We start from the raw sequence: 60,561 nt of genomic DNA, 5'->3' as shown, positions 1-60,561 counted from the left end.
CGGCGATTAAATCAACTTACGAATTGTATTGAATTCGCGTATAACTTTTATTAAAATCTGATAAGTAAATCTTGTTTATCGTGATTTTAGTGCATTATCTATACTTAGAAATTTTAATTACCTCAATCAGTAGCTAAGTTAATATACGAGGCCGCAAGCCCGCCATCTCGCACTTTTGGACATTTTCAGAGTAATCATTTGTAGTACATTTCGTTTTGTGTATTTCATTCAGCATAATTTAATAAAAAAAATCAAAATTGTTTCTTTATTTCATTGTTGCAAATCTACTGTCATAGGTTGCGTTGCAAACAATTTACTGGGTATTTACGTTTGTATCCGCAGTTCTGTGTACATTCATCGTATTCTCCGAATTATTATATAAATACACGAGTCTGTCTGGCGGAAAGACCGCTATGCTAGATAAAACATTTGTTTTTTATTTTATTGAGCATAAATTAACTGACTGTTTCTTATTGTCCATTATGAAACATACTTTCAAAGGTTCTGTCAAAAATTGTTGAGTCTTGTCGTTTGTGTTCAGTTTTCTTTATATTTATCTTATATTCTAAACCATTATTTTTACGATGAATACACGAGTCTGCCGGGATGCTAGGTCTCCAACTTCGAATTCAGGCCTCTAGGCCACCGGTGTTTTTGCTGAAATTTAATGTAACATTAGACACAGTGTACATGATGTATCAAGTTAAGCTTAAGCAATATTTCCGTTTCTCTATAGTATGAAATATTTATTTAACTTTATTTTAAAACCTCAGAATGATTCACTGAATAAAAATAGCTTGAAATAGTAATCGGTTTAAGTTTAAGAAAATACAAACACAATGATGCATCGTACAGCGGATAATATTATAGCTAGTTATTGCGCTGTAAATGATGATGTTTTGAAAATCTGCATGACCATTAGTAAGACTTAACATTATTTCAACACCTCTAAGATAAAAAATGATGTAAACGGTGAATTTGATCAAAAGTGGCATGACTCCTATGCGCAAAAACACATCCATATAACTGGTAACATGCACAAGGAAGTTTATAAATAGGCTAATGCTCCGTTTGCTCACTGTCGAACCTTTATTTTTGTGCATATTTCAGTAAAGTATATCTGTAAAAGACGATCCATCGAAATTCTGAATCGGCAATTGTCTTTTATTTTCTATTCCTTATTCATACAAAAAATCCTTGCTATCTGTCTATAGCAGTTTCTATAGCAGTTGTATTACCCAAAAGAATTTTGACACAAATGCACGGGGTATAGATATTTGCAAAACGGGGTATTGGGCGTTTTCAGAAATATCCTGTACGGTGTATAGACGAAGAAAATTGAGATGCAAAAAAGGTTTCATTCAATATAATCACTTAAAGTTAATGCTGCTAACAAGACACTTAACCATACACATTTTTAATGTTATTTTTCGGATTTGTCTCACGTTTAAACCATTAATTTTAGCTCATGTGGTCGGTTATAGTTTAACAGGACCTATGTTTCTGATAAGTGTATGTCAGCTGAAAACAATATCTAAACTAAACTTGTTAAATGAATTAACAATGCTGATAAATACAGAAATCATGTTGACAATGTTTGCCCAATCAGTCTTAGAGTTGAAAATTTCGTAGGCTTTGCAATTGATCATGGCCAGTATATCCCCTTTTATCTTTTTAGAATGTCAACATTGTTGTACAAATATGGAGCTAAAACATGAAGCTTAAAAAAGATAATGGAACATTATTTATTGAAACCTCATTTCATTTCTTAGGTAGAATATGCGTATTCTTATTTTTTTTCATTCATAGTAATGTTTTTTATCTCTGCATAAAATTGTGACACACTATACACTGATTTGTCAAAAGATGCATGCTGCAAACATTTAGGGGTCTTTCTTATAAAAGTACTTATAACTTTTTTAAAACTTACATTCGTATCTATTCAACTGCATTCATTATGAAAAAGAGATCATAAATAAAAATGTTTGCGATATCAAATAAATTTTGTTTTTTAATTATGCATTTACAATTGTCCATGATGTGCATTGTGTAGACATGTTAACATGTAAATATGTGCACTTGTTGTTCATCCATGCATAACAGAATTATGTGTCTTCAGATTGTTCATTACACTTCAAATGAATGTTAATCAGCTTGTGAAGATATCCACTTTCAGTTTTGCTTTCGCAGAAAAGTTATAGCCTTTGAATTAGTATTTTTGATTATTTCGAAAATCTGGTTTACATTCCTAACAACCTTCCTTTGAAGACAATATTCCAATTTATCAATGTCTACATAGAATAAGCAGTTGTTATAATGCATTTGCTGCAAAGAATCCTATTTATTCCAATTAAATCTTGCACAATGATTTAGGCATACTGATATATTACAGACTATCACTCTCATCTTACTCATAATTTTAGAAATTGCAAAACACCTTTATTCCATGAAAATATTTAAACATAACTTTTGGGTAACGAATAAGGCTCTTACTTTGTACCATAACCCTTCTTCTTCAATACCACAGGCAATAGGAATAGAAATATAATCAAAATGTTTTACTATCACGTAAAGAAGTAGTCTGAAACTCTTGACAAGGACGACAGCTTATCAAATACTTGAGTTTTCAAGTAAACTTGACATATTCTTTAAGTTATATTGACTCTGTATTACTTCAAGGGAAATTAATACATAAGAAAACACTCTTCTATCCCACTTTTAAGTATCTGAATATTTTTCACCAAAAAAAATAGAAAAAAAACAAAGGATTAAAAGATAATAAAAGTTTATTTCATCAACTGTAAAAATGGAAAACATAATCACAAATTAGCAACAAATAACAGCAGTGTAACATTTTCATTGTAATTATGATTGGAAGTGCATCTCTTTTAGAATTTGTCTGAACTTAGATTTTTTTTCAAGAAGATAACTTCAATAATTCTTGTCCAAATCTAACCTAATTATTAGGTAAACCATAACCAATAAAAAAAAAGAACCATTTAATTTCTGAGACGAATCCAATGTATTTAATTTGTAAGAACGTTTTAGAAAGAATCAAAAGAATCAACTGAAAATATAGGTATATAGTATCTGACAGTATCATTCTTGCAATTTCTAGTAAGAACAAATTCTAATCCATTCTCCATACATATTAAAACTATTCCCCTTACAGTATACAGGCGAGGGGAACTACATCCTGTACAGTCTATGCATGCGATTGATGATGAATACCTCTGCAAGTTGAACACGAAAAGCTCCAGCATTTGGCATGGATTGATTTAAGATTACAATGAAAAAATTGTATGATTGATAATTGAAGATATTACGTTTTTGAATAACCTTGACCTTGTTTATTTTGGCTCAATGAACCAGCTTTATCCGCTGTACGATGTATCACCGTGCAAATACCACCCATATCTTTATTGGCAAATGAGGATTTGTTATAGTGTACATTTACAGGTTTGTCCTGTACACGTCTTAGGTTCTTCTGTGATTTCACTAGATTGTTCTGTACAACTAATAGTGTGTGTTGTGCATTCACTAGTTATGTGCCATTTCCAACATTCTTTACAAATCATAATTTGTTATTTGTTTTTGCATTTTCCAATATAGCAGGCACAATTAATAATTTGTTATGTAGATAAAAGTGTACCAGACGAACTAGTAAATGTATATAACAAACTACTTTATCTACATAACAAATTATTATTTGCACCGAATATATTGAAAAATGAACATGACGAACTATTAATTGAACAGAACAAACTATTAAATGCACAATACAAACTAAGATATGTACTGGACAAACTAGTAAATCCACATAACTGCTTTATCTATATAACAAATATTGATTTGTACAGAACATATTGGTAAATGCACATGAGGAATTATTAATTTTACAGAACAATCTGGAGAATGCACTGCACAAACTAAGAAATGTACCGGACAAAACAGTAAATGTACATAACAAACTGCTTTATCTTTATAACAAAATATGATTTGTATAGAATATATTGGAAAATGCACATGACGAGCTATAAATTGTACAAACTAGTGAATGCACAGCACAAAGTGAAATATGTACAGGACAAATTAGCAAATGTACATAAATAACTGCTTTATCTAAATAACAAATTGTGATTTGTATAGAATAAATTGGAAATGACACATGACGAACTGATAATTATCACGCAAAGGCAGTTTAGGCGTTTCATAGATTTGCAATGCAAAATAGACCCGAAAGCTTAGCTCAATTGGGAGAGAGGAAATTTACGAATTATCGGCTTGTGAGTTCGATGATATATTCTCCGTGACAATTTGATAAAAGACATTGAGTCCGGAATTATTTGTCATCTACTTCTGATTAAGGTCGGTAAGCTGACAGTAACTTGCAAAGAACACGTTTGCACTGGTCAGCCCGCTGTTATAAAACTGAAATATTGTTGAAGAAAACGGCGTTGAACCCAAACAAAACAAAAAAATATTAATGCAAAAGAACAATTCATTTTTCTTTTTCTTGATATTAAAGAACATTCATTGAAGAAATTTATTGATAAACATGAACGCTTTCCACCGAACCAAAAAGGTACCACACGGAATTGCGAATTAGCTTGTATTATTTAGCTTACACCGCTCTGAATAGGCAAAGTTATGAATAAATGTCTAAAATAGAGTTTTCAATCGATATTTGAATATTTTTAACTCCAAAAAATGAACAATATTCATGTAGGAAGACAAGAGAGTCAGACCATTTTCACCTAAATTTTCCGTGAAAAATGCATACCCGCTAAAGGTTCTCTACGTGACAATTAGTGGCGTGAATTACCGTATAAAAATACACCTGCGGTGTCCAAAAATAGCATTCAAGTATATACTTGAGTCCAAAGCATCTTATTTCAAGACTTATAACAAACCGGAAGAAGAAAAGTACAGTAAATATCCACAATTAACCATTGTAAGACATATAAGATGTTACACCAGTCAAAAATACAGACTGATGCATTATCTTAGAATTGGCATTTATACTTTGGGGAATCTATGCTCTGATACTTTGCTCTATTTAGTCTCATTACAGGGTACGGTTTCCTTACTGAAAACTTTGCTGAAGTTGTCCGAAACTGATCTACTCTGGTGAACAATGTCAGCCAAAGATAAAATAACCCATAAACCATACAGGAACTGGGTGAGAGGAGCCCTCGGATTATACTTTCTGCAAGAAGGTCTCCACCCATTTACTAATGATATTGTTCGAGCAGAACATGCACAAATCTTAAAGAACCTTACGAAGTGCAAAAGTTGTGATATAGAAAAAATTGTTCCAGCGCATGCCGGCGGAAAGTGTATTCAGAAGAATAACATGAAATGCAACTGTAAAAAGAAGAAAGCAACAAAGCAATGCGCCACATGTGGCACGATCTATGACGAAATAGTAAATCGGCACCGTTTCAAAGATCCGAACTGGACGACTGATTGTTCTACATGGTACAAAGACCATTGGCAGTTTGCAAAATGTTTCCTGACAACCACAGCCAAAGAATCAAACAAAACTGCTGGCGCCACGGATGCGTCTGGGTTACTGAGTATAATTATAAATGGTATGTTCTTCGAGTCAAAACTTCAGTGCAGAATTGATCCAATAAATCACACTGATATTTTCAGTCAGGTAGGTACACATAAAATAATTACCTATTATTTAACATTTGTTGCATAATTCAACACATCAAGTTTTGTTAATTTTATATTTTCGACTTTCAATATAAGTACAGTTTCTTTTTCAAACTACTGACCGCAGTATTTTGTGGACGAAATGTAAAATGATCAATAAGTTCATGAATTACTTAAAGACAATATTTTGAACTGTTGTAAAACAGGCTATAAGTAACGCAATAGCCTTGACTTATTTGTACACAAATACATAAGGAAACTGTGATAGTATGAATGGTCCTTACTAAAAGCAGTGAGATAATTATTGATATAAAAATGAATAGCTATTAAAAAGTAACAGTTATATTTTGTGACAAAAAAACAAAACATTTACTAACCTTATACAGGCACGAATCAAAAGAAATGAAATTCTACACAACGCTACACAAGAATTGACGGATGACGAAGTGACCATATACCTAGAATCTATGAAAGCAGTGCTAGAAATACTAAGTACTGATTCAGCAGCTCAAGCAGCAGTAAAAAAGTTAGAAGAGGTTTGTTAAAAATATCTTAAAGTAGCCATACTGAGTGAACCTTCTGATAGATTATTGATGTTGCTTTTGCTGTTGTTTTCAAAAGGGAAACAGAGCATATTCGTTTTGAATAGTTATACATTATCATACCAAATGTCACACCATCAGAAACAATACAAAGATGTTCCGTGAGGACCATCGTACTGCAACAACATGACAACACGATGCGACAGCAGAAAAACACGATGCGGTAGCACGATAGCACGAAACGATGACATGACAAAACGATAAGATAACGCGATACTAATATCGTGTTGTCGCATCATGCTGTCGTGGTTTCGCCTCATGTTATGTTGTCTTCAAATTCTAATTTGAGTGTTCCGGTAATAGTTATAAAAACATTTGGACTGTATTTTTATTGCTAACGAGTGAAAAAAATACTAATTATATGCTAGAACTCCCGATTTTGTCAAGCCCGCTTGCGGAAGCGAAGACATAGTTGTCCAAGTGGCTGTTCGGTATATGTGCGTGCGTTTGTGCGTCCTTGCGTGCGTCCGTCCGGATTTGTTTGTGCGGACCATAACTTTGACATGCATGGAGCAATCTTGTTTATATGTGGCATGAATGTTAACCTCAGTAAGACAAAGTGTCATGCGCAAACCCCAGGTTCTTATCTTAAAGGTCAAGGTCACACTTAGATGTCAAAGGTCAAATTCAATAATGACTTTGTCCTGAGCATTCCTTCTTCGTGCATGGAGGGATTTTGATGTAACTTGGCACAATTGTTCCCCACCATGAGTCGTAGTGTACTGCGTAAGAACCAAGTCCTTAGATCTAAGGGCAAGGTCACACTTAGAGGTCAATGGTCAGATACAAGAATGTCTTTGTCCGGAGCATTTCTTTTTTATGCATAGAGGGATTTTGATGTAACCTGGCACAACTGTTCACCATCATGAGACGGAGTGTCATGCGCAAGAACCTAGAATTACTTCCCTTTCTTGTTATTATAGATAGCTTATATTGTAACTTTTTTTATTTACTGGTCGTAGGAAAAAATCAAGACTACTTTTCTGTAGTTTCTGTAGTACATCATGCATGTTACATCCAATTGTGAGGTGTGCTTTGTCCTATCTCTAATGGTAAGGATTTTTGTGTGGACTTAAAATATATATATTTTTAAAGATTTACTTCCCTTTGTTGTTACTGCAAATAACTTATATTGTAACCTTGCATTCTTTTTATATTTGGCATAAATGTTTGCCTCAATGAGATAGAGTGTCGTGTGCAACACCCAGTCCTTTTGACAGCTGACGGCTTAACATGTTGCCCGTGGGCATCTAGTTTATCATGTTTACGTGTTGCAAATTCTTCAGACGATTTAACTATGTTAACACTCAGACATTAAAAGCACTGGCCTCCAGACGGTACGACACGAAAAAAAAATCAAATATAGGTATCAAGAAATAAATACTATATTTTGTAAGAAAGCTTTGAAACTTAATTACTGACAAACTTTGTATTACGGGTGAATAACATGAGAATAAGTTGCATTTCAGATTCTCAAAGACGAATTAAACATTACACTAAGTGAAGAAGCCAAGGTAAATCAAGTCATTCAAACTGAAATAGAGGCCATCAAGGTTTATAGAACACTGGAAACGCAGAAAGAGGACTTGACTTCAGAAATGAATGCTGTTAAACTAAATGTAGAGCCGAAAAAACAAAAGCTTGAAGACGGACATGATGACCAGAAAAAGGTATGTATTTACATTGTATGATTACCTAATATAAAATATGAATGTTGAATCGCATGAATACTATGAAAACTGACACTCATTTGTTCATACTATGAAAACTGACACTCATTTGTTCATTTAGCACTATGTTCAAATCTTGTTTTAAGTATGTTTAACCTTCATTTTTGTGAGAAAAAAATAACACTTACATGTAAAAGCTATTAAATATGTACGAAAGAAAAGGACGTTCGTGAATTGGTTTAAATCATAAAATGATTTATAAATTTCAGAAAATAGAATCACATGAAGAAAGACTACAAATATTAGAAAAGAGAGTGCATAAATTGGAATATATCGCCAAACTAAAAGATACTGAAGAAAATCTGCAGATGAGGAGTAATTACCTGAAACACAAACGAGGTAACTTTACAATATTTAACACCATATTTGTTGTATCCATTGTATCATTTAAATAGCAAATGTGGATTATGTGTATTATCTTTTCTCTATGAAAACTGATATATTTCATCTTTATATATTATCATATCTTGCAATTCGATATCTTTCGACTTTTTGCAATAAAAGAGGGAAACATTTAATACGTTGCCTGGGATATATCGGTGTTTCTTTTCTTTTCAAATAACAAATGATATTTTTTATGTATTTTGAGATAACTTTTCCTTCAACAAAAATTAAAGTTGCTAAGTGATATTGGTAAAACGTCTGAATTTTTACCTTTTTACACATTAAATGAAATATGATGAAACTGGGTCGTTACCCATGCCCCAAACATATAAGAGATAGCAAATGTATTACAAATAAGTTCCTGTCTAAAATGTAGGAAAAATCCATTCGTAACTTTTTGGACCGCGACTGATTTGTTTTATGACGTCATTGAATCAGCAATTGCTTTCATATTTATTATCATTTGTCTATTTCAGCTTTCAAATTGTAAACCGATTTAACATATTTTTTTCATAAATACGTATTTTGAAACAACTTATCTGTTTCATTTTCAGTTTCCCCGCCTACAAGTGAAATTTACTTGTTTTATATATCTAAGCAAATCAAACTGGCTATCATCCGTCACCGGGCTCACGTCTTTTTAAGCCTCTTTTCAGGAATGTGTTGACGATAGTTTCAGTAATTCTTGTTTGACAATCTAAGAGTCGTAACAATCAAATCGGTTTTCATACCACATTCATAGCAGTAAGTCTAGAGTTTGAGGCGACTGTTAGTAAGAATAATGGTATGGATTAATGATGACATATTAAGTGTGTTCCCTTCAATGAATTCTCAAAAAAATAAATGTGATTTCTAACGGTAAATGAAAAGCTTAAGCTATATATGGTCTAAAAAGATCTTCAATTTGTATTCTCCGAAACTGATCAGCGTTTACAGAATTATAACCTGAAACAGTAGTAAGGAAGAAATGAATTAGACGAGGGTGAATCATAAGAACCAAGATGAAATAAAATGATTTAAAATATTCCAGTTTCAACGCGACCATATTCACATTACATTTGCTCTTCTGCATCTACGCAGTGTAAACAATTGTGCTTTTGTTGTATACCTTTAAGTTCAATACATGAACCATATGCAAATATATACAAATTTCATTTTTGATTGTTTCATGCTATTTAACACGTGTATTTTAAAAAAAGTATAATTTTGAAACCCAAGTGATCCTAAACGCCTACTACATGTCACTAACGCTATACCACTTAAACAAAAATATCAAAACAGGCGATATGTAAGAAAAAGGTATATTTAGAAATGAAAATTTCTTACCTAGTTTGATAATTGATTTGATCTCTAAAACTTACTCCCGGGAAGCCAGACGTCTGACGTCTACCACCTGTGAGCGTTACACCGGTAAGCATTTCAGACCATGGATATCAAACAATGGTACCTTCAATGCTGACAAGGAATAATATGTGCTTGACGCAAAATGCATAAATAAAGCCCTTGGATAACGAGTGAAATGTTATCGTTTAATGGAGGTTTCCCTTTAATAAATGATATAACCAAAACGACTAATTTTGAGATCATAAAAATAAAACCCGCTTACATCTAGTCTCGTATGTCAAGAACATTATACAGACGTGTTGACCCACTACATTTAAACGCCGTTCCGGATGGAAAGTCCTCAAGAAAAGTGCTAAATGGATCAATTAGCTACCTCAACGGATGTTACGACGAACTTATAAACATGTTTTTGTTGACGCTATTTTGAAATTGAACGGAAATGCCTTCCGAGGCACAATCAAGATTAAAGATGACAAAGAATAGAGTTGTACCCCTGGTGTCACTTACCCCTCCACAACTAGACTTGGCGGTTTTAATTGGCGCATGTTAATCTCCCCACTGACAGTCATACCTCACCATACCTAGCACTATATTTTGGTCTGACAGTCAAATCGTCCTTTACAGGCTATTTATAATAAAGAGGATGTTGCATTTTGTTACCAATCGGGTGAGTGAAATTCTCGACCGCAATATTGAAAAGATAGTGCATTGAAATACTTACATTCAAACCAAACCAGTTTTACACATACTGCCTGAACGGAATGATTCCATTTATTTGTTTATTTTGTTATATTGAACGTTGAACCGACACAAGTTCAGGTCAGATGGCGACTTTATACCGTGAATTATTTCATCACGGGTGTGCACCTTGGTAGACCACCAAGCTTCCGTAAGCCAGATGGATGGATTTCACGCATGAAGAATTCAACCAACGACGGTGAGGGGCAAGTGATTCTAAATGAACGACTTTAACCACTCGGCCACGGAGACCCCAACAACTCCCTTGTGGGAGACAGCTCCTTCATAGATATGTGATAATAACTAGTGGTGTATCTGGAAAAGTAAAAATATTGCTGCAGACAGGAATGACAAAGAATAGAACATTTTTTTTTTTTTTTTTTTTTTTTGGATTTAACGTCGCACCGACACATGATAGGTCATATGGCGACTTTCCAGATTTAATGGTGGAGAAAAACCCCAGGTGCCCCTCCGTGCATTATTTCATCACGAGCGGGCACCTGGGTAGAACCACCGACCTTCCGTAAGCCAGCTGGATGGCTTCCTCACATGAATAATTCTACGCCCCGAGTGAGGCTCGAACCCACATCGATGAGGGACAAGTGATTTGGAGTCAGCGACCTTAACCACTCGGCCACGGAGGCCCAAAGAATAGAACCTGGTCATGTAGATAACACAAAGCAAGCGACACATTCAGGAAGGCAGCAGTGCTATACATAATGCGGCATTTATAAATTTACCGTAAACAAAGCTTACCGGATATACAGAGAGCGGGCTACTATGTAATTCATTACAACATGTGAACTGCAGACCGACAGAAGAAAATCACATCAGCTATCTACATATAGGGAAGATGTTAAGCGCCTACTTACTCCCGCGATATTTCAAGTATGAAGTCAGATTCAACACGACTGCAAACATCGCCTGGGCCAACATCGCCTGGTCCGGGACGATACTGTAATACACCTATTTGTTCTAGCGTCAGTAAATTCACGTAAGTATGAAATCCTGTTTCCGCCATCGACTTTTCGGCTAAACAGATACGCGGAAATTTGAAATTAAGCATCTATTTTGAACTTTTCGTGCTATAAATTTACCGCGTAAAGTCGAAATCTTGAAGAATTGACTAGACAATTGTCGTGCAAACGTCAACTTTTCGATGTAGAATCAAGCGCGAAAAGTAGAAATTAAGAGTGCTAATTTCAACTTCTCGTGCTAAGATATTTCCTCGAAAAGTTGAAAAGTCGAAGTTTGTAACGCGACAATTATCGTGCAAATGTCAGCTTATCGACTGAATTTGTAGGGCGAAAAGTATAAATTTAAGTCATAACTTCTACTTTTCTAGCCAGTTCTTTGGCCGATAAGTTCGCGATATTATCGCATACATTTCGACTTTTCGTTTTAGAGTAAGGTTTAGTGTTACTTAGTTTAGGGTTAGGGTTAGTAAGTTAGTCCTAAAACTAGAACTTAGTCCTCATCTGGGATCAAAAAGTAGGTCACGAGGTCAAATCAAAGAAAAACTTTGTGTATGCGATAGAGTTTGTATTTTTTAATAAATCTTCATGAATTTTGGCCAGAATGATTGCCTTGATGAAGTCTAGGTCAGGTTGGAATATGGGTCATTTGCAGTCAAAAAAAGGTCACTAGAACAAATCAAGGAAAAAGCTTGTGTATGTGATAGAGGCTGTATTTTTCACTCAATCTTCATGAATTTTAGTCAGAATAATTACCTTGATGAAACCTAAGTCAAGTTTGAAAATGGGTTATCTAGGGTCAAAAAGTAGGTCACTAGATCATATCAAAGAAAAACCTTGTGTATGCGATAGAGGTTGTATTTTTCAATAAATCTTGATGAATTTTGGCCAGAATGATTGAGTGATGAAATCTTGGTAAACTTCGAATATGTATCATCTAGGGTCAAAAAGTAGGTCACCGGATCATATCAAAGAAAAACCTTGTGCATGCGATAGAGGTTGTATTTATCAATTAATCTTTATGAATTTTAGCCAGAATGATTGTCTTGATAAAGTGTAGGTCCTGTTTGAATAAGGGCCCTCTGTAGGTCACTAAACCTTGTGTATGCGATAGAAGCTGTATTTCTCATTTGGTCTTCCTGAAATTAAGTCAGAATGATAACCATAATAAAGTCTAGCCGAGTTTGAATCTAGGGTCTAAAACTAGGTCAGTATGTCAAATCAAAGCAAAACCTTGTGTATGCGATAGAGACTATATTTTTTAATTGATCTTCCTGAAATTAAGTCAGATTGATTGCCTTGATGAAATCTAGGTCAAGTTTGAATATGGGTCATCTTTGATCAAAAAGTACGTCACTAGGTCAAATCAAAGAAAAAACTTGTGTATGCGATAGAGGCTGTATTATACAATTGATCTTCACGAAATTAAGTTTTTGTAGAATTGAAATATAGGTCATCTAGGGTTAAAAAGTAGGTTGCTAGGTTAAATCAAATAAAAACATCGTGTATGCGATAAAGGCTGTATTTTTCTACTGATCTTCATGAAATTTGGTCAGAATGATAGCCTTGATGAAGTTGGAATATGGGTCATCTTTGGTCAAGAAGTAGGTCACTAGGTCAAATAAAAGAAAAACCTTTTGTATGCGATAGAGGCTGTATTTTGTATGATCTTCATGAAATTTGGTCAGAATGATTGTCTTGATAAAGTGTAGGTCAAATTCGAATATGGTTTATCTGGGGTCAAAAAGTAGGTCACTAGGTCAAATCAAAGGAAAACATTGTGTATGCGATAGAAGCTGTATTATTTAATTGATCTTCCTGAAATTAAGTCTGGATGATTTACTTGACAAAGATTTGGTAGAATAGGGGTCATCTAAGGTCAAAAAATAGGTCACTAGGTTGAATCAAAGAAACACCCTGAGTATGCGATAGAGGCTGTATTTTTCTACTGATATTCATGAAATTTAGTCAGAATGATAGCCTTGATGAAATCTATGTCAAGTTCAAATATTGGTCATCTGGAGTCAAAATGTAGGTCAATAAGTCAAATCAAAGAAAATACTTGTTTTTACTCAAGATTTTGCTCCGGTTTTAATGATCAGCGACCTTGGGCCATCTTGGTCCTCTTGTTTCTTGATTACAATAATTTACCCTACTTTCAGCAATATGTTCATAAAATCTTTCATGATGTTGTTACAATCAGTACCTGAACAAGATCAATATATAAAATCAATCAGGTTTCTTAATGCATTAAAGTATTATAGCACACATTCCACAAACAAAATCTTGCTTTACTAAATAAAAATCTCTGAACTTTTGCTCCGGATTAGTGGCTATTCGGTTTAGAGGCGTTCTACTGTTGTTCGAAACAATACTAAGGAGTTATTGATCCAAGCTTTCATACGATTTTTTCCGGAAGTTCATACCAAACTTGCTGGTTTCTGAAGGCGCAACCACTTTTCAAGCTTTGTCACCTCAATAATGTAGCCTTTTTCCGATCTTCTGGTCTGCTAGCGCCCTGGTATGAATGTGGACGGTAACGTCTTATTGGACTCTCAGAGATTACCGTTGAAAAAGTCATTGGAATAAAATATGTCAGTATAGAAACGCACCAAATACTTATCAATGAAATTCAATCTATACTGAATGACCATCCGCTTACCTACGCCTCTTCTAATTTTGAAGACACCTGAACCGTCAGATCACGTCACAACCATAAATTGTAATCGCAAAACAAATGACAACAGCGTATACTCTGCTTACATTTATCACTCACATATCACCAAAAATTAACGATGCTTAGTTTATTGAACATTTCTTATCAAGATTAAATTTAATGACGGCGGACTCAGTCCTTAATGACACTTCGCGAACAATACCGGAAGTGAGGATCAAGCTATCCAACGAAAAGTTTGGGAGATGATTCACAAGAAGGCAGAAATCTACAGAAGATTACACTGAAAGTTGCTGCGACCGAAGAGTTGATGCCGGACCTCTGGGGCTAACACGGCTGCGAAACTCCGGATCAGTAACATAATTTATAGCACTAAGCCTAAAGACAAATTCTTATATCACCCCCAGCCCCCCCCCCCCCCCCGCCGCCCCATACATGAAGGGTAGATGACTCCTATTGGTCTTGGGGTCTCCCCATCAACGGTCAAGGTCACAGCGGCAAAAATCCGTCACACATCATTTTCAATCAATAACTGGAGAACCATTTGACTTAGATCCTTCAAACTGCATATGGTTATAGGGGTTACGGAGTCAATGACTCCTATTGTTTTTGGGGTCATTCCATCAAAGAGCAATGTCACAATGGCTTGAAGATTGGAACAGTTTCCGATCAATAACTTGAACCACTTGACATAGAATGTTGAAACGTCATAGGTTGATTGAACATGCAGAGCAAATGACCCGTATTGCTGTAGGAGTCACTTCATCAAAGTTCAAGGACACGGAGGCCTGAAAATAAAAACAAAATCCGATCAATAACTTGAGAACCATAAAATTTAGATTGTTGAAACTTCATAGGATGATTGGACATGCAGAGTAGATGATCCTTATTGATTTTCGGTCACTCTATTAAAGGTCAAGGTAACAGGGACCTGATCATTGAAAACAATTTTTGATCAATAACTTGAGAATCACTAGACCCGGAACTTCATATGATGATTGGATATGCAGAATAGATACTACCCGTTAAGAAGATCTTTCCCGTTTGACAATTTTCCCGCGTTTCACTTTGAACAACTTCAAACAAAAAACCGATAGTTTGATATCGCCGCAGTATATACGTCACAGTCGCCAGCTGTCGTTTACTCTCGCAATGACAAGCGTGTAGGCAAATAAAAAATTGTTTGTTTTATCTATTGGTTTCTAATTTAAGATAACTGTTCAAATGCAGTATGAAAGTTCAACATTTCATTTTACACGAAAATGTAACGTCAACATATGCACATCATGGAAGGCACGTTCAACTTTCCCGCCAAAACACGTATAAGCTACCTCCTGTTTTACGAAACATTCAGAAAGTGTGTCGTTCTTAATAATAAAAAGCAGAATGGCGTTATTGTAGATAATGTATAAGACACTGTTTCAACAAAATACAATTTTGAAAGAATTTCAAGCAGTTCCATAAAACTAAGGATAAGGATGTCGTGTGGTGCATGTCTCGGCAAAACAGGTTTCAAAAACACTTTTATTAAATATGGGTATAACGCGAAAATTACCACTTTGTGATATATGTTGGACATACGATTTTTTTAATATTGACGATTGTTATGAATAATAAGACAGAAACTGTTCAGAAAAAGCATATGAAATATTAATTATCCACGTCTAAAAAAGTCTTACTTGTGTTTTTATTAAAGTATAAATCGAATTTTTGACAAAAGTCGCACACTGATCTTGTCAAAAGTATTTCGAATGCGGAAAAAAGGATATCTCTGAAATCATTTACCCACCATTAGCTTTAAATAAGCTCACCATTATGACATGTTTAGCAACAGCTGTTTGAGATGCAAACTGGTTTTGGCGATGGGAAGATTCGACTGAAAAATAGGTACAATCCCCAGCGCACAACAGTTACATCCAATTTTTTCGTAACGTCTTTGCAGAGAAAACATGTGACGTGTAAAAATTGCAGTTAAGGATTTTTTTAACGTTGGATCACATATTTGAGAACACAGTCCTCATAAAACATGTTTCGCTATGTATGTGACACTTCCATGAATCAGACACTGATACCTTTCTGTCAATGTCGTAACAAATGACATATTACCGATAACAAATATATGTTTAAGTGTATAAATATTGCATTCCTGAGAGGGTGATATGAAAAATGTTCACCGCGAGATATATGATTATCGACCGAGGCGCCAGCCGAGGTCTATATTCATATTTCTAGGGGTGAACATTTTTCATATTACCCTCTCAGGAATGCAATATTTATTTTATTATACCCAAAGCTTATGCTTATAAGGGACAAAGCATTTACTGGAAAATCAACATAATAATATATTTAACATTAAAAAGTAATTACTAACCAAATAATGAAGACAGAATTATAGAGTCTTTACTTGTTAGCACTCATAATTTGTGACGACTTTGCTGTGAAATAAGACCTTTTTGATAGATTTAGTCGAGACGTTTACATATCGCTGATCCCTATATTTATTGTAATATTTCAACATTGCGTCAATCAGTAGCATTCGAAAAAAGGCGATAAATTTCTTTTTTCTAAATGAAACATATAGTTTGAGAACTCATTTTCTTAGTTAGATCATTTCCAAACTTATTGTGGTAGTTTCGATTCAATATTTGATGAAAACTTGTTTTCGAAATATTTTGCACGTAGCATAAAAAAGAAAATTCGACCGTGTTCGCACATGCAAGAGCACCAGAAAAGGGAAATTTAATCCTAACGTATAATTATTTAAGCGCCTCGTCTGAAATCAATCTCTCAACGGGCGATATGAAAAAATAATATCACATGCACAGAAAAACAAAATAACGCTGTTGCGCATGTGATATGAAATTATGGATCATATCACCTGCGCAGAAATTGAAAATAACGATTTTGCGCATGTGATATAAAATCACTGTGGAATATGATATATTATTCAAGTTAAACTAATGGGAAATTTGCATTGGACATTTATGTGAGGTAAAATAAAAGCATAATATCTTTTCCTCGTTTATTATAGAATGCGCCACCCCTCATTTTTCAACGGTCTGTTATAAAATTTTCACAAATTAAAAAAGCGATATTTCCGACAGTGTTTTTTTCTCCATTTCGCTGCCATGACCACAAACGTTGTCTTTTCAATACAGCGCAAAATGACATACTTGATTTACATTAATTCGAATTTAGTTTTTGTTTCTGTTGTTGGATATAATGAAATAAAATCACAATAATAATAAAAGTAGATGTTATTTCGTGGCATTGTGCTCTCCTATACATGGCATACGCACGTTTATTGTACACGAGTGCGCATGTCAAAGTCAAATAAACGGACTTAGTCGACTATTACATTAGTGCATAACACAGTAAAACAAACCAATAGTCATGCACTGATGTAATAGTCGACTAAGTCCGTTTATTACCAATATTACATCTTTTATTCCAGAAATTGTTTTGAGAAAACCGAAACCACGTAAAACTTTTACCGAATAAGGGCACTCTATGAATTTAAAAGCAATAGCAAGACTACAAATTCGATAGGCTTATGCAGAAATATTTAAATAAGCAGAAATAAAAACAAATATAGCGGAAAACAAACAAAATTTTGATTTGGGCCTAACCGAGTGTTTGCCATCATGCCTATCGATAAACTCCGTCCATACTGAAATGTACACGCGCAACTCCCGATGACATGTCGGGTAAGCTTCAAACACACGTACCGATGTCAGGAGGGCAAACAGGTGTTTGAGTGATTCACAAGTAAACGACTGCAAACTGGCAAACAGGAAACTTCTTCTTAATGGGTTGTAACCATTATTCATTTCGGGGTCACTGTTACAGTATCAAAGGTCAAGGTCACGTGGGCTAGAACATGGAAACCCGTTTCCGGTCAATAACTTGACAAGTGATTGACCCAAAACTTTCAAACCTCACTGGACGGCAGAACATGCAGAATAGATGACCTTTATTGGTTTTGGTCACCCTATCAAAGGTCAAGGTCAAAGGGGTCAGAACATTGATACTATTTCCAATTCATATTTTGAGAAACTTCATATGATGACTGTACATGCAAAATAGATGATCCCGTCGCATTTCAGTCACTAAACCAACCATCAGTGTGTCCTTGATTTTCGCTTCTGTACCATACTTAAAAGTATTTTGAGTAGAAATACATAAAGTCAAGTATTACTAATATTAATATGTTTCAATAAGGAATTTACATAAGCAACATGTTTATGGAAGTATAAAAAGTTCTTATCATTCCAATAGAAAATGTTTTCTCAAAGATAATGGATGGCTTCCCAAGGGAATGGCTTCTTAAAAACATTCTAGGAAAATATTGCTTGAATATATCATACAGCATAGCAATCTTAAACGACACAGGAAGGCTTATACTGTAGTAATCTCTTCTATCAATTACTAATGAACGGAAACCCCTTTTGTTGGAATGAAATCTTAAAGTAGCCCAACATTTTTGATTAATAGTATAAGGTTATATTGTTTTTGTTATATAGTTCAACGTTCTAAACGAACTCAGTATCTTAATGTTAAAGCGTCCGCTTCGACGGTGAGAGGTTGTGGCTTCGATCCATGGCCCCGCCAAACCAAAGACTTGCAAAATTGTTCCAGAAGCTCCTTTGGTAACAGCCCAATCTGGCTTCTCTTCTCCTATACATTTGCAGCGACAGTTTCCATCAGGAATATGCTGTCGAAAGTGATTGATATCAGTTGTAGGACTTGCTCCACAATCCACCTTAAGAAAATAAATATAAACTGACATTCCAAGCAATTATTTTTGGATACGGCAGTTGTGGATTTAGTCAGGGTGGGAGTAAAGAATAATAATGACTTTGTTGATAACGTTGCTGCCACATATTTGTTACGAACATATATATATGCCATAGTTTCAATTATTTGGTTCAATTATTCAAAACAGATAAAATCCTTATGGGACTTAAAATCTTCTCTAGAAAAGATTACATGCATTAAATTATAATGAGGTGATGCCGTGTTTTATATTGTATGCTCCTTAGATATCAAGTGATTAACTTGCGAGGTATTATAGTATTCCTTTTACTAATATAGATCATTGGTTGTCTAGTTTTTAAAAAGCGGTACATGAGTACTTTATCGTTAAGACCTTGATAGTTGACATATCATGATAAGTACTAGTAAATTGTAAACTATTAATTTCCTTGCAACTTTGATTAAGTATTATACTTACCTGCCATCAGTTTTACATTTTTACTTTATTTTCATCATCATTTTCCGGTCAAACTAATTGTAATATACAAACTACTAGTATAGACGGTTCCAGAAGAATAATAATTTTAGATATCTACTATCGCGTATTTCTTTGGATTATTCAGCTAGTAGAAAGAGAACAAGGCAAAAGTTGAGATTTAAGACGTTAAACGGTACGGTCGCTGGGCGAAAACTTGCAAAACTTCGATGGCACATGACAAAAACACGCTGATTAGCGGGAGCAAAGGACCAAAAGTCGTGATTTAGGAGATATTATGGTGGGGGTCAAGGAGCGAAAAGATGCTAATAAGGACTCTTGTTTGGTTGCTAATTATCGTATTTTCGCAGTTCCGCCCTCATATGACTTAATTGTGTGGACGCATTGGTCGAGAGGGCTTATACGCTTTCCTAGGGAGGTGAAGGCCCCTGGTTAGTATCCTGGCTACTCCCATTGCGGTGTGTCCTTGGGCAAGGCACTTTATCACGATTGTCTCAGTCGACCCAGCTGTAAATGGGTACCAGCAAAATGCTTGCGGTAATATGTAAATGTTTTTAACTGTTCTTAAAATAGGGTCGTTCAAAAGCTCTATAGAGCTTACGTTAATTGTTTAACAAAGCGACGGTAAATAAAATTTACCTTTACCTTTAATTGTTAAGGTTTCACTAGGCGGGGTCAAGGGATGAACACACGAGATTTAAGATGATGGAAAGGCAAGAGTGTATATCGAATGTCGAAATTTATGGCTCTAAACGGCAGGGGCCAAACTCCACCATTTAAACTTCTTAAATCTCATAATTTTACTTGGCGGGGTCGCAAGCTCCCGAGTTGAAACGGTGAAACGGCACAAATTAGCCACCATACATGTAAGATCTCCTTTTTCAAGGATAGATTCCGAGTTAGATAATGTATTTGTGTATGGACATAACCTAGCTCAAGTCTTGTACACAAAGACCAAAATATTCACTACTTTAGGCGAAGTCTCAAAAATGCATCTTTAAATGTTTGGAAAAAACTACAAGGTGTATACATAAAACATTGCTATGTTCGAAAACCGCTCGACATTTTTGTCGTCAAGGATTAAATGGAAATATAAAAAAACTACCTGGATCGAGGCTAAATATAATATTCGACGTGAGCCTGTCTTAGAAAAAGTCACATTGGATAGCCACTTTGGGTATAATACGCACGGAAGGGAAAGTTAGTTCGTTTGCCATTGAAATTGCAACATTTAGGTGGAAATAGTCATAAAAAGATATAAAAAGCATCACACGGCGTCCTGTTTAGAGCTTGTTAAGGACTCTCAGCAAGTTTATATCTCAATTTTTATACGTCACAACTACATTCAACTTCACGCATGCCTTCTAATGGTAATAGCTCTTGCTATCATTTTGTTTTAAAAACAAAGAAAAATATCAAGCCATTTTTCAACAACATTCTAATTGCGATTACCAGTGAGATAGTATCTCAGTAACTATACATGACAACTGAATGAACTTCACACGTTTCTCTGCCATGATCATGTTATTTGGATGGCATGTGTTACATGACACTTAATCTTATTTTGATGAAATTATGCCTCTTTATATACGTAGCCATATTTGCAACAAATATCTATTTATGATAATCAAAGCGTTAGTTTCTGAGAAACTACAAATCACAACTGAATGCCTTCGCCATGAAATACTAACAAATCACCGATCCCCAGAGAGTTATTTTAAACTTATCGTTGCAGTATTGATACAATTATCTCCCTTTTTATAAAAGGAAATGAGACATATTTTAATACAATTAGAAAGCAAGCTTCTATTTCCTTTGCATTTCGAGATTAGTCTATCTAAATTTCGAGGGAGTAAGGCTAATGTTCGAGAAAGTATTCTTAGTATTATAATTTCGATTTAATATGTAACATCCACCTGACACTAATGCTCTTCCGTACTTAAAGGCATGAAAACATTTACATTTACCAACAAAATTGGTTGCACATCAGTTTGGCGCTTTGGCAGTTTTTGGTTTATTTTATTTCATTTTATTTTTTATTTATTTATTTATTTATTTTAATTTGAGCTATTCTTTGATATTGCCACTTACTTTCCTGCCCCCCCCCCCCCCACCCCTCCCCTTTTTTTATTCTTTGTATTTAAATCAAACTAAAGGCAAAGCTATTGGCACAAAAGTTGCACCTACATATGTCACTTTGGTCCTTGGTTTTTTGGAAGAACAATTATATGAAAAAGTGAAACAATTAATGGATGAACAATTTGCTTATCATATCTTGGAACAGTTGAAAAGATACTTGGGTGATTGTTTTATAATTTTGGAAACTATAATTTGATGATTTTGAACTATTTGAAAAAAATGCTGAATTCACTTCATAAAGATATATGTTTTAAAAGGCAACAGAGTGCCGGTAGTCTGCCTTTTCTAGATATTTTAGTTATAAAAGAAGAAACTGTAATTTCCACAGATAATTACTTTAAAGTTAATGATTCTAAACAGTTTTTAAATTTCAAGTCTTGTCACCCTAAACATACTAAAACTAATATTTCTTTTTCTTTAGCTCGTAGACTGTGTACTATTATTTCGGACAAAAATATACTTAACACAAGATTAATAGAATTAGCTTCTAATTTGATTTAAAAAAATACCCAGTACATGCTATTAAAACAGGAATTATTAAAGCTATACAAATACCCAAAAGGACTTTATTAACAGTAAAGGAAAATAAAGAAGAAAAAATCACAACAAATATTTCTACATTTAATCCTGAAAATAGAGAATTCTTTGAAATTTTAAAAAATAACATGGAAATTTTCAATTCTGATTTCACTATGAAAAAAGATTTAGATAATACCAAATAAATGTGCAAAAGACAATTACCTAAAAAACTTAAACGTATTCTAGCTTAATCAGAATTCAATGAACATTTTCCCCCACCTTCAGTTAAAAAATGTAATTAGTCACGCTTTGGGTTATATAAACACATTATAGGAGGTTCTACTTTAAAATTACATAATAAAATATTTCATATAAAAGAAAACGTGGATTGTACTGTCCAAAATGTTTTGTGTGTTTTGATTTGCAATGGAAGCAAAGAGTTTCATATTGGACAAACAGGTGATAAATTAAGAAACAAAAGGACAGTTCATGATCAGCAAATAAGAGACCCATCAACAAGACAATTGCCTGTTAGTGAACATTTAGATCTATGCTCTACAATGGACCCATAATATTTCATTTTTCCTTTTTATATATTTCATAATAATAATGATTCAGCTAGGTTATATAAGGAACGTTACTTTTTTGATATTTTCAAACCAAAACTAAACAAATATTGATGACGTGATAATATACAAAATATAAAGGTTGTGTACACATTTTTTATATGTCTGCCCTGATGATTATTATATGAAACCGGTAGGTAGAAATATAATATATTTAAAATATATATATTTGTCTACCTACCGGTTTCATATTATAATCATTATATTATCACGTAGGTAGAAATACAGATAGAGGAAACCCATTGGATGTTTTACTTTTATACACACACACATATATATAAATATATATATATATATATAGAGAGAGAGAGAGAGAGAGAGAGAGAGACTTAAAATAGGTAAGTTGTTGGGTCTGCAATAAGATTCATTCCGTAGCTGTTGGGTCGAATGGTGGCTTATTGAGTCATTTTCGGTCAATTGTTGGGTCTTCAAAAGACAAAAGAAAGACAATATATATATAAAGTCAGTAAAATCCTTGTGCAGGTATAAAATAAATAAAAGTTCAATTTGCAAGGAATTAGCAGCAGTAGACTTCCGTGTTGTTTTGTTTTTTTTCAATTATTTTAATTCTTCACTGCAAGCGCTTTCAATTGTACATATATCTTCATGCAGTTTACATTTTGAAATAATACAATGACGTCACATCATAACAAAAATTACGGGAAACGTCGTAAACAGACGTTGCGGCAAACTTCAAGAAAAATGTAAAATATACCCTGTGTACATGCACACAAAACTTGGCAGACCATTTAAGAAAGGGACTTAATAACTGTTGTTAAAACATATTTATGCTCGATAAATAAGTTAAGAAATAATATCAAGATGATTACTTAAAAAGTAATAATAGCTTAAAAATCAATTATGGATACTGTAAAAAGAAAGAAGTATTCAAATTACCCACTTGTTCTTTATTACAAAAGTGGTATATAGCTAACTTCAGAAATAGCATCAAAAATTAAAGAGGAGATTCTAGTAACACTGCACTTATGTGCTTCATTGTGTCTGAAAGGGCGGATGGACCGTAATTAAACTTAAAAAAGTTACACTGCACATATACAATAAAATTTAATGAGCTCGCCATGCACGCGGGCCTGAACAATTATAGACAAACGCTATTAAGTTCCGGTTTCAAAATATTTCTCTGAAACTGTCGCGATATTTTCCACCATATCAAATTTCGATTTCGAAAGAATGTGGTTTAAGCTTTTAGGATGCCTTTTACTATTTATTATTCTTTTCTGTTGTAAAACACTTTTCATCCTGTCACTGTTCTGTAGCATTGCTTTGCATGTTTGTATTGCCGGTGACATGTTCTTATTACGTGGGTTAAAAGTTGTTACAAATGGAATGACATAATAATCCGATGTTTGATTTTCGCGACCATTCGTTGCTATAGGTCCTTTTAATTTCCCCTTTGATATTCCTTGCTTAATAATTTCTTCCGGATAGTTTTGTTTCAATAATTGTAACTTTAATTCTGAAAGTCGTGTTTCTTGTAACTGTTTATCTTTCACTATAATGACTATTCTTGAAGCTAAGTTAAACGCTAAGCTAAGCTAAGCTAGAAGCTAAGTCTATATTAACCTTAGTATGTTTAAGGTGGCAGGAATCTATAAAGTTTAAGTAGTTATGTGTGTCAGTAGATTTACAGTACAAGTCTGTCGTTATACTATTTCCAGATTTTTTAACAAAAATATCTAAAAGCGGCATGATTTCATCATTCTCGCTGCATGTGAACTGTATACTTGGATGTAACTTGTTAAGTTCTTGTAAGAATTCTAATGCGTTAATTTTCTTGTTCAGAATTAAGAAACAATCATCCAGAAATAGCTTCCAGTTAAGGCGTAAGTAACTGGAAATTTCAGAACTGTATCTATGTTTTATATTGTTGTAAAGTGTTCTTCTAAGTATCCAAGTACTAATGTTGCGTAAGTTGGAGCGACCTTCGTACCCATTGCTGTGCCCTTTTTCTGGACGTTGAATTTACCATCAGAATAAAAAACGTTGTTCTGTAGTACAATCGGAAGAGATTTAAGAATGAAAGCTATTTTAAAACGTGTCTCTACTTTTCCTGGTATTTTTCTATCCAAAAACGAACCGCTTCCAATCCAAGGTCATGTGAGATATTTGTGTATAAGCTTATTACATCAAAGGTTACGAGTGTTGAAATCTCTTCGACCTGTTCTGGTAAATAGTTAAGAATGTCTAAGTCGTCCTTGGTGAAACTGGGGACCTCTTTACAAAATGGTTTTAGCATAATATCAAGAAAATGGCCGAGTCTTTGGGTAACACTGTTAGGTCCACTGACTATTGGTCTGAAATGAACGTCATCTGGGATTGGGACTTTTATGTCTTCTGAGTTTTGTTTCTTCAGTTCATCTGCTATTATCTTACTTTTATTTATCTTTGGAAAGCCGTAGAAATAACTAGTTGTGTATTCAAAATTTAATAAATAGTCTTTTTCATCTTTAATTAGGCCTTTGCCATACTTATTAATAGTATCGTGTATTAACCGTTGCGTTCTGGAATCTGCATGTTCATCTATGCTTTCGTAATAACTAGTGTCACTCAACATTTCTAAAACTACGTCTCTGTAATATTTCTTATCCATACATACCACGGTTCCGCCTTTATCTGCTTCTTTGATAATTATTGATTTGTTATCTAGTAGTGTTTTTAATGCAGTTTTCCTGTTTTTAGATAAATTACCTTTAATTGAAGCATTGGTATCTGTGGGGTATTCATTCAACGATTGAATTACTTCTTCTAATACCTTGTCTTTGCTTTTAGGAGGATTCCATCCAGTTTTATTACTGACTAGAGGCATATCTTCTGTTGTCTGTGCTTCCTCGTCTTTGTGAAATAATTCACTCAATCTTAATTTTCGACATAATTCTTTGATATCAGTCTGAAGTACTATTTTATTTCCATTGGAGGTTGGCGTCAACTTAAGACCCTTAGTTAATAAATTAACTTCATTATTACTTAAATCTATCGTCGAAAGATTAATTACCTTAGGGTTAACTTGATTGTCTGTTCGATTTATCCGAGTATTTTCCTGTATGTTTCGTCGTTGTTTTCTGTGTTTTTGTTCCCGCCACCATCTTTGTCGAATGGAAATTGTTTTAAAAAAGACTTCCTTACGTTTTTTCAAAAGTGTGTGATTCCTTGTCTTCTAACGGGTCTGCTTTGTATATATGGGTTATCAATAGGCGGATTTTTATCCCTTCTATGTTGTCTTCTGTTATAATTCATACTGTGTTGCTTATTCATTCTTCTTTGGGGATTGTTATTTACACTTCTCCCTGGTACATTTTCTCTGTTCGTATTTACGGACAGGTCTGTAACTTCAGATCTATGATGTTCGTTTTGTGGTGAGCTATTAGACATTCTTGCACTATTCTCCACTCTCTGTCTTGGTTTTTGAACTCTGTTAGATGGGGTTGTTATATTGCTCTTGACGAATACTTCAGAGCCGAAATTATTCTCGTATTTGTTAAGCCAGTTCAATTTCCCTGGCCATATAGTCTTAGACTTTTCTTCTTGTTTTTGGCATTCATCAAACCACATCCTTCTCAAGTTCTCATATATTTCACCAGTAGCTTTTCTTTGGAAGATAGCAATCATTTCTGTATCTATTTGTTTGAATTTATTTTCTTGTTGGTGTGATTTATTATACAATACCTTGATGTCAGCCTCAAACGCTCTGAGGGCAGTTTCTTTTTTGATTTCTTTATCCTCTTCATGCTCTCCTGTGATTATTTTTGGACGGTATTTTCTGGGAATTACTGGGCATTACTTTTTCAACCAACCATCATATATCATTGCTGTGTTTTTAAATTTTATAGAGTTCCAATAAACCTGTTTCCTTTCATTCACAGACTTTTTCCATATTTTGATGATGAACTTTCTTAATTTCCAGGATTTTGTTGTTACAAAACGTTTCATTTGTTTTAGAGCCTTCAGGTTCACATACCTGGGGTGGATCAGATACTTCAGAGACTTCACTGTCCATATCGTCGGATAGTTGTGACAAGTGTCTCTCTACATGATGGCACACATTAAGTAGTTCTCTGTTCCCATCTTTAGTTATTTCGACAAGTTCTTTTAAGGTAGTAGAGGCGTAATAGTGTACCTCCTTTTTGAAGAGTATTCAATTCCTGCCATAAACCCACTTTTGCTGCAATACTCAGGGGGGCGTAGGTTTAAGCCCTGCTGGGACCAATTTTTTTTTCTTATTTTCGATTTTTTTTCTAGTAAGATTTTACTTCTTTCAAGACTTATGATTGATTTATTGTACAAAAATGGAAAAAAAAATAATTTGATCAGCAATTTCTTGCTGTTCAAAGTGAATTTACTACTTAAACAGAAGGGGTAGAGTTACACACCAGTAAAATATTGAGTTACATGCGGTAAAATTTCTCATTTTTGCTTTCACTCTTTAGATTACATACCGCGGAAGAAAGTTAGGTAGGTTTTACATCTGCCCCAAGGTTATTTTTGAATGAAGTAAGCAAAATTCAAAACAGAAACATAGGATTCGACCTTATTTTTTCAACGTTGAAGTTAGAATTTTGTATCATTAAATCCGTTTACTTGAGGAACCCTCGATAAAATGATATTCACATTTTTATTTTTTGTTTTATAATTGTTTACCAATGGTTTGATGATTCTTTTATTAAAATTAATGGGAATATGAGTTCTCTGCAAACGTTTTATAGAGAGGCCACCACTTTGAAATTTGTCTCCACTTGAGCTAGAGGGGATACCATAAGTTATACAAAATTTAGAAAAAAATGGTATGGTAAAAGTTGTTAAAAAGTTGAAAAAAAAGTGCGAAACACAGTCATCTTTAAGAATACATGTCGAGCGGACATTTAAAAGAGCAGCGCGAGATATTTTCATTAATTTTGAATATATGTAGAATAAGTGCGACTCCCCTATTCTTAACAAGTTACCCTGTCTTTACACGTTAAAGTGCAGTAAGGATGTACCATCAGAACACAATTCTGTCTGGTTCCTTCAGTCCCTTACACTTTATTAGATGTAAATATTATCATGTAATAACAATCGATACGGGTCCATATTCCTCATTTCCTTGAAAATGAAATATCTAGACCTATCAACATAAAAAGGGTCTGCTTTGTACTCCGCCTCATCTCGGTGAAAATTTGAGAAACATAAAAAAATGAATTTTTCTAACATCGATATGATTAACCCAGACTGGATTTAGAGCTATAAATTAAAAATGGATGAGGAGATCTACAAATCTTTTGAAAATATAAAATTAATTTTGTTTGTCAAATATTCAATAACTATGTAAAGATTTCTCAAATCTAAAGTTTGCTGTTCATACCCATTCAGCCTTGTCATGTTTTATGTTTACATTACACTTTATCAGTATGCTGCATAGATATGTAAAGTAGTCAGACTATTTTTAAGTTTTAGTGTAAGATTGGAAAGGAGCGTGTCAACATTCTCGATTCAAATTAATTCAAAAAGGACAAAATCGTACTTTTCTAGATGTTTTTGTCTATAATTTTTAGGAATCATATGGCGACTTTGAGTCAAACATGCGTGAGAATACAATAATATATAGAACGTCACTGCAGTTTAGTATCAAGAGTGGAAACAATAATGGCATGTTGAAAGTAAAGTAACTTTGAAAAAGTGATATTTAATGAAAGGGAGAGGAAAAATAAGTCTCGAACATTTCAGCTCCGACTAAAACTGATTTGTTGTCAATTTTGTCTACGTTGGACCACAGCATTTCCAAAACGTTCACCAACAGCGCGTGCTCGCGTGCTCACGAGAGACATCTTGTTTGTACACATTTTTCCTGTTCGTGCAATGCAAAATCGGAAAAATATACAAGCATGTATATCTATTCATGTTTTGTAGCACATATTCCACAGTCACAACCCCGCTAAACCGAAACCTCCTCTATACCGGATTTCAACAGATACCTTTCATACAGTCTTCTTGCCGAAAGTTCTTTCCAAAATATATGGTTTCTTATAGCGCTAGTAATTTTCAGGTTCCATTCCAGTTCCGAAATCCTATGAAAAATATTGTTCAAAACCTTCTTATTTTTCTTGCCGGAATTTCTTTCCAAACCATTTTGTTTTTAGAAAACGCAACCACTTTTCGAGCTTTGTCATTTCACATACATGTAAGTAGCTTTTTGCCGAATTTCTGGTATGCGAGGGCCCTGATATGGAAATCCTGGAACGAAGCTATATTCGGAAATAAACGCTCAAAACACTTTTCATGGAAATTCAATCTATTGAATGACCGCCCACTGACCTACGTATCTTTTAACTTTAACGACACCTGCACATATTTTATATTGCCGTCAGATTATGCTACTACAATGAATTGTACATCGAAACAACAAATAAGCCGCGACATGTGAAAACCATAATATTGGCTTCGAGACCATCACGGATCCAAACTAGCCTGCGCATCTGCGCAGTCTGGTCAAGATCCATCCATTCGCTTTCAAAGCCTATTGCAATTATAGAAACCGTTAGCGAACAGCATGGATCCTGACCAGACTGCACGGTACGGATTCCGTATCATAGTGGTAGAGCGTCCGCTTCGAGTGTGGGAGGCGGTGGCATTGATCCCTGATCACGTCAAAGTAAATACTTGCTAAAATTAATGGTAAAAGTAGCTCCTTTACTAGGAGTCCAGCATTTCAAAAAAATCTGGCTTCACTCACACCATACACTTGCAGTCACAGTTTCCATCAGAAATAAGGTGCCGAACGTAACTATATATATAACACACCCTATTACCTGATGTCCACCACGCCGAGGGATGCGGCTGCCACAGAGGTAGGAAATCAATAACGGTGAATAGTGGTGTTAGTTTTTTGAGCTGTATTTTTTCATTTCGACTTTCCATGAAGATATTCTGGTGCAGGCATATGTGTAAATGCCTAAACATATTATATGATTAATCCTGGTCGCCAACTTTGCGAAATAAAGAAGTATTCAGCTGTTTAAATTGGACGTTTATTAAAATTGATGCGAAAATCATATTCAACGGCCCAATTCGAAGTGTTTACAAAATAATTTGATCGGGTTTACCTCACACGTCAAACGATCAATCATCTGGGGATAATCCTGGCAAGTTTCAAGTCTGTCCGTACGTCTACACCGACGTTATGACCCTCCAAAGGGACCCGGGTACAGTCACGTATGATAAACTTTACCGCAGAGGGCATTTTTAAATGATGCCCATTCCGCCGAGGAGTCAAAATATAGGATATCGTTTACGACAGAGGGAAATTTTGTGTAAAAATGTCTATTTTGGCTGTTTGTTTTGCTTTTGAGACCTGGGAGGTCATGGAATTATTTGCAGTATGCATTGTTTATACTTGTGTTTAATAATGGGCGATTTTCAATGGCGAACACTGCTGTAACACGGTGGTAATCAGTCTAGATTGAACTTCTATCTATCTCCGACGTTGTTTTGCTACTATACGTCTTCGTTTTGTAAACTCAATTTTGTTTCAATTTCTTTTATCATGAAATATACAGAAATAATGATACCGTAAGTCCTGATGGTATCGGTACTTGCGTTCTTGCTGGATTCAGTGTTGAATTTACGGTTTATATTAAATGATAAATCGTTTTGCAATCAGTCTAGATTGTATATATATATATATATATATATATATATATATATATATATCCCTACATTGCATACAATCTGATACTGTACATGTATAGAGTTGTTTTGCCACTGAAAGTCTTCGTTTTGTAAAATAATTTTTGTTTCTTTTTTATCATAATATACAGACATTTGCTGCCAGCAATGAAATCCTAACTCCTGGTACTTGCGTTCTTGCTGGATTCAGTGTTGAATATAGGTTGATATTAAATATCAAATTGTTTTGCATTATCAAGCTTTCATACTAAGAGGCTACTGATAGTAACATAGTTCTACATAAAAGATCCGTTAGGCTAGAAAATTTAAATATATGTGTTGTCAGTGGCATAAGTCAAGTGATCGGTTCTAAATAAAGCTGCTATTCGTTTACAGAAATGTTCTAAACAATTTATTTTGTATTCAATTTCAGAACCAAAGATGAAGGCATACACGTGTTATTACTGTAACAATGATTTTGAAGTAAACACTGGAGTGATTGACCATTTAATTAATTGTCATGTCAAGAGAGATCTATCAAAATGCAATGGAAATAACTAAACCATCTGTTATTACCGAGTTACTATCTGAAATGAAGATTTCATTCTGATCGATCTCTCTTGTAAACTTTAAAGATGTATTCAATTTTGATATTTTGCCCTGTAACTTCGATACATGCCCACACGCTGGTCACTAGAAATGAATATTTCACCTTCATTTGGAATCACGTCGGTATATGTTTTCTGTCCTATATCCAGCATTCCAAATGGTTTCATCTTATTCCAGTTCCATGTACTTAAATGGTCAATCACTCTAGCGTAAGCTGCAAATCAGTGTCTTAGCTTTTTTTTAAACAATTCTCATGCATTTCAAATATATATGCTTAAATATACTACTCGACAAACTGTGTTTAACTATATGATCTGATGTGTATTTAAATGAAAGCTGTATATAATAAATGCAAAAAAGATTTAATACCTAATATTAACCGTAACTTCAACACAGAATCCTGCAAGAACGCAAGTATCAGGACTTAAGATATCATTATTTCTGTATATTTCATCATAAAAAAATTGAAACAAAATGAATTTACAAAATGAACATTTACAGTCAGCAGCAGAACCAATCTATACATGTAGCAGATAGTATGCAATGTCGGAGATAGAAATACAATCTAGACTGATTAACACTGTGTTACAGCGGTGTTCGCCATTGAAAATCGCCCATTATTAAACATAAGTATATGAACAATGCATACTGCAAATGATTCCATGACCTCCCAAGACTTAAAAGCGAAACAATCAGCCAAAATAGAGGTTTTTACACCAAATTCCCCTCTGTCGTAAACGGTATCCTATATTTTGACTCCTCGGTGGGATTGGCATCATTTAAAAATGCCCTCTGCGGTAAAGTTTATCATACGTGACTATACCCGGGTCCCTTTGGAGGGTCATAACGTCGGTGTAGACGTACGGACAGACTTGAAACTTGCCAGGATTATCCCCAGATGATTGGTCGTTTGACTTATGAGGTAAATTCGATCAAAATATTTTGTAAACACTTCGAATTGGGCCGTTGAATATGATTTTCGCATCAATTTTAATAAACGTCCAATTTAAACTGCTGAATACTTCTTTATTTCGCAAAGTTGGCGACCAGGATTAATTATATAATATGTTAAGGCATTTACACGTATGCTTGCACCAGAATATTTTCATGGAAAGTCGAAATGAAAAAATACAGCTCAAAAGACTAACACCACTACTCATCGTTATTGATTTCTGACCTCTGTGGCAGCCGCATCCCTCGGCGTGGTGGACATCAGGTAATAGGGTGTGTATAATGTCAGTTGTAGGACTTGCTTTACAATCTACCTTTAGAAATTTAGGATTTAGTCAATGTTGCATTAAAAACTAATAACGACTGTGTTTGTAACGTGCCTGCAAAATGTTTGATGCGAATATAAAAACATAAATGTTTTTTAAGAAGTTTTGATTATCTGGTTCAATTACTAAGAACGATTTTTCAATCATTTTATAACCTATCTTAATAGGGAATCGATCTTACCGATTTTCGTCGCGAAGTGACTACACTGATATAATTTGTGATACAAACATTCAATACTGAGTAGTATTTTTAAACGGCGACATTTTGAAACATTTTTATTTTTAGAGTGAGAGGGATACACGTTAGCACTGTTACACTGGCGCCGACACTTTGAAAATTTGAGGAAACAAAAACATTCTCCAACGAGTTCTTCAGCTCGGGGAATGAGAGAATAGATTCACCTTTGTGTCGCTTTTCAGATCGTATTTTAATTCCTTTCCGGTACTTTAGTTTCTTTGAACTTCTCTGTTACTAAGCCTATATTGAATTTTTAAAATTAAGAAATCTGTGATTTTACTTGCAGGCATGACTGATTAATGGAATTATTTTACTTTTATATAGAATGTGGACGGCACTCCAGTACTGTGCATGGTTGGATCTGTTGACATTTTTAGAAACGTGAGTAACTAACTTCCCATTGTATTATAATAATGTAAACAAACACCCCACCCATAAAAGCATAGAAATTCCTTATTTTTTACATTTTTGTTTATTCATCAATTTGAAATGGGCCTTTTAGATTATTTTTTCTTAACGCTCGTTGCATGTATCACATGATATACACAGTAATTAAGTTGAGCTTATGATTCTGCCGATAAGCTGTGCTCGGCCTAAATATAGGGAATCGGATCGGCTTATAGAAAAAAATATAGATTATAAACAGGCTAGTAACATTGCCCGATCGGGCTTTCGACATAAAAACTAACATTTTTTGAAAAATAGTAAAGATATTTCTTTCAAACTTGGTTCATCTGTTCTTGACACAAATAAATATATATGAAAATAAAAATAACTTGGTTGCCTTCAGTTTTGGTAGAATTATTTCCCCTTTTCAGATTTTTATGACGCATAATTTTTGAAGTCCAAAAAAGTTACGTGTTAATGCATTACATTATGCTATTGGCATTTGTTTCGTATATTCCACACTCATTTGACACCGTGCAAATTGTCAGCAGTCGGGATAGCGTTGATAAGCGCAACTTGGCGCAGACATGCAATTCGGCTCGATCTTTCTTTGGAATATATGTAATACTGTTTACATGTCGTACTGATACAACCACATTTTAAAACAAATTTGTATTGATACGTCCACATTTTAAGATAAAGTCATATCTGATCCCTAACAAGTTCGTAATTACAAAAATACAGCCTTTATCTGGAGTTCTGAAGCATGCTCGATTAGTTGATCAGAATTATGTCTGTAAAATTATGAAGGAATTGAATTCAAACTGTTCCATAAATGCAAGAATTTAAGAGTTAGTCAGAACCATAATCATGCAGAAGATGTAATTACTTTCCAGGGTTTTTTTTTTTGGCCGTTTTTATAGCCGTTATTTGGCTATATTCCCAATGCCAAAAAGTATGTTTTTTTCCCAAGATGAGTGCAAAAATTCCAAATCTACATTCTGAAAAAAATTTCATCAAAATTGCACAAATATTGACCAAATTATAGACAATTTTGTGGTGGAAGTATGTTAAATAGGTTGTACAATGTGAAACAAGTGTATGAGAAAGTGCTTAAATACATCTTTACTATATCCTATGGGACTAAATATTTCCCAATTTGGAACATTTATGCGTCAAAATTCCTAATTTTGGGGGTATAGGCTATGTTCCCAAATTAGCTAGAAAAAACCCTGCTTTCACAAATCACGGGGCTCAAATTTTGGACTCGCTAAATGCAAGTCAATTTCATGGAATGCAAGTTAAGATAAAAATTTCACACAGTTTATTTTGCAAATACAAATAATAGTCAAAATTGTTGCGGTTTTTGTTAATGTTTGTAGATTCGCTTTCATTTGAGGATAACAGAAAACACAACATCTTTTTTGGTTAGCCATTATTTGCCTTGCCGTAGTTTCAGCCAGTAGTTAAGTTACGCCATCAATGATGCATTCCGAATTACTTTGAAGGTCATTTTGAGTTATAACGCACAAAATTGTACGCCAAGGAAAACCGTGCAAACAATATTGATGTTCTACTATGATTTTTTAGGATATTCTAACATTCTTAATTGAAAGTCTAAATTTGCAAGTAGATTTCAGATTTAGCAACAAGAAAAAAAGCTACATGCTAAAATTTGCAGTACGTTGGTCAAAAAAGTTAAATTTGAGCTCTACAAATGCAAACTGAAGCCGCTCACATTACTTTTTGGTCCGATGCATTCAGTTCCTGTTCTCCTAGTCGAGCATGTCCCAAACAATAAATTATGATGAAGTATTTTGACGGTATGAGCTAGACCAGTTGTTTTATGGTTCAAAATTCAGCTTTAAGTTCAGGCATGTGAAATTGGTGTCAGGCTTGGAAAATTTTCTATCTGGTTGCCAGCATGGGTTAGTTCAAATCTGAATTTTGTACACTGCACACATACTCAAATACGTTTAAAGTTATACGTTTATGAATATCAGATACCAATAAACAATTGTAGCATTTTGTCAGCTCCTGTGTTCATACTAAACTGAGGAAGGCAGAACAGATTCTTCTAGCTGCTTTACCAGTCTGTTTTTGCCGTTTAATGATACCGAGCAAAGTGAAGGTCATAGCCCATGCAAAAACAGGGCCTTTGTAGAATATACTTTTTATCTTTGCCAAATATTTGCCATAACCTTTGCAGAACAGTTGCAGCACATGATTGCTGAATATATTCCGCAGACGAGTAGAAATGGAACGAAACGTGCAACTATTCCGCAAAGCTTTTGCAAATATACACAACGCACACAGAATGCAAATACTTCGCAAACAATTTACGATTCGCAGCTGAAACTTTGGCAAATAAATTGCAAACTGATCGCAAAGTGATAGCAAAGTAATCGCAAAGTGATAGCAAAGTAATCGCAACTTGCATGCAAATAATATGCAAAGTATTCGCAAATACGTAACAAACAGCATAAAATGCATTTCTGAGGTCCAAAGAAAAGGATTTTGTTTAATATCTGAAAAACAGATGTAAATTCACAAAACCATTAAAATTTTGCAGTTTAAATAAATATTAAAAGTCAATCATTCCAGTGATCATTCAGTAACAATAACTAAAATCATGTAATAATGTAAGTTTCAACAATTGCTTGAGTAAAAAGTGTTTTATATAACTATCATTGATTAACATTACCTTTCTACATGCTGCAATATTCTCTGGTTCTTGGAAGTCTATTGCTTAACAACATAGTATTGCATTATCCTTATTCAACAAAGTTTATATCCAGAAAAATAATTAGAATATTATATAAATAATCTTTTTAAAACACAAGTTTGCATCACCAAAATATTTCTACTAACTGATGTGTAAAACATTTCCTCACAATATTTTCAAAAATCCTGCCATTTGAATATAGACCAATCAGAAAACAGAATGGTTAATTACTTCCTGTACCTAAGTCTACCAGGAAAGCAAATTCATCTATGTTAACTATTTGCAAATGCTTTGTTTTCATTTCTGTACAAAGTGTTTATTTGCAATACCTTTGCTAACTAAATGAGCTAAGTGTTTGTTTGCAGATGCTTTGCTGTCTGCTAATTTAATAAAGTATTTATTTGCAAAACCTTTGCAGTCTGTAATTTATCTAAGTGTTTATTTGCAAACCCTTTGCTTCAGTGTGATACGTTTTGCAGACTGTTTGCGAAAATTGATGCAAATACTTTGCAATCACTAGGAATATAGTTTCTTAGAAAACAAATATATTTAAAATATATTCTGCAAATACATGACAAAGGGTTAAATGTGTATGGGAGATCACCAAGTCAAAAAGGTACCTGGAATTCACTGGGTTAAAGTAATGTTTGGCTGTTCTGGCTGGTCAGTCGTGTAAACAAACCTACTCATACAGTGACTTTTCTTTTTTCAAAACTGAAATTTTTAACCGCATGTACTTCGTTTCATTATACATTTTGACAAAATTTGCTACTGTTTATTTCCATAAAAAAAGTTTTATTTAACAAATTTCTCCCCGCCATGTCAATGATATAATTGGGTCATCTTATTGGCAGGGAAATTTGAAAAAACTGCGAAAAGGTGTAGCCCTTAGAACCTTTGAATTTCAAAACAGCTGGTTGTCCATGTTTTCTTAATTTGCTCACTTTTCACTATTTTCAGGCATCTTGGTCTATTATACAGAGTATTGTTGTACTGCTCCAAAGTGCTTGTTGACAGACTGAAACCACTTGCTTGCGGCTCATAAGGTATTTCTATCTTTCTGTTTCTTTATTATATAGTTGCAGCTGTGGGAAGCAGTTTCAATCATTCAAAAAGCATGATCAGATATACTGTATACAAATTAGTATTTGTGTGAACAGATTTTTGCGATTGAGTCAGTGCATAGAATCAAATACCAAGGAAATATGGCGTAAAAAAAAATTGTCTGTTTCCTGTATCCTGACCTACCATAAATTTTTGGCCCGACCCTAAATGGGCGGTCCGTCCGCCTTTGTCTTTGAGAACATTTTTTTCAACTTTTTGACAGAAAGTTGCAAAACTGCACTTTTTATGCTTTAAACATGGACATTGATGTTATAAATCAACTTACTGATGTTCTAGAGGCATAACCCCACTATTTGTATTCATTTTTTGACACAAAAATAATTTCCAAAAAGTCTCCCTAAAAATAATTTTAAAAAATCCAAAGAAAAAGTTTTTCCGACCTACCTACCCTAATTTTTTTAGCATTTTCCCGGAAAACAATTTTTTTTAGACCTTAGTAAAGACTCCATTTTATTTTCTTGATGATAAAGCATTTCTGGACAAAACCATAAAATATAATACATGCATGTATGCAAATTTAAACAATTATTAGCTCGATCACCTGTCACAGGGTGACAACATGAGTTGATGTCCGTCATGTGCCAACAATTTGTAAAAAATCTTCTTCAGAACCGCTGGGCAGGTTTACACCAAACTTCACAGAATGATCATGGGGTGGTCCTCTTTCAAAATTACCCGTAGAATTTAATTCCATATAGAACTCACCGAAAAGAAAAACTTTGAAAATGATTTCTTGTCAGAAATTGTTAGCCGGCAGGGCTTTTCATCCTTATATGAATGAGGCCTATATTCGGCCACTTCCCAATCAAAAAAATATTGCATTTTTTTCCATGCAAGGTACGTTTCCCAAAAATCACATCAACAAATGGTTTAATTTTATTTACATTTATGTTACCGGAGGAAGCGGTTCTCAATATTGTTTTTTTAGCTCACCTGTCAATAGTGAAAAGGGTGAGCTTTGTGATATCGCGGCGTCCGTCGTCCGTCCTTGCATCGGTAACTTTGCTTGTGACCACTCTATAGGTCACATTTTTCATGGGATCTTTATGAAAGTTGGTTGGGGTCTCTTTTTATCAATTTACAATATTTGATTTCTGTTTTACAGGTTCACTTCTTGAGAGCAGGCAGCTACAAAATGGAAGGTCAACAAATCCAGTATACTTAAAAAGCAAGAAAGAAACACCAGAAAATATAAAAAGACAGAAGAACAAGGGAACTTTAATAAAAAAACAAAACTTTTAAGGATAGGAATTCAGGATTTACTTAGAAACTAAATTTATTTTGAGAACAGCAGTGTTTGACTAAGCTCTGTTACTTTAAGAGATAATGTATTATCGCATTGGTTTTGTCATTGTTGAACCCGCTTGCAGAAGCGAAGACATAGTTGTCCAAATGTCTATTCGGTGTATGTGCGTGCGTGCGTCATTCCGGATTTATTTGTCCGGACCATAATTTGGACATGCATGGAGTAATCTTGTTTATATATGGTATGAATGTTAACCTCAGTGAGACGGAGTGTCATGCGCAAGCCCCAGGTTCCTATCTCAAAGGTCAAGATCACACTTACAGGTCAAAGGTCAAATTCAAAAATGACTTTGTCCGGAGCATTTCTTCTTCATGCATGGAGGGATTTTGATGTAACTTGGCACAATTGTTCACCATCATGAGACGGAGTGTCTTGCGGAAGAACCAGGTCCCTAGGTCTAAGGTCAAGGTCACACTTAGAGGTCAAAGGATACAAGAATGACAACTTTGTCTGGAGCATTTCTTCTTCATGCATGGAGGGACTTTGATGTAACTTGGCACAAATGTTCACCACCATGAGACGGAGTGTCTTGCGGAAGAACCAGGTCCCTAGGTCTAAGGTCAAGGTCACACTTAGAGGTCAAAAGTCAGATACAAGAATGACTTTGTCTGGAGCGTTTCATTTTGATGCATAGAGGGATTTTGATTTAACTTGGCACAATTGTTCATCATCATGCGACGGAGTGTCATGCATAAGGTCCTAGAATTACTTCCCTTTGTTGTTACTATAAATAGCTTACATTTGTAATTTTTTTATTACTGGTCGTAGGGAAAAATCAAGACCACTTTTCTGTAGTACAACATGCATGTTACATCCAATTTTCAGGTGTATTTTGACCTATCACTGCTGGTGCGGATTTTTGTGTGGACTTAAATTTTTTTTTATATTTTTTGTTTTTAATTTTTATTTTTTTTTAATTTTACGTTCCTTTGTTGTTACTGTAAATAACTTATATTGTAACTTTTCGCAATCTTTTTTATTTGGCATAAATGTTTGCCTCAATGAGACAAGGAGTGTCATGCACAACTCCCAGTCCTTTTGACAGCTGGCGGGCTTGACATATTGCCCGTGGTCATCTACTTCTCATATTTTTCATGAGATTTTAAAGAGAATGTTCTGTTATACCCCCATGTAGTAAGCTTGTCTGTCTTTCAGTAAGTAGGTTTTCATGGCTTCCAGATGATAACTCATGAAAAGCTTGACTGATTTAAATATTTTTTGGTACATAGCTACAGGTCAAGTTCGACTTTAGGATCAGTAGGTCAAAGGTCAAGATAACTTGCAAACGCTTTGGCCTGGGATCATAGCTTTTGTAACACAGGTGTAACATGATAAAATACAGGTTGTTTGAATTTGAGGTCAATAGATCAAAGGTCAAGGTCACATTGACCTTGAACAGTTGAACCGTTTCTGAATGATAACTTTGGACCTTGAGCCTAGGATGATAAAGTTTGGTACACAGGTGTCACATCATGAAATACAGGTCAAGTTTTACTTTGAGGTCAGTAGGTCAAGGTCACAATAAGGCAAAACTGAAATGTTTTTCAGATTATAACTTGAGAATGCTTGAGCCTAGGATCATGAAAATTGTTAGGGAGGTTAATTATGACCAGCAGGTGACCCCTAATGATGTTGAGGTCAGTAGGTCACAGGTCAAGGTCACACTGACCCGGTTCTTTAAAATGATGCATGGAGGGGCACCTGGGGTCTTCATCCTGTGTCGGTGTGAATGTTAAGTTCAACAAAATAAATAACGGTTCTTTAAAATGGTTTTTGGACAATAACTTCAGGATGCTTGGGATGAGAAACACAAAATTTAGTACAAGGTTGGTCTTGACCAGCAGATTACCTGTGTTGATTTAGAGTTACAAAGGTCAGGATGACCCGGAACATTTAAACCTTTTCCATACAACAGCTTGAGAACACTTAGGCGGAGGATCATGAAACTATGGAGATTGAATTTGAGGTCATTAGATCATAGCTCAAGAAAATGCTGCTTTGATATGGGCTTAGTTCTGTGATAAGGCCATATTGTAGGGGTATAATTCGTCACTCCTGTGACAACTCTAGCGTTTAGCTCACCTGAGCACAAAGTGCTCAAGGTGAGCTTTTGTGATCACCCTGTGTCCGTCCGTCGTCAACAATTTGACTGTTAACACATTTTGACCTAATCTTTATGAAACTTGGTCAGAATGTTACCCTCAATAAAATCTTGGACACATTTGATGTTGGGTTATCTTGGATCAAAAACTAGGTCACCATGTCAAATCAAAGGAAAAGCTTGTTAACACCGTAGAGGTCACATTTAAGACTATATCTTCATGAAACTTGGTCAGAATGTTAATCTTGATGATCTCAAGGACCATTCTGAATCTGGGTTATGTAGGGTCAAAAACTAGGTCACTAGGACAAATCAAAGGAAAAGCTAGTTTACACTCTAGAAGCCAAATTTATGACCATATCTTAATGAAACTTGGTCAAAATGTAGATCAGATTCAAATCTTGGTCAAGTGGGGTCAAAAACTAGGTCATCAGGTTAAATTAAGGGAAAAGCTTGTTAACACTCTAGAGGTCACAATTTTGGCCCAGTCTTAATGAAACTTGGTCAAAATGTTACACTCAATAAAATATTGGACAAGTTTGATATTGGGTCGTCTAGGGTCAAAAACTAGGTCACCAGGTCAAATCAAAGGAAAAGCTTGTTAGCTCTGTAGTGGCCACATTTATGACCATATCTTAATGAAACTTTGTCAGAATTTTAATATTGATGATCTATAGGCCAAGTTAAATCTAGTTTAGGTGGGATTAAAAATAAGGTCACTAGGTCAAATCAAAGGAACAGCTTGTTAACACTCCAGAGGCCACATTTATGACTGCATCTTCATGAAACTTAATCAGAATGTTAATCTTGATGATCTTTCAGTCAAGTTTGAATCTGGGTCATGTGGGGTCAAAAACTAGGTCACCAAGTCAAATCAAACGAAAAGCTAGTTAACTCTTTAGAGGCTACATTTATGATTATATCTTAATGTAACTTGGTCAGAATGTTGATCTTGATGATCTTTATGTCAATATGTCAGGTGAGTGATACAGGACCATCATGGCCCCTCTTGTTTATTTGTTCTTGTTGTAAGAGAAATTGTACATATCAGCAAGTCTCATTTTCTTTATTTTGACAATACTTATTTCAAAGCCTGACAAAAGCATCCAGTACTGTTATTAAAAGTTGTTATAATCACAGTTCAGCTATATTTCATGTATGGATAAAACAAGTTATGTGATCTGTGATCATTATAAATGTGTATACAGATAAAACTTAAACATGTGAACAGTTTATTCAATAAATAAAGTGTAACGCATGTCTTTGTGATGTGTATATAAAAACAAATTTAGGATTTCTTTTACAAGTAATTTCAGAATTACAATTAACACAAACAGAAAAAACCAAGCCTGCACAAGAAGGCTAATATGTCTCCCTAGACTGAGCTCTTAACCTGCCGTGGTGCAAATAGATTGTTAATGTGTTTCTGTCTGTTAAGTCTTGTTAACAGTGAGTTGCAATCTAGTAACTTTTCAGTTTGTATGATTTTTAGCTCACCTGAAGCACAATGTGAGCTGTTGTGATCACCTTAAGTCTGTCATTGTGCTTCTCAACAATTTGCCTGTTATTAAACACCCTAGTAGAGAGTTTTTGGTTGCGGGTTCATCCCGCTACCAAAGTTACGTGTATTACTGACAATCATGTAGCATCTTTATTTGATTCCAAATCACATCCAAAGGAATTTGTTCATGTGCTACACAAAGTAGTCCCATTCATCAACAATGCGGATGAATTATCAATGATCAAGCAGTTCTTATGCATCTTCTAACCATTCACACTAGCCATTTAGATTATATAAGATCTGTCAATGATCAGGTATTCCAGCCCATGGTTACATCACTGACCTCCAGCTGTTCATGTAAGGTCAGGCAGAGTTTATCTTAGATATGAGGCACATTAGTATTTGTTTCTTATCCATGTATATTTATATTTGTTTCTTATCCATGTATATTTATAGACTGGCATTTAAAATGAAAATAACTCTACCAAAACCCGCAACCATCAGACATCTCAAGGCTTTGATTTTAAATGTTAAAGGGATGAGTTGAAGTCTGATCGATTCCCGATTGAGGCAGTGCCTTATTTCATATTAACACTGATCGTTAAAGATTATGCGAAGTAACGAACATAGTGCTTTTCTAACTAAGTCAATTTGTATGTTCTCTATTTGAACAGGTTGAATAGTTTTATCTGTTTCTGAAATAAAATTAAAATCATTATGGGATTCACTCACATCATACACTTGCAGTCACAGTTTCCATCAGAAATAAGGTGCCGAACGTAACTATATAATATATAATGTCAGTTGTAGGACTTGCTTTACAATCTACCTTTAGAAATTTAAGATTTAGTCAATGTTGCATTAAAAACTAATAACGACTGTGTTTGTAACGTGCCTGCAAAATGTTTGATACGAATATAAAAACATAAATGTTTTTTAAGAAGTTTTGATTATCTGGTTCAATTACAGTAACTAAGAACGATTTTTCAATCATTTTTATAACCTATCTTAATAACACTGATCGTTAAAGATTATGCGAAGTAACGAACATAGTGCTTTTCTAACTAAGTCAATTTGTATGTTCTCTATTTGAACAGGTTGAATAGTTTTATCTGTTTCTGAAATAAAATTAAAATCATTATGGGACTTATAATCATTACTAGAAAATTAAATACGTTGTTTACAGGCATCAAATTATATTGAGGTGATGCTTTATATATATCGTATGTGGCGGAACTCGATAAACTGCGGAGCTGCGCGACAAAAATACACAAATAGGCTGGGAGAGTAAACAGGAGGCTTATGATACAAAATGACGAGGTCGTGGAGCGGACTGATGCTAATGAGTAAAAGATAAAGATTTTACCCTGCAACCACTCCGTTTGATTAAAAGATCTCAGCATCAAGGGTTTGCGTCCCGCGCACTCGCTGATTATCGCGATATTTTTGTGCCTCGTGTTCGGCATGTTAGCCACCATAGCCACCATATATACACCTTTTTTAACTAGCACACATTCCAAGATAATTAATGTCTTTGTATAGGAACACAAAATATAATGTTCATGTCTTATATACAAAGGCCAAAATATCCACTACTGTCGGCGAAGTCTAAAACTAAAAAAAATGTCACTTTAAATATTTTGGGGGGGGGGAAACTAGAAAGTGCATGCAGAAAACATTGCTATGTCCGAAAAGCTCTTACCTTGTGTTTTACTTCTGCGCTATAACTTTATAAAAAACATAGGCTCAATATAATATTCACATGATTCTGTCAGAAAAAGTCACATTTGATAGCCCCCTAGGGTACAATACGTACAGAAGGGGAAAGTTTGAAACCTTGCATGAGTCTTTATCATGATATGAAAAAATGAACTTACACACCTCCTTTTTTTTCAGAAATTTATTCTCCAGAATTTATGGTCGCTGAAATAGTCCAAAAAATGTACATTTTCTACTTGTGACGAGCCTTGCTCAAAAAGTATTTCAAATAAATTATTGAACACTTGCATGAATCTTTCTTGCAAACCGTCTATTTTTAGTCTGGCTCCGCCCACTATTTCCAGAGTTATGGTCCCTGAAATAGTAAAAATGAACATTTTCACCTTGTGACGGGCCTAGCTAAAACGCATTTCATATAATTCATGCAACGTTGCATGAGTCTTTATCATTATAAGAACATGTGAACCTTCTATTTTTTGTTTGGCTTTGTCCACTCTTACTAGAGTAATGGTAAAAATGCACGTTTTCCCCTAGTGACGCGCCTATAGTGAGTAGGTTATAGGAAAAAGATGTTTCTTTTTGTGAAGAAAGCACCAAACCTTGTATGTAACTATTTTGAAGTATGCTGAATCCAAAAAAAGGAGGAGACACGCAGTTTGCTAACCCCAGTTAGCTTAAAATGAGGCCCCAAAAAGGGACCTATATTTTATTTATTTTAATCATATATTTTTGAAATCAATGTCGAAAAGGTTAATTTATAACCTAAATAAGTAACTATTACTGATCAACATAATATTTATTTAGTTACATTTTTTACACATTTAATATATAGGACACTGACAAAGGACATAGATGAGGCCCAAAAAGGGTGGAAATTGTTTAAAAAATTCATTTACAGGATGACTTTACTTTTAAGTGTGAATATTATATCACTCAGGTAAACAAAACTCATTTTAGTATTAATTATATCAAAATATTATTTAAACATTTTCTGCATTTTGAGGTTCATTAAGGATATTTTATAAAACGAATTCACATACACGTTCATAATGTAATTCATATAATCTATTTTACAGTACTTATACTGTACATGGGGTACCGATGATTTAATTTCCCTATGAATATTAATATTAAGCATTCAAAAGAGCAGCTAAAGAAGGGATTATTTTGTGTTTTTCTTGTAATTCAATATCTCTAAATTCCTGTAAAACGTATTATACAAAACATAATTCATATGTTTTTCAAGACAATTAATGACTTCAAGCTAAAGATACGACTATCCTAATGCTTTCTTTACAACAAAAGAAAATGAAATGTGAACTAAATGTATTGTATTTATTATTTCTAATTTATACTGTATTCAATGATACTAATTTATCTGAATTAGAGTAAGATTTCAAGTTTTAGAATCAGTCTAAATTCCGCTTTTTAGCTCACCTGAGCACAAAGTGCTCGGGGTGAGCTATTGTGATCGCTCACCGTCCGGCGTCCGTCCGTCCGTCCACACTTTCTTTTTAACAACATATCCTCCTTAACCGCTAGGCAAATTTCATCCAAACTTCACAACAATGTTCCTTGGGTGAAGCTCTACAAAAATTGTTCAAAAAATTGAATTCCATGCAGAAAGGAAAATTTTTAAAAATCTTTTTCTCAAAAACCAGAAGCCCTAGAGCTTAGATATTTGGTGTGAAGCATTGCCTAGTAAACCTCTACCAAGTTTGTTCAAATCATGACTCCGGGGTCAAAATTGACCCCGCCCTAGGGGTAACTTGATTTTACATAGGAAAATCTTAAAAATCTTCTTCTCAAAAACCAGAAGACCTAGAGCTTAGATATTTGACATGTAGCATTGCCTAGTTGATCTCTACTAAAGCTGTTCAAATCATAACCCCGGGGTCAAAACTGACCCCGCCTCAGGGTTCACTTGATTTTACATAGATTTCTATAGGAAAATCTTCAAAAAAAGTTTAAAAAATAAACCAGAAGGCCTTGAGCTTAGATATTTGACATGTAGCATTGCCCAGCAGACCTCTACAAAAGAATTTCAAATCATGATCCCCGGGATCAAAATTGACCTCGCCCCAGGGGTCACTTGATTTTAAATAGGAAAAAAAATCTAAAAATAAACCAGAAGGCCTAGATCTTAGATATTTGACATGTAGCATTGCCTAGTAAACTCTACAAAATTGTTCAAAACTTGACCCCGGGGTGAAAATTGGCCCCGCCCCAGGGGTCAATTGATTTTATATAGGTAAATCTTCAAATTTTTTTTAAAAATAAACCAGAAGGTCTAGGTCTTAGATATTTGACCTGTAGCATTGCCTAGTAGACTTCTACAAAAAATTTCAAATCATGACCACCGGGGTCAAATTGACACCGCCCCATTGGGTTACTTGATTGCACATAGAAAAAAAGTTCAAAATTTTCTAAAAATAAACTTGAAGGCCTAGAGCTTAGATATTTGACATGTAGCATTGCCTAGTAAAACTCTACAAAATTTGTTTAAATCATGACCCCTGGGGTCAAAATTGACCCCACCCCAGGGGTCACTTGATTTTATATAGGAAAATCTTCAAAAAAATCTAAAAATAAAGCAGAAGGTCTAGATCTTAGATATTTGACATGTAGCATTACCTAGTAGACTTCTACAAAATTCATTCAAATCATGACCCCAGGGATCAAATTGACCCCGCCCCACGGGGTTACCTGATTGTGCATAGAAAAATCTTCAAAATTTTCTAAAAATAAACCAGAAGGCCTAGAGTTTAGATATTTGACATGTAGCATTGCCTACTGGACTTCTACAAAATGTGTTCAAATCTTGACCCCCCCAGGGTCAAATTGACCCAGCCCCAGGGGTTACTTGATTGTATATAAGGAAATCTTCATAAATTTGCTAAAAATAAACCAGAAGGCCATTATCTTAGATATTTGATATGAAACATTGCCTAGTAGACTTATACAAACTTTGTTCAAATCATGAACCCCGGGGTAAAATTGGCTTACTTAATTGTACACCGGAAAATCTTCCAAACAATTTCTAAAAATCATCAGTTTGACATTTGAAACATGTAGCTCATATTACTCAGGTGAGCGATCCAGGGTTATCATGACCCTCTTGTTTAAAAATAGCACTGGTATTGTATGATAGTTTAACCTTTGTACGGTTTGAACCAACGATCTTCCTATTGATCTGGTATAACTGGTAATACCTCTCAGTATAGCGCAATTATAAATCCTAGAATAATTGCTTGTTTAGGGTAATGTCCCAAGCATTTTTCATGAACTTACTAAAGTTGAAAAAAAGTTACAATCAGGTTACCCTAAGCAAGCAACTTTTAATTTCAGGCGTAACAAACGTTTCAATATTTAACTAAAACTGTAATAGATTTGCCAGTACTTCACTATCTAGCTCAAATGTAAGTACAAGTACTGAGGATTGGCTTGATATCTTTATATCTGCCTTTGTATGAATACTTGTAGTTACATTGATGAGTTTCCTCCAACTTATAGCAGCTAATTATGAAGCGTTTTACATAACCAAAGTCAAGTACCAGTTCTCTTGACCATTTCCATTTGACAGGATTAGCAATATCAATGTATGCCATAAATGCCTGTTTACAACCTGCTTGATACAATGTTATTTACGTGAACATCTATCTGGGGGTTGCTTTCGATACGTCTAATTGCTTAAAGAAAATATATTCTCTGGCTTCATTTTGATATTCCTTTGCATGATAGAACAACCTATCATTCCAGTTGTCAAATGCTCTTCTTGAATCTTTTAACACGGCATAACCATAAGTAAAGATATCCTATGCCTGCCTTTGATGTGTCTTTTCAAAGGTATAGGATATCTTTACTTGAAGTCACAACACTAACTGGTATGCCAAAAAGATGGCTTACTACGGAATTAGTCAGCGTGTACCAGAACTGTTTGGAACGGCCAAATGAAGCTACAGCTAACAACTAGCAAACTGTTTTACTATAGAAAATATGTTGGTTGCTCGTAACATAATCCCTTTGTGTTTTATTTTAATCTGCGGCAAACAAATGTTCACCATGTCGCATACTAGTTAGTGCACCACATGTTGTGACTTCAAACTTACACATGGTCATGGTATAAATAAAGGTATCAAGCTGTAAGTTAGTAAATGGTGCCAGATAAAATTCAAATCCCTAAAGGAAATAGATAACATGAAAACATCTAAATTACCTGACTTTCACATTTCTAATATTTATATATGAAGCCATGTTTGGGTAGAGACATTAAGGTATGAACATACTAAATAGCATGCCTTTATTCTAGATAAAACTGACAAATTTCAAATGGCTACAGCACAGAGCAGGACCCCTTTTAAATGTCTGTAGCTTACATGTTTACATTTCTAATATTTATATATGAAGCCATGTTTGGGGAGAGACATTAAGGTATGAACATACTAAATAGCTGGCCTTTATTCTAGATAAAACTGACAAATTTCAAATGGGTACTGCACAGAGCAAGACCCCTATTAAATCTCTGTAGCTTACATGTTTATATTTCATGAAAGAATATTGTCAGTGCTGAAAAAAAAACATCAAAAGAAAATTTGAGGTCATGTACTTCAGTCAAACAAACCAACTACAATATCAACTAAAAATGATACCCAGAATTGTATGTCCTACATTTCCATAATAAATCTGTCATGCTATCATATTATTGCGAAAATGATTCCTATATATCAAAGATAGATCTGTTACTAGTGTGTGATTTCAGCAAAAAAAAATGTAAAAATGGCAGGAAAAAAGCTCTACAGAGCAAAGAAGGGGGACTCTTTACCGAATGCGCCATTTTGCGACTACCATGATTTTTTCCGCGCCAGTTTTCTATTTAGTGTCTGTTTATCCTAATTGTGACCCTTGCATTGCTTTATTCTGTTGAATCTGGACTGACCAGTATTGACACTTGACTTTCATTACCATATACACTTCATAGAACCAATTAAATGCCAGTGCAATTATAACACAGTCATGTATAAGAAATATAAATTTGTGAAACAAATGTATTAGAGAAGTACTGGGAGACCTATTAAAATTCTTAGATATCTATTAAATTGGTGTTAATATTAGTTTCTTTTATTTCATGAGTCTTGAATGAGTCATTTTATTTGAAAACATGATTATGTCATTAAACTGTTATGCAACATACAAAATGATCCATAGAAGGGCCTCTCTTTTTTATATAAATCTATTGCCCTAATAAATACAAATATATAGGTTAACTCGTAGATCTAAACATGTGAATATTTTTTACTTTTTTGATATTTTATACATTAGATCCATGAATTCTGTTTCTATACTTATGGTAAGTTCAGTAATATGTTAGTTTAATGAATGAAATAAATTCATTTGCCCTTCAAAATGTGATTTTAACAATTTCCCCCTTTAAGGACCTCATATTATTTTCCTGAGTCATGTATCTTAAATGTATATAAAATGTAATTGAATAAATTTTGTTTCAAGGGTTATAATTGGTTAAGGTAATGAATTAACATTTTTGAAATTGTTCTAGATATATTTAATTGAAATAGATAAAAGGTAGTTTCCCTTTTGGGCCTCATGTTTTGGTCTATTCAAGCCAACAAATCGTATATGTAGTCCGTTTCCTATGATAGTTTATGATAGTTAAACACAAACATTCATGCTTTCTTCATAAGAGACATCTTTTCACACGCAGTTTTGAAATTAAACATAAGTAAAATCTGATTACCTCCCTTTTTGGTATGTACTAGTATCTTGAGAGATAAGAGTATTTTGTATTAAACTTTGTATATTTGTCAATACCAAATGCTTGATAGTGATATGTTATCCATGTTTAGATCATATGAAACATTTCTTTACGGATTAAGTTCAAATTAAAGGAAAAATATTTCTTTCAAGACATTTTACCTCCCTTTTTTAAACTGACTTAAAAGGAGGTTCCAGGGCAGATATAGCGTGTCTGCTCCTCTTGTAGGATTTGGGATACATTACAGTTATTTCATGCAAAATTTGATGCTTTCTTCACGAAGGTGAACACCTTTGCCATTTTTTGTTCCATATCTTACTCGCTACTATCTCAAAACGTATTTCATCTAAATTGTTGACCAAAGTTATGACCCTTAAAAATAGTCGAAAATGCATATTTCACCTAATAACGTGCCTAACTAAAAGTATTTGATGTAAATTCGTGATATTTTAGCGCTTATAATAGAGTTACGACTCTTGAAATACTTGTAGCCAACATAGTGAATTAAGGATGCAAACGCTTGAATTATTATTTGAGACAAAAGTACCAGTTGGAACACACTCTGTGTCTTACTGACACTTTCTAGATTGTCATTTAAATTCTAACACATACGTTGATTAATAAGATAATATACATATGAAGTACCACATGACCTCGTCTGTGTACAGTTTGTTAACGGTTCTTAGCAAGTTCATATCTCAGTTGCTAATCCAACCGGACACACGCCCATCCATGGTAATAGTTAATACTATCAGTTTTGTATTTAGCCATTTTAACAACATTCTAATTATGTTGACACAATAATTTATGAGGTCAAGACGAAAAGAGGGCGCTGATTGTATTAAATTGTATTACCCTGTTGGCACATTTTCAGTCAATTCAGATTTGTCAGCACTCTCTTGTGGACATAGTACCGCCCCTTTATCATCCTTAACACAGCATAGTACACTTTTAATACTTAACAAGTGTGCTATCAGGGATTGAATTTGCATTGGCAGTATCTGTACATGATTTTGATGATAATATTTTTATAAATACCACAAATACTTTCTTTCAGGAATGTATTTTTGAGTGTTTGGAATAAAACACTATGGTACATGCATTTTACAAGAGCTCAAATTTTGTTCTTTTTTTTCTGCGCCATACCTTTTCAAAAACCGTCAAGGCTTAAATGAAAATATAAAAATAACTACCTTGATCGAGGCTAAACATAATTCCGACGTGAGCCCGTCCGAGAAAAACCACCTTTGGTACAGAACATATGCAATGGAAATTGTATGGTTTTGTTCTGGTAGATGCGTTTTAATATAAGATAGTTTCAAAAAGCTTAAAAGGCCTTTAATCTACCTAATAATTTGAGCGTGACTACAATCGATGAAATGTAGAAGGTGGAAGCTCCACAACACGTACAATGTATTCGGATAGGTTAGATTTGGATGTAAAGAGATATGATCGTCGGCAAGGTATACCTTATATCAAGAAAAGTAATGACACCTTTAATTATTGAATATTAAAAGGTCAAGAATTCTAAAAGTGTGAGTTGTTTTTAAGCATTACTCTTAATATTGCACATGAACTGTTATCGTTAGAGCCATAACGAAAGGTCATAAAAACAATAGATTCAATAAACATTCTAGTATAGTCAGCAATATGCAAATGTCAATGAAAGGAACTAATATTGGAAATAGGATTTAACAAGAAACTAATGGTCTTTTTTATGTTTATAACGGAAAAATGTAGACAAAGGCATTAGGAGCCTTTAAGTGTAATTCGATGTAGAATTAATAAATCTCTGCTAGGTATATTCACATGTAAACATTTACATCAGTTTATATTGTTTTTTATATTATCTTTTATTAATTAACGAAATGGTTGCAGTTTCAATAGCAATTATTACATTGATTCAATCATTTCTTTTTTTTTTTTGTTATTTTTGAAGAAATATATTAGTAGTTGCATTCGTTTTTGTTGTAATTCGTAATGTAATACTATCGCATATCAAAATAGGGATATATGTGCCCATGGAAATGTTTTCTGACAGTTTGACATAGTGTCTTGCTCGATGTAGACGGAAATGTGAAACAATTTTATTTACAGTTCAGACATTCCTGATCAACACATGTTAAAATATCTATGAATAAATAATACAGTGTATAGAATCTGAATTCATACAAAGCCTAAAGTCCAAATGTGTGTCTTGTGTCTATTTCTTTAACTCAGTATTGAACAAATATCATTTTCAGATCTCCAAAAACACCTGGTGGATGAATATCAGAAGGAAGATGTAAAGACATCGATTTCTCCTCTTATGACGCAACAAAATAACATCAACATCAGTGACGTTTATTCATCACCTAGAATGGTTGTGGAAGTAAAAAAAAAAAACGACAAGAACGGAAGCACAACTGAAGCTGCAAAAGACAGGGCAACAAATAATAAGCATATAGAAATAGGCGACTTATTTGGCACAGTCAAAAAAAGAAATAGGAAAATTTTTATCGTAGGAGACGTAGGAACTGGAAAAAGTTCCCTTTGTAAAATGATGATGCAACACTGGTGCAACTCCATTAAAGAAAGAAGAAACACTGCCGATTCAGGCGTCAAGGACGAGGAGGGCGTGACACAAGAAAAAGACAACGACACGTACGGTATAAATCAATTTGATTTCTTATTTTATGTACCGTTACGCGCAGTGCAGGAAGATACTGATGAAATGCCGAAGGGCACTGATGACATTGTAGATATGATAAAAGGTCGGTTAGAAAAGTATAAGACTCTAGTTGACGATATATTCACAAACGATTCGGAGCGTGTTCTCATTCTTGCAGATGGTTTAGACGAGTTGAAACAGTCTAAATACAGGATACCACAATGGATACCGAAATCTTCACAAGCAGGTAGTTCTACAATACTTACAACATCTCGGCCATCATCTCGCGGTATCTTGAATATGAAGTCATCAGACTGCGATCTGAAAGTAACTCTATTGGGTTTAAAGGATAAAATCTCTGTCCAAAATATGAAAGAAAAGTACATGAATTTAATAGATAAAATGTCAGATGTGGCAGCCTTTAATGACGCACTTTCAAATTTACCATTAAAAGATATTGAGAATGCTCCGATGTTGCTGCAGCAGATAATCTGGCTGTATTGCAATGGCTATGGTAAAGGTAAATCTGGTATAGGTAAATCTAGAACTTCTGTTTACATACACATTTTCAATGCTATACTTGGGTGGGAATATGAAAGACGGGAATATGAAAGACATAAGGATTATCCGAAGCTGCATAGTAGTAGTTTTAAACATCTTTCACTTCCAGAGTCTGTTGCTAATTACCCCAGATGTAAAGAAAATCAAAATCTGCTAGTTCTTTTAGGTACCATTGCGCACAACGTGTACATAAAGGGTAATTACTCTTCACTTGTGTTCGGTCGGCACAAACTAAAGCAGTTGGGTATATCAGATGAAGATATTGATACAATTGTACAGACTGGTATTCTAACTGAAGTCAACTGTGCCGACCCGACATTCGAGAAGTCACAACTTTCATTTATTCATACATCTTACGTGGAGTTTTTTGCTGCTCTATACATTTGCTGCAGTTGTTCTGATTCTCCATCGAGTAATCCCTTTACTATACTCGAGCGTCTCATTGCAGTAACCTCTGTGACCGAAATACTGCGATTAGAAAATGTACTTATTATGATATGTGGACTGGATCCACGTCTCACAGAAAATGTTTGTGACTGCATATATAAGTTGACACCAAGCGATGAGAATACGGATGAGAACATGAAACGTCAGATACATGACTTGACTGAAGATTGTTTATCAGAACATAATTCCGTCGATCAAGAAACCGTTGTTAAGTTTAAACTACGACTACGTCACTTATATAAGTGGAACTTATATAATAGATGGTTATCTATGCGTTTTTCTGATTTAGTTCCTACTTATGTCGAAACATGTAGTTTGGGCTGTTTTGATCTATCTCATGAGCAATGTTCGTCGTTAGAAGCATGCTTGTCACAAGCAGTATCATTACGAACTCTTGAAATAGATGACTTCAAATGTACTAAGGACGAATGTGAGGGTCATACTATTGACTTGACTAATCATAAAGAATTGCAGAGTATAAAGTTATCAAGAAATAAAATGTCAGTTTCTGGTATAAATCATACTTGTCTTCAATCCTACAGAATCTCAAACTGTAAATTGTCACACGAGCAATATTCGTTGTTATCATCATGCTTGTCACAAGCAGTATCATTACGAACTCTTGAAATATATAGCTTCAAATGTACTAAGGACGAATGTGAGGGTCATACTATTGACTTGACTAATCATAAAGAATTACAGAGTATAAAGTTATCAAGAAATAAAATGTCAGTTTCTGGTATAAATCATACTTGTCTTCAATCCTATAGAATCTCAGACTGTAAATTGTCACACGAGCAATGTTCGTTGTTATCATCATGCTTGTCACAAGCAGTATCATTACGAACTCTTGAAATAGATGACTTCAAATGTACTAAGGACGAATGTGAGGGTCATACTATTGACTTGACTAATCATAAAGAATTGCAGAGTATAAAGTTATCAAGATATAAAATGTCAGTTTCTGGTATAAATCATACTTGTCTTCAATCCTACAGAATCTCAGACTGTAAATTGTCACACGAGCAATGTTCGTTGTTATTATCATGCTTGTCACAAGCAATATTATTACGAACTCTTGAAATAGATGACTTCAAATGTACTAAGGACGAATGTGAGGGTCATACTATTGACTTGACTAATCATAAAGAATTGCAGAGTATACAGTTATCAAGAAATAAAATGTCAGTTTCCGGTATAAATCATACTTGTCTTCAATCCTGTATAATCTCAGACTGTAAATTGTCACACGAGCAGTGTTCGTTGTTATCATCATGCTTGTCACAAGTAGTATCATTACGAACTCTTGAAATAGATGACTTCAAATGTACTAAGGACGAATGTGAAGGCCATACAATTGATTTAACAAATCATAGAGAAATGCAGGTATTAATGTTATCAAGGAGTAGAATATCATTTTCCGGCGTAAATCATACTCATTTAATAGAGGGTTGTGATGGAGCAGAATATCATTTTCCGGTATAAATCATACTTGTCTTCAATCCTGTAGAATCTCAGACTATAAATTGTCACACGAGCAATGCTCATTGTTATCATCATGCTTGTCACAAGCAGTGTCATTACGAAATCTTGAAATAAGTCGTATCGAATGTACTAAGGACGAATGTGAGGGTCATACTATTGACATGACTGATCATAAAGATTTGCAGAGTATAATGTTAGTAGCGTGTAAAACATCAGTTTCCGGTATAAAAAGTACGGTCCTTGAATCGTGTATACTCTTTGACTGTAGGTTATCACACGAACAATGCACAGCATTATCATCATGCGTATCACAAGCCACATTATTAAAAGCGCTCAAGTTGTACGAGGTTGAATGTATCAAACCTGAGTGTGAAGGTCATTATATCGATTTATCAAGTCCGAATCAACTGCACGACATAAGGGTTTCTAGGTGTGACATAATAACGCTTTCTAAGGTTACTGAAACTTGTCTTACGAATCACGAACGGCTACACAGATCACATTTATCAACCTTTAACACGATATTTATCACCGGTATAAATCCTACATATATCAAGCAGTGTGACATCAGTGACTGTAATCTATCGCACGAGCATTGCACGTCATTATGCACACTCCTATCACAAGCAGAATCTTTAGATGATATTTCAGGTCAAATGTATTGATGATGATTGTGAAGGTCATTATATTGATCTTACGAATCACAAGCGGCTAAAACGCTTAAAGGTATCAAGCTGTAACATGATATCTGTGACCGGTACAAATCCTACCTTTTCTTGGAGATCAGTAACTGTGATCTATCGCACGAACAATGCGCGTCATTATGCTCATTCCTATCACAAGCAGAATCTTTATACGGGATTAACCTAAGTGGGATCAAATGCTGAAGGTCATTATATTGATCTCACGAATTGCAAGCGGCTAAATTACTTAAACACATCATATTGTAACATCATATCTATCACCGGTATAAATCCTACCTGTCTCGCCCTGTGTGACATCAGTCACTGTAAATTATCGCACGAACAATGCACGTCATTATGCACATTCCTATCAAAACACTTTTGTAGATATATAATCAGACTGACCGCAGTCAAATGTACCAAGGAGAAGTGTGACTGTGGATATATTTTAAATAGAATTTCAACTGGTTGATCAAATACCATCAACATTGTTATGTAGATAGTATAGTGTGATTTTGACACACGAGAGTTCAATTTAAAGAATCGTCTGCCAGTTAGAGGCATCAGCATGATTTTCTTTACTTTATTGACAGAATTATAACCGTGATGAAATATAATAAGTAGAAATGGTGTAGAAGTAAATCTGTTGCCTGTAATTCAAACTGTCGGGGTTCAATATTCAGACGATGCCTTTTTCAATAAACATCTTTTAAAATACCTTTATTGCGTGTAATTAATGTCATTTCATAACATTGATATTATTTTTCATTACACTTTATTATATTTAATACAAATCAGTATCATTTCAAAGCAATTCAGCTACATTCACGGTACTTCATCTGCTGTATCTGTTGCTTCGCAGACTGTGTCATTGGATTCTGAAAACAAACATGCGATCTTGGATTCCTGAAAAAAAGTGCGATCATTTTCCTTTTATAACACTTTGAAGCACGAGTTTATCGAACCAAGCGTTACACATAATATTTTAGCACATCTTAATTTAACATGCATACATTTCCATTAACATATGTAATATATACTGTATTTGAAAAAAAGATAATGTAGTGCACAATATGTTATTTAAATTTATCTCTTCCGCTCATAGATATGAATGTTAAATATGGTGATTTAAAGAAAAATGCAATAAAAGAATAGCGACGATCTCAGGTTTCGAACCCTCGCCGACAAAATACAATTGTCACATACCTTACTTGCGTGCTGTGGCAGCCGTTGAGATCAAATTTACTTCATCGTTAAACTGAATACTTATAAATGACGTAAACTCTTTTAAATCAAATTGGAGCAACACCCGTAGATAACAGGCTGATCCATTATTAAAAGTACAAAAACATCGTTGACCTCAAAACCGTACCAGAGAGTGTTCGCGTCCATTCATAAACAATAGCAGACTTTGAATAATTATAAAATGCTTTAAAATCAGTTTTACCTGGCTACATCCTGATTTGATATAACGGGATTTTGACTATACGGCATTGTCATATATTACAGCCATCATTGTAAAATAGGGTTATTATAACAGTAGCTTGATCTGGAATGCTGTATTTGGTTCGAGTGGATTTTGTGCCGAGTTTGATCCGTCCTTGCAAAATCCACGACAGCCGAATACAAATTCCCAGATCCAGCCACTATTGTTGTTAAAATGAGATGAGTGATGTTTTTGTGTGTGCTATTTGTATAAATGTGTCAGCTCATGCATATTAATGAAAGTAGTCTGCCAACATATAATACGGAAGGTACAGTACTGGATTTTTTTCAGTCTGTTCTTATTTCTTTGTGAAATGCAAGCTGTATGTTTGACAGAATTTAAAATGGGTATATAATAAACATGTATATGTGTTTGGTGTAAAGATAGTGTTTGTAAAATACTTTCCTTTTGTCATTGTAAATGACTAATTTAAAGAGCTTAGATCTATAATAATCAAAATGCAGTATAGAGATAGGACCTAAAATTTTCAATGATAGAATTACATTAAATAAAGTCTAGAAATTAATTTCCAAGTCCTTGAAATAACCAAAAATGATTTCACAAATGTGAAGTTTATGATAGTTTTGTTAATATCAATAACAGAAGTTTTAATTTTTAATTTAAAGTTGTGATCCACAAAGAATGACAACTCTTGCCTTGGGCTAGTACTTATAAGTAGAGATCTATTAGTTTACTTCCCTTGCAATTACACAATTGAGTGGAAAATGAAAACTGTTTAAGACACAATATCATACTTTTTTGCACAACAAAATCATTAAGGATTTATTCATTTGTGTTTGATTTACCCCTCAAGACATGGTTCCTATGATTCTGTCAACTTACATATGGTAAAAAATTAACTTTTAACAAGCCAATAATAAAACGAAGTACCAGTAGGTAAATAATAGTGCAGATAATACAGTTTTGCTTGTATCAAAATGTCACAATAGATCCACTTTTGTAATACAGAACACCTGGTAGGATTAGTAAAGGTGCAATTATATTGATCTCTATTTCCTATACCTATGCAGTATTATGTATAGATTTTAGCACGTTACTACGCATGTGTTTGCATATATTTTCTGCATCATATTTTGTGTTTAATTTGATAATGTTTATATTCTAAGTCAAATTGTATGTACTTAAAATCAGATGATCAAGAAACTATTTCTTGCCTATCTAGCGAGAAAAGTACACATTTGTCCGGGCACGCGCCCAGGATAGATATTGTTGTCTTTCTAAAATAGCGTGCACTAAGTTGACGTCACATAGTAGATCCTGACATCATTAACTATAAAATAAAGCCCCTTTTAGTCACCATGTTCTATTTTGAACGTGATAGGCAAGAAAAAAAGATTTTACATATCTGCCTGTATAAGACACCTGTTTTGTCCATCCCTTGGACAGCTTGGATAAACGCTCGTTTCGTTTTTTTACATTCCATACTGTCCCTCGTGTCGGGAAAAAAAACCGTCTTACACAGACGGCATTAAAATCCTTATCTATAGACAAATATTTTATGCAATAAAACATTTCTTAATTTCTTATGGAATGTCTTTGTATTTTATGGAATATAAATATAATAAATAAAATGAGAAAACAACAATAGTTACTGTTTTTGGCCATAATATCCCAACGCTCTCCTAAATAATGAATTCAATTACTCATTATTGTACGCCCGTCTCTGAAAGAGCGGGGCGTACCCGTGGCGGACAGGCGGTCGGCATCCAAAGCATGTCAGCTGTCTAAGTCGATCGGTTTTCATCCGATCTTCATAAAACTTGCTGAGAATATTTTTGGCATAATATCTCGGCCAAGTATAATACCCAGCCAAATCCCCCAATGCACTCTTGGATTATGACCCTTGAATTATTCGAAAAACTGCAAATTAGCCTTGTCCGCTCTCGTAAGTCAAACAGTTTTCATCCGGTCTTCACCAAACTTGCTGACAATGTATGTGGGTATAATATCTCGGCCAAGTTTAATAACCAGCCAAATCGCCCCAGTAGAGGTAGTCTTTGATTATGTCCCTTGAAGTGCTCGAAAACCAGCGAATTTAGCCTTGTCCGCTCTTTAAGTAAAACATTTTTCAACCGATCTTCACCAAACTTGCTGGTTATGTTAGTGGGCATAATATCTCGGCCAAATCACCCCTGGAACTCTTGGATTATGGCCGCCCTGGAATTAGGCCAAGTTCGATGACGGGCGCATTTTGTGACAGTCTGGCTCTCTTGTTGTACATATTGTGGTGTGACCTTCAATAAAACCCTGAAAGAAACAAAAATTGAAAGTTTATTCCCATGCATTTTATCTTGTAACGAAAAGTGATTCCAAAAGAATGTGTGCATTTAGTTTTCTGTTATTTTTTCTCGGTTATTTTCATGAAAACTTATAATATTTGGTACCAAAATTTAAATCAGTTCGTAAACAAATTGGTGTGCATTTTAGATTTTGAGTTATACCTGAGAGTTAGTGTATGAAAAAATGAAACAAAAACGTCGGGAAAATTTTTGAAATATTTAAACTTAAAAAGTGCACACTTTCTTTTGGAACTGAGTCTATGCACTAATTAATTCAGTATTCAGAACGCGACATTCATACTATCCCAAAAACATTCAAGTCCGGTCAGAATTCCTCCTTATATATAGATATTTCCATGCGTAAAACGTAAGGGAGGTAATTCAAGAGTAACTGCAATTTCCAATAAAGCAAATTTATCTGCCTTTATCTATTCAAATGTAATTTACCTGAATATTTGTTAAAGCAGCATGCCTCCAGATCGTTCGAAAAAGAAAACAATACTTTTTTTTAGGTATCTTGAAATAAAAGCTATTCCTTAAGACGGCTTTAAAACGTAATTACTGACAAACTTTATGTTACGGAAACACTCGAGAATCTGCTGTTTTTACTACTTTTACGATGAAAATAGAAATGCGTTTGTCACGCATTTACTCTAGGTAAACTATAAATATCTATAGCGTTATTGGTTACGACGACCTGAAAATGTCTTTATTGCCGCGGCGGTCCGAGTTTCGATTCCCGACGCGATCATCTTTTTTTCTTGATTTGGAACTTTTAAAATATGTTAGAAACAAAAAATCATATTCTAATGTTCATAATATGACCAAACTTCAATTTGAAAGAAATATTTTTTTTAGCCAAATCTGGAGGCATGCTGCTTTAACTGATCTGCTGGGCAATAGCTGCATGTATAGAGACAAACGTGTATATTTGGACCAAACTCAGATAAATGATGTTTCTAAACACTCATTTAAAAGCGTTTTTGGAGTTTTCCAGGTATCTTAAATGAAGACAGACGTGGGCACTTTTCTAGGAACACATTCCGTATTGTTAAATAAATTTTCCCCAGGACATTGCCAGTGTTGTGTCAAGTTTTGTAAAGACACATCGACACAATTTTATGTCATTATGGCAATGCTGAAGTCTTAACGGTGGAGGAAGACTCCGGATTATTTCCGGCACGGTAGGGCGCCAGGATGAAACAACCGAATCGACGGATCTTCTGTAGACCATATGGATAGCTTCCTTGCACGCGAGCGTCCTACAACATAGACGTGATTTTGAAGCCACACTCAGGTTGAATGGTAACTGACTCAAACAAAAAAAAAAGTAAAATAACAGTTCGCAGATATCTTCACCACACCAACCAGGTAAAAATTATCAATCGTTGTAAAGTACCCGATGTTTGGTCATGAAACAGATGTAACATTTATATGTTGTGATAACGCATGATTTTTGTGTTATAACATTTGCGCAATTCCGACGAAGTAGTTGGTGACTGGCGAGCTCAGGAATTCCGAAAATGTTATAACATAAAATGAAAATGCGCTTACGCTGTTCTAGCATAAAACGTATATTTGAATATATTGTCCCTCATCGTCATTGAATCTACGAAATACGCTGGAATGTAATACGACATTTGTCTCTATTTGTGTAAATTGGGTTATTTGCATTTCATGTGGGTAATAACCGGTCACAAATTCTTTTCAAGTTTTGTATTTAAATGCCAGAATAAATATTTGTACAAATGTCTACGTTTTATATATTTCATAATTGTATGAAAGAACTTTGTATAATCATTGATGTTGATGTTTTATAAGAAACATTTCTTTCTACCAAAGTGTATATTGATTGTAGTTTTACATTGCATTAGTTTATTTTGTTAACCA

General features: G+C 34.3%; 1 protein-coding gene and 1 long non-coding RNA gene across 2 annotated transcripts; both read left to right on the top strand.

Annotated features, from left to right (window-relative positions):
- The first annotated feature begins 4,478 nt into the window (after positions 1-4,478).
- LOC128553701 (uncharacterized) lies at positions 4,479-58,951 on the top strand. Its single transcript, XM_053534876.1, has 5 exons — positions 4,479-5,662; positions 6,051-6,200; positions 7,736-7,936; positions 8,206-8,335; positions 51,303-58,951. Exons 1-5 carry the CDS (start codon positions 5,138-5,140, stop codon positions 54,200-54,202), a joined length of 3,906 nt encoding a protein of 1,301 aa, XP_053390851.1. The 5' UTR covers positions 4,479-5,137; the 3' UTR covers positions 54,203-58,951.
- On the top strand, positions 32,505-38,010 carry LOC128553702 (uncharacterized). The gene is made up of 3 exons (XR_008369415.1): positions 32,505-32,806; positions 36,498-36,583; positions 37,768-38,010. It is a non-coding gene; the product is annotated as an uncharacterized LOC128553702 (long non-coding RNA).
- Positions 58,952-60,561: the final 1,610 nt, after the last annotated feature.

This window comes from Mercenaria mercenaria, unplaced genomic scaffold (genome assembly GCF_021730395.1).
Source record: "Mercenaria mercenaria strain notata unplaced genomic scaffold, MADL_Memer_1 contig_4217, whole genome shotgun sequence".
Classification (NCBI taxonomy): Eukaryota; Metazoa; Mollusca; class Bivalvia; order Venerida; family Veneridae; genus Mercenaria; species Mercenaria mercenaria.
This window is presented reverse-complemented; position numbering and strand designations above follow the sequence as displayed.

Coding starts and splice junctions, on each gene's coding strand:
- LOC128553701 (XM_053534876.1), top strand. CDS start 5,138: ATGTCAGCCAAAGATAAAATAACCCATAAACCATACAGGAACTGGGTG. Junction 6,201..7,735: donor CAGTAAAAAAGTTAGAAGAG/GTTTGTTAAAAA, acceptor GTTGCATTTCAG/ATTCTCAAAGACGAATTAAA. Junction 7,937..8,205: donor GACATGATGACCAGAAAAAG/GTATGTATTTAC, acceptor TATAAATTTCAG/AAAATAGAATCACATGAAGA.